Genomic DNA, 72,089 nt, shown 5'->3' on the forward strand with positions numbered 1-72,089 from the left:
AATGTACAACGGCAATCATTCTGGCTGCTGCACAAATTCTGGGCGGAGTGAATTACTATTCCCCTTCCGAGTCACAAAAACTAGAATGAAGCAGTAATTTGGGGTCCGGCAATCGATGGAGCCCCAAATTACCCATGCACGGCCATAGACATAAAAGCATTATGTCTATAGCATCGCCAAAATTACCTGCTTTATACCAGACCGCCACATGAACAATGGTCCTTCTATGTTTCCCAAGCATAACAATGATTCACATTATTTAAAGGGGAACTTAAGAGAGAGGTATATGGAGGGTGCCATGTTTATTTCCTTTTAAGTACTACCAGTTGCCTGGCAGCCCTGCTGATCCTCTGCCTCTAATACTATTAGCTATAGCCCCTGAACAAGCATGCAGCAGATCAGGTGTTTCAGACTTTAAAGTCAGATCTGACAAGACTGGATGCATGCTTGTTTCTGGTGTTATTCAGATACTACTGCAGAGAAATAGACCAGCAGGGCTGCCAGGCAACTGGTATTGATTAAAAGGAAATAAATATGGCAGCCTACGTATACCTCTTACTTCAGTTCCCCTTTAATTGAGTGGCACCATTTTCCCCACGCCTGAAAACTTGACAATTACTAGTGCCTCAAGAAAGCTCCCAATATTTCACAAAAGTTGTTTTGAAAAGAAAAATAGAAGACTCTACCATCTGCAATAACATTGTTTTAGTCTTCCATATGCTAATCCTCTTGTACTAAAACTGCACAGTGTCGAAAATATTAATCAGTTTTACAGACACTAACCTGATGGGAGAGAATTCCTATGGTACAAAAAGTGAGGAGCGATAAGAACTGAACAGATGTCACCAAATTCTACTTTCCACTTTACGGTTAGTGAGGAAATATAAACAGAGAATGAGATTGTGAGTCGCAGATGTAGATATGCATGTGTGTATATAATTGCACACAAGGGAAGATGCACTAAATCATTCTTGAAGAAAAAAAAAAGTTTGTTCTCCACAAAACAGTGATGTAAGACCCTTAAAGTGGAACTAAACTCATAACTTCCTCTGCGCTCTAAAAGATTAGCCACAGCATGGTAAGCTTTAGGAGAACCAAACTTAAGTAATACAATTTATGGAAATCCTAAAAAATGACAAATGACTTGGTTTCACATTCCAGGAAGCACAGAAAAAGTTAAAGCAGACCTCCAGAGTATTTAACAAAATCCTGCAGCCTCCTAGTAAAAAAAAAGTTGGTTACCTTAGCAGCCTTGTCCCGCTAAGCCGTACTGAAGACCTCGCATTACTCAACTTCCGGTGCCTGGTCCCACCTATCTTCTCACTTCATTGAAAACCGCCAAGCTATTTACTGAAGAATGTGCAGACGTTTGTGACATTGCGCACGCCTATGGTGCCATGTGGTACAGACCAAATGGTAAAGGTCATTGTGGTGCCGGCAGGAAGGAGGAGGCCAGAAATTGTGCCGGCCGACAGTTGAGATTTTAAAACACTGTTTACAGACACTTGGGGACAAGAGCCGGGGGTCTTTTGGGTACATTGATCATTGCAATATTAAACCCCATTACCACCACACACCCAATGGAGCAGTTGCAACCCTGCATTTTCCATTATGTCCAGTCAATCCATTCCACTAATTTTTGTCCAAAATTTGCTGAAACACTGATCAGGCAAACAGGTTACGGCACTGATTTTCCTCCGATTTGATAAACTGATCAAATCAGAAGGTTGATTGGCTCACAAAATATCCTAAGGTATGGGAAGCTTTATCCTTACTATGTATGATCTGATAGGATACAGATGAAAGATGCTACCTAATATGAGACACAAAGAGGAGAGATCAACATCGCTAGTTCACTCAGGTTCTCTTTTGTGCTGCAACCCTCCTAAATCAGAGCTATAGTGTCCACAGTGTCATTTTACTCAGTCTTATCCTCCTCCCTGCAATGATTGTTTTCATAAGAACTGAACAGATGTCACCACATTTCAATATCCACTTTATAGTTGGTGAGAAAATATAAACAGAAGATTAGATTGTGAATCGCAGATGCACATACGAATGTGTGTGTATAATTACACACCAGGGGAGAGGCACTAAATCATATTGAAGCAAATAAGTTGGAACTTCACAAAAGGCATCAAAATATGGACTTAAATCCGACAGTGAATCTTTGTCAAACCTAATCTGCAGTGCTTGTTCTGGAAAATCAGAGATGAGAGTATGCTTAGGTGAGTAGGAGGGGACATGGCTATACTCCTCCTACACCAGGAAGTGCTGAGAATTCATATGTCTAAAACAACTTCCTGTAAAGGAACTTGAGCACTGTGGGGTAGTTCATTAAACAAAAACAAAAAAACCCATAGCATTTGGTTGTACACTTTGTCAATCTTGACGGTCTAGCTTTAAACCCACGGTAGAGATTCATGGTGCTACCCATCACATGACTGGGCAGCAGAAGCATGATTCTGTCTACTCTACCAATGCAGTTATTTGGGGGCATTAAAAAATTAGCAGCTACAGTATACCGGTTGTAGCATGTACAACAATAAATAGTGGATACAGCACACTTGGTATCGGAAGTGAAACAGCAATAAACAGCAGCTACACCACACTTAGGAAAGTGTAATTAGGGAAATGAACAGCTACAACAAATGCCGTAGAAGAGTAGTGGCTACAGTACATGTGTTATTGAGGGGGAGGGGGGTAGTGTAAGGTGTATAGGTGTACATAGGGGTAGGTTAGTGGTAGGAGTAGGTAGTGGAGAGTTAAGAGTGCAAGGAAAGTTAGATAAAGCGTTACAAGTACATCGGTAAAATGACCAATATTCCATCATCAGCATTATCCAGCACCCATTGCTGGAATAACGCTAATATTGCCAATTAAGTGGCAACAAAGAAAACAAGTTCTGCAGACAGCAGTGATCTTTATCAACACCGGTCAAAATAAAACAAATGTCCATACAAAAACATGTCCATACAAAAATGACAAGGTTTATAACAAAAATTGTTAAAAGAATTTTGGCATTTCTAAAGCATGTTTCTTTTTCACCATTTCTAAGTGACCTTTACTGTTTTTTACTTGTCTTGTTTTCACACATGCATTCATCAAGCTTAACATTCATACTCAGTCATTAGAACAAAGTGTATTACTTCAAAACACTTGACATTAACATGAATTGGAACAGGAAGACCATTTCAATTGGTTGGACAGGTTGAGCAGACACCCTTCACAAATAAGACAAATGAAAGCTGTATTTGAATAAATGTCCTAAATCTTTAACCGCCACGTCTCTCCAGAGCTAAATTCTAGCTCCGCAATTCTCTTTCTCTTTATATAATTAGGGACAGCGATGCTTAGGAGAACCTAATGGCAAAGAATGTGATCAGTTTGATCAGCTGATAGATTTGTAAGGTTCTGATTTGCTGTGATAAATTCTTGGTTTAATGCTGGGCATACACGGGTCGATAATTCTCGATAATTTCCGACATGTCCGATCACCACGTGGATCGATACCCGCGGGCGGACAATAGCGGAAATCGAGCAGAAGATAAGGAAGCGCCCGCGGGGTTGAGCGGGAATCGATCCGGGGGCCTTAGGGACGAGCGGGGACGTGGCGAGAGTCGATCCGGTAGCTAATCGAGCCGCCGTGTATTCTCAGCATAACACATGATCATGACCAGCAAATCAGAACCTTACAAATCTACCAGCTAATCAACTGATCACATGCTTTTCTATGATTTCTCCTAAGTATTTCCACCCCTAAGAAGTGTGGGCACCCCCCCCCCCCCCCCCGATCCTCCCTATTGTAAGGGTCACTGGGGGCTATAGTTGTGCCCGGGAACTGAAAGTATAGTTAAACCTTTGGGACCAACATGCTCTGGACCATTAAAGGACATCCGAGGTGAAAATAAACTGATGAGAAAAACAATTGTATCTATCCTCAGTCTTCTAAAAATGACTTTTTAGATATCCTACAGTTTTATTTACATATTTAAATCTTGTTTTTAAGTTTTTACTGTTTCATTTTCTCTGCTGAATGACATCTTCATTTAAGTATGTCAGAGCTCAAATATTTGGATTATTGACCCTATTTCTCTTTTTCCTGCTCTCAGAAGCCATTTACTGACAGGGAAGTGTTTTATGGTTGTAATTACTTATCAGTGAGGGCTATGCTATAGTCTGACCCAGTCCTGACCCAGACAGAAACTGTCACTTCCATACCCGTTTAACTTTTTCATGCAGAGAAAGAAAAAAAGGAACACAGCCTAGTTTTCTGTGTGCCTGGCACTGCACATACACACGTATATCTCATGTCACATGTCACCTCGGCTGTCCTTTCACTTCCCTAGCGGTATTGACAGTTATACACGTCAATACAAAACATGCTGTGAACAGTATTAATGTGCATACACGTCAATACTCTCTTGCACTGTATACTAGACCCTTGCTTGACACATTTTGTTACAGAAAAAAAAAAGTTATAAAAATTAGTTTGGATCACTTTTTTGCACAAGAATCCAGGGGAAATTGAACACCAGGGAGGTTAAGGACCAGAGCCTTTTTTTTAATGTTAAACTTCCTGATCACTGTGATTTGCTCACAGTCACTGTGATTGGCTCACAGGGATCAGGAGGGTCAGTAGCAGATGAAAACGGCTTCTGACCAATGTACGGAACTCCACTGTCTTTAGACAGCAGAGATCTGTGCCGGCAGGGAAGTGATATTGCTTCCCATGCATGGGAGCCACCACAAGTAGTTTTAAAGGAAAGGTTCAGGGAGGGTGGGTAAAAAATAAAAATCAAATTCCACTTACCTGGGGCAGGCTCCCGGTGGTCTCCGGTGGCCGACCCGACCTGGCCAGGCCGGCTGCCAGGTCGGGCTCTTCTGCGCTCCAAGGCCCGGAACTTCTGCGTCCCACGCCGGCGCTCTGACGTCATCGGACGTCCTCCGGGCTCTACTGCGCAGCCGGCCTGGCCAGGTCGGGTCGGCCACCGGAGACCACCGGGAGCCTGCGGAGCAGCAGCGAGGGCACCTCCTGCCTGCCACGGGCTGGAGGAAGCTCCAGGTAAGTGGAATTTGATTTTGATTTTTTACCCACCCTCCCTGAACCTTCCCTTTAACGGCAGTCCCGAAGCAGTTAAAAAAAAAAATTATTAGGACCGTAAACACAGAAAATCAAGTGTATAAAATATACTAGGCATTCCTTTAAAGTCATTATAAGTTTATGTTTACTTTCTAAATTTGTCTCTTCCCATCTCAGCACTAAACACATCTCTTCTGCCAAGTACCATCAATTTTTCTGAGTGGTTTTCATTTTCTGTGCCTCTTTTTAAACCCTGAAACGTGTAAGGATCCCCTAGTAAGAGAAAAAAACAGTCAAAACAAGCAATGGGAACGTCCCTCAGTGTTACAATATTAACATTTAACTAAAAACTGCTCCTAAATAATACATAATGTAAACTTTCGGTTGGCCACTTTGAGCTCTGATTACAGCTGTCTTTCACCAAAAAGCTCTATTAAACATTCAGCTTTTTATGAGAGTTTGTAAAAACTAATGGAGAAAAAAAAAAGGCGATGAATTTAAGTGTGAGCCTGCCTAATTTATGCTCCACCAGCCGGACCAAGTTTCTCTTTTTTTTTTCTTTTTATTTTGCATTTTTATAACATAATCATAATTTTTGACAGCATAATATATGATTTCTGCATTCGCTGTTAGGAAGAGTTATTTGTAGTCAATGCTGTTTTCTATCATAAATGAAAAAGTAAAAAAAAGGAGGAAAAGAACAACTGCACAAGATCAGCATGTCTAAAATATGAATTTACTTTAGGCAGATGATGCATTGTTATTATTCACAGATATGAATATGTATCAGATATCACAGAGGCCTGTACTGGACGGTCTCTACTTTATTGTCTTCTCTTATAAGCTATAAAATCTAATTATCATGTTAGATAAAAACAAATAACTTGATTATATATTGTTAAATTATTATTATTATTATTATTATCATTATTCTATATTGCTATTGCCATTATTATTAATGACAATCTAATCAATTAGTAGTAATTGAGTGATGCAGAATTATATTATTTTTATTGCTCTTAAACACTGCATCCATTGCGTTCTGTCACAACAGACAATACTACCGCTGTCATTCTAGACCAGGGGTGTCAAACTCAAAGTGGGCCCGAAATTGAGCACTGGGATTTAGCCATTGGGACAACCTCAATGTCTACTGGCCACCGTATAAAGTTCCCTGGTGTCTAATGGACTCTTCCAACTCCCATACAGCTCACTGGTGTCTAGTGGTCCTTCCTACCCTATACAGTTCCCTGGTGTCTAGTGGTCCTCCCTACCCTATATAGTTCCCTGGTGTCTAGTGGCCCCCAGCCTCCCCTATACAGTAACCTGGTGTCTAGTGGTCCTCCCTACCCTACACAGTTCCCTGGTGTCTAGTGGCCGCCATATTCCCCTATACAGTTCCCTGGTGTCTAGTAGCCCCCACTCTCCCCTATACAGTTCCCTGGTGTCTAGTGGCCCCCATCCTCCCCTATACAGTTCACTGGTGTCTAGTGGCCCCCACCCTCCACTATACAGTTTCCTAGTAATTCGAGTTTTCCCCCTACCTCTTCTATATGGCTTCCCTGGTGTTCTAGGGCTTCACTTCCAATATAGCTTCCCTGGTGGTCTAGAGTGGGTCAAACATAATGCAAAGTGGGGACACTCCTTGAGGGCCAAACTTAATGGCTCTGAGGGCCAGATCGCGAGCAGCCTGCGTGCGATCTCCTGCACAACAGAGCCCCAGGACTTTACGCCAATCGGCGTTAGGCGGTCCTGGGGCTGCCGCCGCGGCCACGCCCATCAGTGTGACGCGGTCGGCAAGAGGTTAAGTGATGTAACTGTATTAAGGCCAGCCAAGTTTGGAAAGTCCTCACCTTCTTTATTGCGATGCATTTCACAGGGAAATCTCTCTTGTTTCCTCAGGCGAAACCTGAGGAAACTGGGATTCCTCTGTAAAAACGCTTTGCAATAAAAGAAGGTATTCTCATACATGGATTCCTTTGGGGGTCCATGCTCAGCAATGGTGGATCAGAGGAGGGGGTGGGATCCAGGATCCAGAGGCTTCACTCTCCTTGGGTAAGTATTTGACTTTTGACCCGGATGCACTTTAAGACTCAACATTACTAAGACAGCTTTCTGCAAACGGAATATGAAGGATTTAAAAACTTTTTTGCAGGACTAGTGAAGGGCAAATAATATTTCAAAACTATGCATTCCAAACGTTATTTCCAAATGTCGACCTGGCCAATATGGCTCCACGGAAATCTCCTTTATATTAAAGCTGAATAAACAGACATGACAAAGAATCTACTGTTTTTAATCAGATAGAATAGGTTTGTGCGAGATAACAAAAAAACTAAATGAGATAAAAGTCACAACTCTAGGCTACTATAAACATCAGAGGGCACATAGATTTGACCACCCTTGGAGTAACTCCCGCTTAAATCAATAGGAACAGTCACAAACAAAACTACTAAAAACAGATGATAATTCCTCTGTACTGTGGGGACCACTTCCCGTTACTATCGAGCTTTGATAGTGGCTTCTAGCTGTATCACTTTTCAATACGCAGAGCAACGGCAAAAGTCCATCATTCCGCGACTTTCTTACTTACAGTTCGTTTTACCATTTTGAGTCCCAGTACACAAATTATCTCACCACCGCTGAATTGCCGTCAATAGACTGGCCTATATTACCATCCCCAGGAGAAGACTCATACTTGCCAATTTGACTTGATCCCTTTTTTCCGTTATGTAATATGTGCTCCGGCTAATATAGACCCGTGTGGATTTAGGCCAAAATCAGAACTGACTCTTCCTATCTCTGGTGTCCATATTACTTAATCACATCAGTAATTCAGGAACTCCAAAGGAAGAGATAGACTGCACACCGAGGCGTCTCCTATACGGGCGGAATGGCAGATTGGGACTATTCCCAGGAAATAAATCTAGCTGGTGGAATAAAAAGCTTTGTGGGGGTTTCTTGGAAGCCGGATACACAAAGGCTTATTAGCAATTTGCCAGTTCTGATTTTTCATGCATCTCCCTTTCTAGAAAGTGTCTTTTTCCTCCCGTGCCTATTAAGTTAATTTCAGCAGTGCAATACAGTCAGAGGAACACATTTCTCAATTAAGTTACAATGCATGATTTTTAATGCTCCACAAAAGAATCTAATTATTTTCAGTGAACCTCTGGCTCTTCGTGCATCTTGCCAATTTATTATTTTTTTTTCCCTGTGACCACTATTACACAGCCTCATAAATATGCAGCTAAATGACTTTTGTGGACATGGAAGTCTGGTGCGACGAGGATCAAAGTTGGCCATAGTTAGGATGTGTTTTACTGAATTCATAAACATTAAATAGACAATTACAGACGGCTTTATGAAATAGGAAATAAAGAATTCTCGTTAAAACCGTGGTGTTCGGTTCTGTGTTAGAGTCTGCCTGGCATAACGGGTGGTGAGTGAGAAGGGAGGGAAATAGCACATCACACCATGGTTGTAAGTATTAATGCGTTGCTTAGTGCGGGGTCCTGGGGTCAAAGCCCACCAGGGACAAAATCAGCAATTCATACAGACTCTGTGTGTTTTATTAGTTTTCCCTAATTGTGGTTTGGCGTATTCCCTCAATTGAATCCAGTACAGGTAGACCCCGGTTAACAAATGAGATAGGGACTGTAGGTTCATTCTTAACCTGAATCTATTCATAAGTCGGAACATTGTGCCATCTCTGTCCCCTGTACCTCCTCTGTGCCCCCCTGTGCCTCCAGTGTCCCCCTCTGTGTCACCTGTACCTGATTATACAAGTTTAAAAGCCATTTTTTTCTTTTAATTTTTTTAAATTTCTCTCAAAAAATACAAGTCGTTCGTAAGTCGGGCATTCGTAAGTAAGTCTGGGACTAATTGTAATGTAGGAGTTTATCAAGGTTTTAACGTTCAGAGCCATTTTTTTTTCATTAAATTGGTATTTGGATCCTTTATCATCCACAAAAATAAATAAATACAAAAATACTAGGCCCTAGTGGTTGCAGAGGTTGTGACTTCAACTGGGCACCTATTGTAAAGGGGGAGCTGTAAATGTGAGTTTTTAGCAGTGGAGAGGACAGTTGTTAGGCCAAATGTGGGGGGTTTAAGGTTACAATTTTTAGGTTTAGGCATCATAGAGGGAAGTTTTAAGTTTAGGCATGGGGGTTAAAGTTAGGCATTGGAAGGGGGGGGGGTTAGAGTTGGGCAGCCTTGGAGGGTGGTTAAAGTTAGGCATTGGTAAAGGGAGAGTTCTGTGTGAGAATAGGTTTGGGTTTGGTTGTAGTAAAATATTGGGAACATATTAGTACTGCAAATTAATAGAATTGGGTAGACTTTCCCACGTCCTTTTTGCATGTACACCAACCTAGGGTTCTTACATCACTATTTTATTTACAGTATGTTATAATGGTCATGATTATTAGTATTGCTGTTATAATTATGTAGTTATATCACACATTTTCTGCAGCACTTTCCAGAGTACAAACTATTCATGTAACTAAAGATGAAAATATAAAATTCCACTTTTTTCTAGATTTATCTTCTAAAACAATCTTCTAAAACAAAAAGTTTTCTACCATCTCTGATCAACCATTTTATCGAAATTTCTAGAAAATTTTCCAATCGATCATTGCACTGAATAATCATAAAAATTAATGTAATGAAAGTAAAATGCATTAATTGGCACTTCTGTTGGTACTTATCCGTTAGCCGGGCGCATCCGGCAGGTGGCGACAAAACTCCACCAGAGTTACATCTTTCCCTACTATCCATGGCGGCCTGGAGGGGGAATAGTAATTAGCGCCACCTGCCGGATGCGCCCGGCTAACGGATAAGTACCCTTCTGTTTACTAATGAGCTCAAGTGGGGACTAGGGAGTTAAGGGTAAGGGGGGGATTTGGGGGGTGAGTGGGACCAATTAACCTATTGGTATAGTTTTAACAAGTAAGAGAAAATCTAAGTGCCCAGAGGGAAACCAAACCAACATAAGCAGAAAACACCACCTACATTCTGCAATGACTCAAACCTGGGACTCTAGTGCTGCAAGACAAGTGTGCAAGGCATTTGGCCACTGTGCTCTGCATAGGGACAATCATTGTCAAACTGTTACCCACTTTGTGCTTTAGCATCTCTCACTGCCAAGGCTACCACTGCAGATGCTGTGTACAGCTGCAATCCAACCATCACTAATTCACAAATCTCTCAGCAACACTTGCTATGATTTGATAAAACTCAGGTGAAGGTGGCAAATCCTAAGCACTTAGCAGCAGATCATTTGTAATTTATTTAGTCCAGGTTTGCTGGATAACATATGATGTCTTCAGTGGAGATGCTTGGAGACCTCTGTCGATTCCTCTGTAATTCAGGTCTCCCGAGTTTAAAGTTTAAATTCCACCTTACATAACCTGATTCAAGGCAAACTAAAATGCAAAAAAAAAATGCTTAAAAACACAAGGGAAACTAACCAAATAATTTTCTCAAAATGTGTTATATTACAACTTCTGCAATTTAAATAACGTTGCTGCTATTTTTCTATAAAGCAGAACTACAGTCTGGTATAACATACAATTAAAAAAGGTTTCCAACTTCTTTAGCTGCATACCGTTATCCTACTTGCTTTTGATTAAAAGTAATGTCATTTGTGTAAAAATTACAAGTCCCCTACTGGTTCATAGTCAAAGAACTGCAAGCAGGGCGTGCACGCTAATTGTAGCACGCATTTTGCATAGCGAAAGACCTGAATTACCTAGAAAATGTGAGAGCTGTTAAAGTAAAGATGCCCTACACAAATGGCATTAAGTATGTTGCCGTAGTAACACGCGCATTGCCTAGGTAATGCCGGTAGCGCAAATTGAGCAATGTGCGCTACCTTGTCAGCGGTAGTAACAGTAAAATTGATATGCACTTGCTGCTCAAGGTAACTTTACTGGACTTTTGAGCTACAACATCTCTTGGCAGCCTGGAGGGCTCCTGGTCTCAGCACACGGATACAGCTCATATCACAAAATATAAGCAAACTTATTAACCCCTTGGCATTATTGTTATTTAGTATTTATATAGCGCTGTACAGAATATATTGTCTTGTCACTGACCGTCCCTCAGAGCAGCTCATAATTTAATCCCTACCATAATTAGAGGTTCATTGTAGTTTAGGGGCAATTTATGGGGAAGTCACTTAACTTATTTGTATGTTTTGGGTATGTGGGAGGAAACTAGAGTGCCCGGAGGAAACCAACACAGGCAAGGGGAGAACATACAAATTCTGTGGCATAAGTATTCTTAGAGCGTATAACAGTTTCACTATTCTGTTGGAACATCGGGGATATTTGGACTGTAATTCTTTTTTATCTAATAATAATCCGCAAACTTATTACACATTGAGACAGAGAAGAGTCACACTTATTTGGGATATGTAGACCCTGTATTAACAATAAGTGAAAGAACCATGAAGTGTATACAAAAGGCCTTCATTTCCTAGTCAAAATTGCCTTGTTCTCGTCGCAACAAGGTCTCCATAATCACTAATGAATCTTGCCAGCCAATTATTGCACATATTCCCCAAGAAGGTGCTGTATCCATGATTTCTCTTCAATTAAGTATCCAGTTGGCCAGAGGCTCAATAATGCCTTCTCACCATGGTTCAGTGATCAATGGCGACTGCTAATTGTTATTATTACACACACACTCCTTAAAGAGGAACTCCAGTGAAAATAATGTAATTAAAAAAGTGCTTTATTTCTACAATAATTATGTATAAATGATTTAGTCAATGTTTGCCCATTGTAAAATCTTTGAAATCCCTGATTTACATTATGACATTTATTACATGGTGACATTTTTACTGTTCGCAGGTGATGTAGCTGCTGCATGCTTTTTTGGCAGTTGTAAACAGCTATTTCCCACAATGCAGCAAGATTCACAGACCGGAAACTGCCAGGTGTTAATGGTTTTAGAGCAAAATGGTACCGGTATATATTTTATATTATACCATTTATACTCTTTTCTATACTACGGTACAAATGTCCTATTTATCATACTCTTTTCTATACAACTAAACCTATGTATCATCCATAAAAAACATAATTCCTTATCATTCCTTTTAATTTCACTTCAAGTTCACTTTAAGCGAAAATACTTCAGCGATCAGTCATCTTCTGCTAAGTGTTTTATTAGTTTAACTCATTTTACCTTTCAGAACGCAGAAAAACTGAGAACATTAAACAAAGCCAACCCAAATTATCTAGCAAAACAGAAAATAACTATGACATGAACCATGTAATTTTGTTTAACAAGATGCCATTTGAGAAGTGAGTGGATAAAAGCATATAATATTTTACTTTCAATGGACAGTTAATCAGCTGCATTACCCCGGTTACACTAATTACTGGCAGGACATTATTCAGCATGTTATCCACAGATCTGTGTTTGTTACCTTTTGAGTTTCATTTAGAAGTATCAATGATGAAGGAGAGAGGTACTTGCAGCAGAATACGAGGGCCATGCGATGTTCAGAAACTCCTGCTTGCCTCTGAATGAAAAAAACAAAGACTGCTTATCAAAGCAAAGGCGTAATGAAAGCCGCATTGCATGACTTACTACCTCACTTCCTCTTTCAAGCCGGAAGGAGGAACCGCGGAGGTGAGTGGTGGAACGCAGCTTTCATTACGCTTATGACGTGTAATGGAACATAGACGTCCCATAGACTTCTGGGTAATTTAACCCCCTGTTGCCTGTGGTCACGCCTGAAGTCATTAGACTTCATTTGAATTCCGAATTTGAGTCTGTCTGGACTCGAAAGCCCATGCCTACTCTCATGTGCAATATCTATTTGCAGCAGCCCCTTCCTTCATATGCAACTCCCAGTCCTAGGCAGCAGCCTACCCCTTTAATGCATAGTCTCTCCTGTTTAAAGAGACACTGAAGCGAAAAAAAAAAATATGATATAGTGAATTGGTTGTGTACTATAAATAATTTCTAGAAGATTAGCAGCAAAGAAAATATTCTTATACTTTTATTTTCAGGTATATAGTGTTTTTTCTAACATTGCATCATTCTATAATATGTGCAGATTACACAACACTCAGCATTCAAAATGAGTCTTTCAGAGCAGTCTGTGAAGTAATGACCTCTCCTCTAGCAGAGAAAAAGTAAACAGTTCACTTACAGTTGAGATAATAAAAGTCAGATAACAGCCCTCTCCACGACTTAGTCGGAGAGCTTAATGGCTTGTTTGCATAGAGATAACAACTGGAGTTTCTCAACTCTTCCTGTACTGGAAACATTTAGACTGATGTATCTGATCTTAATATTTTATTTCTTAGCTGTACTACACATACAAATCATATCATATTTTTTTTTTTCGCTTCAGTGTCTCTTTAAGCAGCAAGTTCCCGATTTTAAAACATTTTATGTCAGGCTGCAAATGCAAGAAAAATATCCTAAGACCTGAGGTACAAGTCAAATAAAGTAAGTAATATCCTTTGAAGGACCACTATTGCGAAACATTTTAAATTTAAAATATGTGTAAACTTTTTCAAATAAAAAAAAAAAAAATCTTCTAGAGTAAAATGAGCCATAAAGTACTTTTGTCCTATGTTACTGTCACTTACAGTAGGTAGTAGAAATCTGGCAGAACCGACAGGTTTTTGACTAGTTCATCTCTTCATGGGGGATTCTCAGCAAGGTTCATATTCTTTATAAAGACATTCCCTAAAAAGGATTTATACAATGATGCCGGCCAGCTTCCCTGCTCGCTTACACACTTTTTTGGCAGTTGGACAGAGCAGCTGCCATTCACTAAGTGCTTTTGAAAATAAACAGTACCCGGAGAATCCCCTATGAGGAGATGAGCTAGTCAAAAACCTGTCAGTTCTATCCGATTTCTACTTCCTACTGTAAGTGACAGCAACATAGGGGAAACATTTATAGCACATTTTCCTCTGGAAGAAACATGCTTTTTATTTGTATGTGTTTACTCGCTTAAATTTTACGATTTTTGCATTAGTGGTGCTTTAAGTGAAATTTTAATTTATTTGTGAAAAAACAATCCTTTCTAAAGTTGCCCACTAATGATACAACTTTGATAGCACAATCTCAACACTTCTAGTCCCAAGTAACTGAAAGAGTAAATAGATTTCCTACTGTGTGCAACTACTCGTATATGAACATGAGCCTTTGGAGCCGTTATGTGCACCAAAGCGGACAACAAACGTGACAGTTACATTTCCTGCCAGTTTTATAAAAGTCGTAGCTGTCTGCATACTGATAAAAGAAAGATCATTTGTAAATAAATGGCTTGGGAAGCAGATCTATGCAACAGTATTGTTTTTTATTGTTTTACAGAAGTAGAATTATACTTTCAATCGCTCTTTGGCATCGGAAGTATAGATTAATCATTGCATACAGCTGTTATGTCTCTTAATTAACTATTAATCAGCGTATAAATTAATTACACTTGTCCTAGGTCTACGATTATGCCAAGCCCAAACATTTGACAGGGACATTTAAGTGCCAATCACCCCCTGCCTCTCCATTTCCCCCGGCATCTGGAGAAATTAAAGGTGTATAATGACCTTTTCCGTGATCAAGTTACAATAACTCTGACAACATCTGTAGAAAATATATTCATTAATTACATGTCATAAACACAGACACGCAGCGGCGCCGGTCACAAAGGCTGTGCTGGAAAAGGTCTGCATTTACATATCTACATTTTAGGCTGTGATTTGGACAACACACCGCAATTAATTACTTAGTTTTGAACTTTTTGGTAATATAAGATGCATTTTAAAAAAAGGCATAAAACTAGCACAGCTCATTTATTTATTTATTAATGCTCATAGTTGATCTATATCATAAAAAAATAAATAATTGTATCTCCAGGTATGTGGTATAACAACAGAGGCGCCAAGTAGAGTAAAATTAGTTAAAATTGTTAAAAAGGGGGAAGTGGGTGGACTCATCTCCCTTCCGAAAAAATGGCCAGACAACGGGCAGGTTACTTCAAGTTTAAAGTAACATTTATTATGAGCTCCAAAAGTGCAACGCGTATAACTGTTTAGTCCACCCTTGGTGGAGGGGTGTATCCCCGTTTCCTTCTATCTACAGATAGCGACTTCTTAACCCTGAGCGGGGTCAGGTTACGATTCTCCCCGCCTGCTTATCCAGTGGTTGCCTTGGAGGCGACCCGTCCTTGTGAGTGTAACCATTGTGTGTGTTTGCATCAGACATCTCCTCATTAACATGCTACACGATATTGGGCTCTCGGTTCTCCCCCTTTCTTTCAAGCGTATCTCCAGGTAGACTACACAGAACTAGGTTACAAGTGTACCTAAAATAAACTTAACACAAGGATTTATACTCACCTGGGACTTCCTCCACTCCCCTTTAGTCAACGGGCTACATGGTTGTCCATCCGGCCTCGTCTGTTCCACCACTGGAACCCTGGGTAAAGCCCCTGACTACACATATGTAGCCCTTACCGTGTGCCTCCTTGATCACGCTCCCGTAGCCAGGAGCCTTCTGTGTTTGCACAGTTACAAAGATTAACTTTGCCTGTAGCGCGTCCTCGCGTGTACCGGGGGAGGCCCTAGAGCTGCGCAGCCGCACTCGCGTCTTTGTGGACTGAGCAGCCGTGGCAAGCTCCGGTGGCTATTTTACTTGAGGAATGAGAGCCTGACCCGGGCTGTGGGGTCGGGAGCTGACCGGGGGCCGGTAACAGTACAGGGACCCAGCAGAAGTAAACGGAGGGCGCAGATGGCGTCCTCCATGGATTCAAAATAGACACAGGTACTTAACTTTTTTTTTACTTTTCACCTCGTAAGTCCTTTAAGTGTCCCTCTTTTTTATCTAAAAAAAATTAAATTGGTTGGTATGCCTGAGCATAGACCCGATCGGAATCAACTTTTATCTGAGCAGGTCCATGGTACTACGAATGCTTCAGGGGTCCTAGGGCTTCCCCCTCCCGAGGTAAGTATACATTTGCTTGCCTTGCAACCCTGTTAGGTTTGTTTTAAGGTTCTGAGGCAATACTTCAAGCAAACCTGGAGTGAAAGTAAATCATAATTAAACAATTGTATCAACAGTACTGACCGCAAATAGAACATTACTTATTTTTAATTTAAATGTAAAAAAAAACCCTGTGTTTAAGGTGTTGCTCATCTGAGGTACATAACCAGGGCCGTTTTTATCACCGTGCGGGCCGGGCGACCGCACGGAGCGCAGATTGCAGGTGAAGGAAGGGGGGCGCCGGCAGGGAGACACTGTGGGAGCCGCTGAGCAAGTGATGCGCGGTTCAGGCGAATGAAGTACGCCAGCGCGATCACAATGCGACCTTCCCACACTCCTCCTGGGCGTCCTGCTTCATTCTTTTTCCGCTCTGACGTCATGTGCGTCACCACCACGTGATGACACTTGACGTGCAGCACGGTGCAGGCCAGGCAGAGCGCCGATGGAGGAGGAGGCGGAGTACTGTACTGGCTGTCTGGCTGTCTTCCCGGGGCGATGCGTTTGTGGTCCCCCTCGGCTCCTGGTGACCCGCCCTGGCTGGATCGGCGCCTCTCTTGTTCAGCAGGTGGTCACAGACAGTAAGTGACCTGCTGCTGCTGTCACCTGGTGATGACCTGACTTTGCCTCTGTGACTGTGTGGCTGCTATCAGAGAGGAGGGGAGGGGGGGGGAGGGGGGGGGGCGCTATCTGCCCTGCAGGCTGCTGCAGTATCAATAATTTCATTTCAATAAAAATATTGCATTTTTGTGTCCCAGATCTGGATGAGGTGTCGGACCTGGGGTGCTAGGGTGGCTGCCACAATTACTTTGGGGAGGGGGGGGGGGGACGTGTCTCTCTGGCTGAGGGGGTGTTGGAGATCCTGCAAGTGCCACTTGGGGGGGGGGGGGGACTCTCTAGTTAAGGGAGGTTTGTTCGCCTGGGGGTCTGGCTGAGGGGGCCTGTGGTGATATTGTAACTACCACCCGAGACCCCCCCCAGTGTTGGTTACAGACAGTGGCACTGACAGGCAAACCTCCCTCAGGTGGAGAGAACCCCCCCCCAAAGTGGCACTTGCAGGTCTTCCAACAACCCCTCAGCTAGAGAGCCCCAGTGAGTGTGTGTGTGTGTGGGGGGGGGGGGTTCTCTGGCCGAGGGTTTTTTTAAGGCAATGGAGCAATTTTGGGGGCCCTGGGTCAGAATGTTAGAGCTGCATTTGAGTATTAAAGAGACACTGAAGCGAGAATAAATCTCGCTTCAGTGCTTATATTCAGCAGGGGCATGTGTGCCCCTGCTAAAACGCCGCTATCCCGCGGCTAAACGGGGGTCCCTTACCCCCCAAACCCACCCCTGCAAAATCTACGACCAACTTGGTGCTGTTGAGGCAGGGCTAAAGGCTGCAGCCCTGCCTCTCAGCACCGTCTATCAGCGGCGCATTGCCGCCTCTCCCCCGCCCCTCTCAGCAAAGGAAGACTGAGAGGGGCAGGGGAGAGGCGGAGATACGTGCTGACAGACGCGCGTGAGGCAGGGTTGCGGCCATTAGCCCTGCCTCAATGCGGAAGCGCTGCCCGGGACTCCACAAGGGGATTGGGGCGGTAAGGGACCCACGTTTAGCCGCGTGATAGCGGCGTTTTAGCAGGGGCACACATGCCTCTGCTGAATATAAGCACTGAAGCGAGATTTATTCTCGCTTCAGTGTCTCTTTAAAGGAAACATCAGGCATTTAAAAAGATAGATCAATTACCTGGTGTTTCCTCCAGCCCCTGGCAGCCTATGTGTCCCTCGTCGCAGATTCACTCCCAGCCGGTGTCCTGGGGTCCTCTCTGTTATAGCATCGGTGGCGCCTGCACAAGTGCACAGCCGCAAAAGTATGTGCCTGTGCAGAATGCTTCTGAGTTTGGGAGCATCACCGCGTGGCTTGCAGGCGCAGAAGCCGCCAACATTGTCAGGTCGGTGGCTGCTATGGAGGGGACACCGGGAGTGGAGCTGTGGCGAGGGACACATAGTCTGCCGGGGACTGGAGGAAGCCCCAGGTAAGCAGATAATTTTTTTTTTTTAAACGCCTGATGCTTACTTTAAAGGATACATGAGCTGGAAAAATTTTTTTGACAGTTTCGTTGTGGGCACAAATAGGGGCAGAGTCATTATTGTTAACGCGTGAGTTAAATGTTCTTACCTGCGCCAGTGAAGTTGCGTGACCTATTTATCCCTCGGGCATGCTACTGGCAGCGTAGTGTACATACATTAGCAACGACCGATCGTTGTAAGTGCCGTACGATAGTAACGTATCGCTACCACGATACTTCACTAGCATGGCTGCTACTATGATAATTAAGTTGCGCTACTTCACTAGCACAAGTAAGAATATTTAACTTGCGCTTTTCCAGCGCGTTAACAATAATGAATCTGCTCCATAGACTCCTAGGGGCTTGAAAAAGCCCCAGGTAAGTAAACTTTTTTTTTTACCAGCTTATGCATCTGTTCAGGCTACATTCACAGTGGAAGCTGCGTTGCATTTTCTGTAAATGCAAAGGAACCAAAAAGTCCTGCCATAAATACAGTGAAGCATACAGTTAATGGTGAAACATTTATGCTTCACTGCCTATGTTAATTTTTGCATTATGGAGTAACTTAGTGCGTTGGATCCCAACATGCGTGCCGCATGCCTTATGAACGTCACATAGACTTACTATTGCATTGCGACTTCCTGCATTAAGATGCCCCCATAATGTCGCATCGCAATGCACCACTGTGAACGGGGCCCGAACATAGCCTAACACATGTAACTATTGTCAGCTCCTGTATCAATTCTACATGTTTTTTTTAAACTCCCTTTGCTCGTGAAGTCAAATGATTTGATAATGCTAAATTTGGGGTTGGTGACTACAAATTAAAGTAAACCTAAGATGGACAGTGGGGAAAAATATACCCGGGGCTTCCTTCAGCCCTCTCCAGGCTAATCGGTCCCTCACCATCCTCCTGCGCTGTGTGAATCTACAGCGATTTGCCCTGGTAAGTCCTCTGGTCGGGGGCATACTGTACATGCACGCTCCCGTCAGGAGTGCGATGGGGGGAGCATGCGTGGCTGGACTGCACCGACTGGAGGAGATTGTGGGGTGAGTTGCAGAAGATCCAAGAAGCGGAGGAGAACTGCGAGGGAGCAATTAGCTTGGAGGAAGCCCCAGGTATGTATATCTTTTTTCCCACTGCCCATCTCAGGTACCCTTTAAGTTACACAGTATTATTTATTGTTATTTAGTATTTATATAGCGGCGACATCTTCCGCTGTACAGTATGTCTTGTCATTTAACTGTCCCTCAGAGGGGCTCACAAACTAATCCCAGCATAGTCAAAGTCTAATGTCCTGCCATATTCTTATTATTATGTATTTATATAGCACTGACATCTTCTGCAGCACTTTACAGAGTACATAGTCATGTCACTGACTGTCCTCAGAGGAGCTCACACTCTAATCCTACCAAAGTCATAGTGTAATGTCCTACCATATTATTATTATGTATTTATATAGCACTGACATCTTCTGCAGCCCTGTACAGAGTACATAGTCATGTCACTGACTGTCCTCAGAGGAGCTCACAATCTAATCCTACCATAGTCATAGCGTAATGTCCTACCATATTATTATTATTATGTATATAGCACTGACATCTTCTGCAGCCCATTACAGAGTACATAGTCATGTCACTAACTGTCCTCAGAGGAGCTCACAATCTAATCCTACCATAGTCATAGTCTAATGTCCTACCATATTATTATTATGTATTAATATAGCAGTGACATCTTCTGCAGCACTTTACAGAGTACATAGTCATGGCAATATTGTCCCCAGAGGAGCTCACAATCTAATCCCTACCATAGTCCTAATCTAATGTCCTACCATATTATTATTATTATTATATATTTATATAGCACTGACATATTCTCCCCTCACTTTACAGGGTACATAGTCATATCACTGACTGACCTCACAGTCTAATCCTTGCCATAGTTATGTCTATGTATGTATAGTAAAGTGTTTGTATCGTAGTCTAGGGCCAATTTTAGGAGTAATCCAATTAATTTATCTATATGTTTTTGAGATATGGGTGGAATCTGGAGTGCTTAGAGGAAACCCAAACAGACACAGAGATAAAAATAGTGCCCTGTCTGGGATTCGAACCAGGGACCCAGTGCTGCAAGACGAGAGAGCTAACCACTGTGCCAACGTGATGACCCCAGTAGTACTATACTCTACATATGCACAACCGGCAGAGCTGATGTGCATATTGAATGCAGAGGTGATGTCTTTCACCCGTACACATGATTCAGATTGTGCACGAAGAACCCCTTTATTCTCCTGCAGGGTACCTGCACATCACTCTTACATGTACCCACAGTTACATTGCCTAGGACCTGATCCATGTTCACATCATGCATGAAGAATGTGTAATGGAGGAAGAATCTCCTCATTCCCCTGCAGAGTACCTGCACATCACTCTTACATGTACCCACAGTTATATTGCCTAGGGCCTGATCCATGTTCAGATTGTGCCTGAAGAATGTGTAATAGAGGAAGAATCGCCTCATTCTCCTGCTGAGTACCTGCACATCACTCTTACATGTACCCACAGTTACATTGCCTAGGGCCTGATCCATGTTCAGATTGTGCATGAAGAATGTGTAATAGAGGAAGAATCGCCTCATTCTCCTGCTGAGTACCTACACATCACTCTTACATGTACCCACAGTTACATTGCCTAGGGTCTGATCAATTTGGGTTTTTTTTCGTTGCTTCGCTTTGTCTTTGTTCCTAATCTCAAACTTCTGTTTCTAAACCTACTCCTTTTTTTTACAGCCAGGAAATACGAATTCACTGAGCAATTTCTTTTGCTACTAACTCATCTTTTCCTGTTTACTAACTCGTCATGATACAAAGGTATGAGTATATGACACGGAACACTTTTTACAAAGCTATATATTTTGAATCACAAGCTAACACTAACTTGTAGTGTCCAACCATGGTCAATTTTTTTTGTAAGGCTGGTTTCACACTTGGATATTGCGTTACGGTGGGGATGCAATGCTCCTGCTGCAACCCACCACAATGCAAAAAATGGCAAACATATGACCCTGCAGCAGAGCACACTGATGGTGTCATATGCATAGCATATATCGTATGAAAAAGTGCGTCTCCAGGATTTCTGTCGATGTCGTTGTTTACACATACTGTGTTGCCCATTGAATTGCATTGCTGCATAATTTGTGCGGCAGGCATGGATCATGTGTGTCATTGTACTGTAGGCTGTGCGTCGGGATGGCATCGGTACAAACATTTTAAGCGCAGTACTGTTTCAGTGTAAAAGCTCCCCTTGCATTGCTTACCCTGTGGTAACGCAAAGCATACTTGCAATGCAAGTGTGAAAGGGGCCTTAAAATACCTGTACCTTTTTGTTTTAAAAGTACCTGTTAAACACCAGTTTACAGGAGACTTTCCAGAGTACATAGTCAAGTCACTGACTGCCCTCAGAGGAGCTCACACTCTAATCCTACCTTAGTCATAGTCTAATGTCCTAATTTATTATGATGTATTTATATAGCATCGACATCTTCTGCAGCACTTTACAGAGTACAGATTCATGTCACTGACTGTCCGCATAGGAGCTCACACTCTAATCCTGCCATAGTGATAGTCCAATGCCCTACCATATTATTATTATGTATTTATATAGCACTGACATCTTCTGCAGAACATTACAGAGTACATAGTCATGTCACTGACTGTCCTCAGAGGACCTCACAATCTAATCCTACCATAGTCATAGTCTAATGTCCTACCATATTATTATGTATTTATATAGCACTTACATCTCCTGCAGCACATTACATAGTACATAGTCATGTCACTGACTGTCCTCAGAGGAGCTCACAATCTAATCCCTACCACAGTTATAGTCCAATGCCCTACCATATTATTATTATGAATTTATATAGCACTGACATCTTCTGCAGAACATTACAGAGTACATAGTCATGTCACTGACTGTCCTCAGAGGACCTCACAATCTAATCCTACCATAGTCGTAGTCTAATGTCCTACCATTATATTACTATGTATTTATATAGCACTGACATCTCCTGCAGCACATTACATAGTACATAGTCATGTCACTGACTGTCCTCAGGAGCTCACAATCTAATCCTACCATAGTCATAGTCTAATGTCCTCCCATATTATTATTATGTATTTATATAGCACTGACATCTTCTGCAGCACTTTACAGAGTACATAGTCATGTCACTGACTGTCCTCAGGAGCTCACAATCTAATCATCACAATCTCTTAGTATTCATGTGAGGAAACGCGGAAAAGCCGCCGTCTCTCGAGGTGAGGCGGCTGTTTCCGCGTCCAGCATGGCGTCACAACGCGGAAAAAACGCTGCATGCCGCATGGGCAGTGCGGCGGAATCCGCATTGGTAACGGCGGAATCCGCATCAGAGGCGGCCCCCGCACTAGATACATTGCATGACAGTACTGGTGTGGCTGGGACTGATAGTCCACCAGGATTCAGACTTACACGCGCGCGAGCACAGAGGCAGAGTTTAAATAGCAGTTAGAAGGGTGTCGGCTGACCAGCTGGGTCAGCTGACAAATTCCACTGCTCTCATTGGACCAGCAATTAGGGAGGTCCTGGAAAGGTCCTAGAGTATATATACTGCTGGTTGTTCACTTGCTCTTTGTCTGGCGTGCGATCACACATGTGGGAGCACTCAGACCTGTAGTCAGATCCTTAAGTGTGCCGGGACCAGCTGGAGCTGTAATCCTACACTTAGCTAGATTCTGTTGATAGCTAAAGTACTAGTTTGATTGTGATTATATGTTATGACTTTTGCCTGCTTTGACTATCCTCCTGAACTCTGATCTTGTACCTCGATATTTCTGATACTCTGTTGCCGAACCCCGGCTCGTTCCTTGACTCTGTTTCTGCCTCCTGATTTTGTACCCCGATATATCTGATACCCCGTTGCTGAACCCTGCCTGTACTTTGACTCCGCCTTTGCCTCCTGATCTTGTACTTTATCTGTCTGTGTGTGTACGACCTGGCTTGTCCGACCTCGAGAACCGACCTTAACGTTAGAGGCGGTTCCTCGCTCTGTTAGCGATCCTTCCTCTTGAGGGTCACTTTCAGATATACCTTCCTACTGTCAGTCTGACTCCTCCCGTCTTGGAGAGCTCAGGTCTGCGGAAGGAATCTGTGCAGTACTCCTTGCTGCATTGAGGCCTTGTCCTCTAAGTGTTACTGTTACACCAAACACTACACTCTACTCAGGTGAACAGAGGTTAGTTTGTATATCGGATTATCGGTGAGACTGCAGATCACTTATAATCTGGTATATATCTGTATTTCCGGTGATACTGCAGATCACCGGTAATCAGATACTCTCTGCGCCCACCGATCGTTACAATTCACAACCTAAAGACACACACACACGCACACACACACACACGCACACATGCTGGGTGTCGCCTGACGGGACTGGGTATGTATTTCAGATGCTTGACAGGCCGGTTATCCTCATCACCAATATTGCAGCAAATCTAAATTCTAAAATCATTGTGCCATTATCCACGGGTAAGCATGATTTCCACATGCCTTGACAAAAAGGGGACCTTGAGAAACCCTCAAAAGAATTGGTGTTCTTATACAGATAATGCCACAATACAGGTGTGCTTTTTGAGCTGATGTGTCGATCGTATTCTGATCTGCTGTAACCTGGGTGCGTGGAGTTGTGGGGGCACAAAACATTTAAGCAACAAAAAGCTTTATAAAATGTGTATGTAAAGGGGGCTTAGGATAAAATGTTTGTGGGCACTATACATTTGCTGTAATAGTATATAGTGTGAGCATAAAAGAAACCTTTGTCAACTTGTCACAGGTTTTTTTTTTATTTTTTTTTATACAATTCCTTTTGATGAATGGACAAGGGAAAGTGAGATGTATTGCCATAACACAAGTTTTCACCATTTCCCCCAGCTTTATTAATTTTTCTGGGAAGCTTGCACTTTATGCAGTGATTAAATTCTGGTGGAGGGAGCAGTATACTATGATAGAAATTATAAAGAATGCTAAGGGTGGGTTCACATTCAAGACTGAACCACGATCGTGTTTGCGCCCGTGATCGTGATTCGGTAGGCAAAATCTCGTGTTTTCAAGCGATTTGCGCTTGTTATTCACTTATTCTTTGCGAGTTTTGCTAATTTGGTACTTGATCTATTTTTAACGGAGTACCCTGGTGTCTCAGTACGACTATTGATACACTGTGGGCTGAAGACTTCCAATGACGGCGTGGCTCCATGACTATGTTCGCTTTCTTTAAGGACTGTGATCAAGAAAGAACATTTTGTACATGGAAGCATCTTCAGTGCTTTATCATTTTGCATGTAACAATCAACAAACATGACTGGATCTCCAAATTGGAATTATATTCATGATGGATGTCCAAACTGGGATTATATTCATGACTGGATCTCCAAACTGGGATCGTATTCATGACTGGATCTCCAAACTGGTATTGTATTCATGACTGGATCTCCAAACTAGGATTGTATTCATGACTGGATCTCCAAACTGGGATTGTATTCATGACTGGATCTCCAAACTGGGATTGTATTCATGACTGGATCTCTAAATTGGGATTATATTCATAACTGGATCTCCAAACTGGGATTGTATTCACGACTGGATCTCTAAATTGGGATTATATTCATAACTGGATCTCCAAATTGGGATTATATTCTTGATGATAACACAGCAGATGAAGACAATCAAAAGACACAACCCTATAGCAGGCATTCACAAAATGCATGCCTATGGGATTTTTGCATTTAATTTTTTAATTTCCTGCTTTCTCCATGGCCAAAATGTAATTCAATGATGAGACCATTTCTCTTCATTCAGTAACCTAGAAAGACAAACATAGGTAAAACAATGCAAAATCAAAACGCGTCACGAAGCAAGCGATTACGCACAGTTTGTGTGAAACCTAACCAAGTGGCAGAAGTTGGTCCAAGATGAAAAATAAGTTATGTTTTGACTACAATGGAGAAATCTGGAGTTCTTGTTAGGCTTCTGTATGGATCTTCATGGGATACTTACACGGGATGGTTCACAACTTCACTTATCCTGTAATGTATACTTCTGACCATCACTTCACTAAGAAATTTTATTTCTTTCAGCAGTTACCCAGGTGGCAATACAGATTTAAAGAGACTTTTTAAAACAATTTCCATTCTGGGCAAGGAAAGCTGGTGAATCTCAGTAGTCCTACCAGGCGTACTACATTCTTAGGATGTAAGTAACTACATTAGAACTTTACCTAAGTACCCAATTCTTAGACATTTATACAATTAACTTTCTTTTGTGCTTTTCTCTTTGCAAGACAATTCAAAATGCCACAACCTAAGCCTTCAGGTGCACAGTTCCGCAAAAGGAGACAGAAACAGAAGAGTGAAGATGAGAAAGGTGCTAAATTAATGGCTATGTTCTTGCAGAAAGAAACTCCAGCCGATATTCAAAATCAACAGCAGGTCTCTACTGAAACTGCACCAAAAGATTCTGAAGGTCAGCCCACTTCGTCACTTCAAGAACATGGTACTTCATCTGGACTTGTGCAGCAGACATCTAGTAGTGTGCTTTCTACACCTGAAATAAGTGACTCAGAATTTCTATCAGAAATTGAGCAACCTGAACCTGAAAACACAGAACCTGAAAGTACTGTGGAAGCTAGGGATTCTATAGAAGCGCTTGAACTCCCACAAAGTCCACAAACGGAGACAGATTTACCCAACAAAGATATTTCTTTATGGCCAAAATCAATGAACAGTCGTATGAGAGACCACATTGTTTTGCAAGGACCACAGCCTTTACCTGCTTCAAATTTTGTGTACCCCCGAGACAAGGACAAGCGTCATTTTTCATCATTCCATGGTTATGTTGTGCTACCAAACAAGGAGCAGGTACTTAGGCGATGGCTTCAGTACTCTGTTTCCGCAGACAGAGTTTACTGCTTTTGCTGCAAATTGTTTGATCTTACTCCAAAATCTAAATTTGGAACTGAAGGCAGTAACAACTGGCAACATCTTAGTGAGTACATTTCATCTCATGAACTATCTACTGCACATATAAAAGCACGTCAGTTGTGGATTGATGCGGAGAACTGTCTTAAAAAAAATACAGGCATTGATAAAGATTTGCAAGGCCAGATTTCGCAAGAACGTAACCGCTGGAGAGAAGTGTTGGAAAGAATTATAGCAGTAACTGTTTATTTGGCAACTAATAATTTAGCTTTTCGGGGCTCATCAAATAAACTGTATACACCAAATAATGGACATTTTCTTGGGCTTATCCAGCTTCTCTGCAAGTTTGAACCAGTAATGCGAGATCACTTAAAACGAGTTACCTCAAAAGAAGTCCATTCTCATTACTGTGGAAATATAATCCAAAACGAAATAATCAACTTAATGGCCTCTCAGATGAAAAATTCTATTTTAGAAAAAGCCAAAAAAGCAAAGTACTTTTCTGTGATGTTAGACTGCACACAGGATGCAAGTCGTACAGAGCAATTATCGTACACCTTACGATTTGTTGACATTGATGTTGAACAAGTTGCAATAAAGGAGCACTTTATTGGCTACCGTCCTGTTAGTGACACATCTGGTCAAGGTCTTTCTAACCTCCTTTTAGATGAAATGACAAAATGCAACCTGGATATGAACAATTGCCGAGGACAAGGATATGACAACGGTGCCAACATGGTTGGCATGAACAAAGGAGTGCAGTCTAGAATTTTACAGCAGTATCCTCGGGCATTTTTTAACCCATGCGGTTGTCATAGTTTAAATTTAGTTACTGGTGATGCTTCAAAGTCGTCTGTTAAATCTATCAATCTATTTGGTGTTTTGCAGAGACTTTACACTCTATTTGCCTCATCCTCTAAACGGTGGTGTATTATTAGCGATCATGTCAAGCATCTCACCCTGAAGAAAGTATGTGCTACACGTTGGGAATGCAGAGTTGAGAGCTTAAAAGCAGTACGATACCAATATGTCGAAATTCATGAGGCTCTCTTAGATTTAGAGCAAAATCTTGATGACCCCACTCTTGCTTCAGAAGCAAGATCTCTTTCTGCAATGATGGAAGACTTCAGCTTCATTGTCACTCTTATTGTATGGTACGATCTTCTGTTTCAGGTACACATTGTGAGTAAAGCCATGCAGTCCAGGGACATGGAGATAACTCGATGCAATAATTTGTTGCAAAATTGTACTGCATTTGTTAAGAAATTTCGGGATTCTGGATACGAATCTGCAAAGATCGCTGCCAAAGAAATAGCCTTGGCCTTGGACATTGAAGCACAATTTACGACAAAAAGGCCTAGTAAGAAAAAAAGATTGTTTGCCTATGAAAGTCAAGATGCGCCTATTATGGATGCAGAAGAGCATTTCAAAATATCAGTTTTCTATCCCCTGATTGACAACATGACTGCTTCACTGGAAAGACGCTTCTCTCAGCTATCTAACCACAATGAACTGTGGGGCTTTCTGTACAACATAATGTGTTTGCCAGAAAATGAAAAACTTCGAAATATGTGCAAGACATTAGAAGACATTTTAACCCAGCCTGCAGGGGAAGACCTTGAAGGGAAACAGAGTGACATCGATGGAAAAGAGTTGTTTGAAGAGCTGAAGCATATTCAGCCAATGATCTCCCAGTCTTCAATTACACCGTTGGAAGTTTTGGAACTCATAAATTACACACAGTCACATGACCTTTTCAAAAATATCTGGATTGCAATGAGGATTCTGCTGACTATTCCCATTACAGTTGCAAGTAGTGAAAGGAGCTTCAGCAAACTTAAATTGATAAAAACATATCTACGTACCACGATGACGGATGAAAGGCTATCATCCCTTGCAATTCTTTCCATCGAAAGTGAACTAGCGGAAAAGCTGGACTATTCAGCAGCTATAGATGCTTTTGCAGCTGCAAAGTCTAGAAAGGTGGATTTCTCATAAAACCTTGAAGATTTGTTGAACAGTTTCCTGAATACATCAATAATCATCTACAGTTCTGTTACAATTGCTGCATTTTGTTGTTAAATTCAGTAATGGATGTTTTTCTGTAGCTGTTTATTTTTCTTTAGTAGAATGTTCCTACTATTCTTTAGTAGACTGATCATAGTTAACCTATTTGTCAAAGTAAGACATGTTGTTATTTAAAATAGTAATATAGGTAATTTCTACAAATCTGGGGAATAACACAGACTACTTGATACCAGTGACCCTCTGAAATCCACACCTTTTGTGGGATTTGAGTATGCCAGAACGCAAGTAAATTGGTTCTATTATTCCGTTTGCAGCCCTGGCCTCAGAATATGCTCTTTCTCGGTCCATGCACTTTGCCCATATGCTATTGTCAAACGCACTTAGATCACAATATTCAACCATTCCACCTGTCATTTCAGAGTCTGTCATACTCGGTATCCTCACTGGTCTTTCCCCTAAAAAATATGATCTCAGTATTATGTTCTGTTATTATGCTGCCTGGTGCTACCTGCAGAGCCTACATTACAAAATGTACTTGGGGAGAAGGTGGTTGGTCCGCTTGATGATGAGTTGGAGAGTGCCCCCTCTGTTGTGGTCCAGGTCTCACAACATTTGCCTGATGGACTTCTTGCCCTTTACACCCTCCATAGAGCCCATGCCACTTCGGTAGTTTTCGCTAAATACCAAGGCTACTCAGAACTTTGCCCTTAATGTGGCTCCAAAAGAGGCACATTTTCCTTATGATGTGGCTCAGTCCTGAGGACAATACATAGTGGCCTCAAATAATGCCCTTTTTGCACGATCGTATGGGCTGTCCTATTTTAGTAGATCCTATGATTTGTATTGTAAACATTATCCCAGAAACCATCACTAGCAAAAGTACTAAGATGATCCTCCTTGTATCCCTAAATATGGCACAAAAGCTCTATACCAAATTCTGGATTCAGCTATTGGTCCTGACTGAGAAAGACTGTATCTGGTTGGTTAAAGGAAATCTAAACTGAAAAGAATATGGATTTTTCCTTTTGAAATAATACCAGTTGCCTGACTCTCCTGCTGATCCTGTGCCTCTAATACGATTAGCCACAGCCCCTGAACAGGCATATGCAGATCAGGTGCTCTGGATTAGCTGCATGCTTGTTTCATGTGTGTGATTCAGCCACTACTGCAGCCAAAGAGATCAGCAGGACTGCCAGGCAACTGGTATTGTTTAAAAGGAAACATCCATATCCCTCTCAGTTTATGTTCCCTTTAATGCCATTCTCCTGTATCACAAAGCACTTTATAAGGTAAGAGGTGTGCATCATTGGTTTTACAAAATTTGGTTGGTTTGGAAGCATCCCCTGCATACTTCCATATCAGCACCGCCATCTATGCTTTTGAATGTGGTTTAAAATGTTACTTGTTTTTTGTACATTTGCTTGCATGTGCTAGTTGAGACCTGCTGTGATTGGTTTTTAGTTATTGACTGATAACATGACAGGTTTTTTGTTTTTGTTTTGTACATTATTGATAATTGTATTTTATGACTACTCTTCTAAGTGTATTGCCTACCTTTATACTGCAGTTCTCCTATACCACCCTGCCTGCGTCTTGCAGCGCAGTGTTGTAATTTCTGATTTTCCTTTGCTTACAATAAACCTTGTGTCAAGCATAAGAAAACTAAAAAAAATTGGTGAGTTGGTTACAAGTAGCCTTCTGACAAGATTTCACTTAGCAGCTTTGGATTTGGGGGGGGGGGGGGGGGGGGGGGGGCGCATTTTTTGACACTCGCCCTGGGAGAAATTTAACCTAGAAACTGCACTGCATATCTTAATTGCACAGTCTATTGCTTTGGAGGAGAAACATACGAGCAATAAGCTTCCCAATGCAGTTTGGAAAAAACACAAATGATTAGGCAGAAATGTCCAACCTAGTCATTGGTTTTCCCTGAGCTCTGTCAGGCAAGGAGCTTTTTGACATGGTTGTGCAGAGATCACAGAGTTCTCCACATTGAAAGTCGGTAACTTTCCTCTTAGGTCCACAACCCTGAGTTGTTTATATCTCTGCCTCTACCCTGACAGCCTGGACACATGTGTCCTGTCAGGTTAGAGAGAGCAATGCAAATCAATATGGATTTTGTCACTTGGCACTAGTGTACATAGTCCGGGCCAGGAGACAGCACACATTACCAGGAAGAAGGTCGGGTAGTCAAGGTCAGCTAAAGTGAGCTTCAAGCATTATCTACAATAATCAGGCAGTATAGCAACTGCTTAACAATGACTTCCTCCAACAGTGTGAGTGCTCATTATCACCTAGGTGTAGAGCCCCACTGTGCTTTTAGTCAGAGATGACCTAATTTGCTGCACTATGAGGCACTGTAGGACTCTTTCTAATCATAAGGCTTTCCCGTAGCAACAATCTTTGGTCCTATACTATAGTGGCCACAATTTTGTATTTCATTTTTGGATAGACTGTGGAAGGCTTTGTACAACTATTTTCGGAAGTTAAAGACTAGTGATATGGGAATATGGCCATTTTGTTTCTCTTGAGCATGATAAGTCTATGACCACGAGACTATGAATACTTTAAAGCAGCAACGACAGTCATACTAACCCATGAAAAAAAAAACACATATATAATTAGATAAATACTTGCTCTACTTACAGAACATATGTATTGTACTGTCCACATTTTGGTTTTAGAGAATTTCATAAAGTATATAAAAAGAAAACAGCTTCAGGAATTTTCCATCTTTACTGCCGTTGACTGAAGCCAATCCTGACGTCATTTCCTCCCTTACTCTTTTTTTTTCTCCTAGAAATGTACCAAATAGAGCCAGGCTGACTGAGATAAGATTAATTACAGCAGAAACATTTATGATTATATTGGAATGCTTGCAATGCAGAGTTCAGGTTGTAGACTGTATAATAAACACAGAGAAGTGGGTAAATGAAATTCGATTTTATGGCTGACAATCCCACTTAAAGGGGTTCTGTGGGGGTTGTGGAAGAGAAAAACTGACACTTACCTTGGGCTTCTATCAGCCCCGTGCAGCGGTAATGTCCCACGACGTCCTGCTCCCATCCGCCGTTCCCCGCAGCCGGCACCGGGCTATTATTCGTCTGACATACAGACGAATAATGCGCGTTGCCGTGCCTCCGCTCACGTCATCTGAGGCTTACTGCGCAGGCGCAGTACAACGGAGCCTTGTACTGCGCTTGCGCAGTAAGCTTCCGTGGACGCAGGCGGAAGCGAGCGGGTGCGCGGCCACTCTAGCGCAGCCGCAGTTGGATCCCATGCCGCTTAGACCGGGGCCGGCGGCGGAGAACGGCAGATGGGAGGAGGACGGCGTGGGACATTACCGCTGCACGGGGCTGATAGAACCCCAAGGTAAGTGTCCGTTTTTCTCTTGCACAACCCCCACAGAACCCCTTTAATAGGCGGGTAGGAGGCACCCTGCCCCCTTCCCTCCCAAAAAATATATAAATATATAACACTTTAAAATTGTTAAAAAGGAGAGGAAACAAAACTTGTGTTACACGACTGGCTCTTGAATGGTTAGCCAAACACCTTCTCTCCTTTTCCACACCTTTAATTTGTGTACCTATTATACTCCAGATGTACCAGATATTTCTGAAGAATTTGTAATGGTGCAGTGGTCACCATGGTATAGCACTGCAAACATTCCCACTGGGAACAGGAGTGGAATCCCCAAACAGTTATCGTCACTTGAGTGCCATGACTGATGGAGCAGTTGGATGCATTACAAAGCCTTGAGTGGCACTGGGCACAGGAGATTACATTTGAAACTGCTAGAAAATCTGCCTGGAATGTAAAGGGTAAAAATACGGTACTAAAGGCCCTTTTCCACTAAGAAAAACAATCGCAATTGTGATTCCGCAGCAGTTTGAGCATGTTCCTTTCCATTTCCCCTACCGTGAATCCATCATGATCTGACGAGTGTGCAGTTGTGTTGCGGTACCTACACATTTTACGACAATAAGAAAAATTTGCAGAAAATATTTTGAATTGGTGCATCACAAAAATTACATAGCAGAGCGATTGCTATGCGATTTTCTTGTACTTCTATACTTTGTTTAGAAGCTCACGTACACAAAAAATGTAGCAGGCAGGATTATGATCATCAGCAGCTCACTAATAAAAACATCCTTGCATGGCTGAGGACCACAGTGTTAAACCGCCCTAAAGACCAGGCCATTTTTTAACAAATAGGCCACTGCAGCTTTAAGGCCTTGCTGCAGGGCTGTCCAACTCATCACACAAGTGATTCCCCCCCCCCATTTTCTCCCCACCAACAGAGCTCTCTGTTGGTGGGGCCTGATCGCTCCCTCAATGTTTGTTTTTTTATCAATATTTGTTTTATTTTCAAATATTTTTACTTATTTTTTTATTTATTTTATCTCCCTCCCTCCCCCCGCCAGCCAATCCGCGTGATCGGCTGTCATAGGCTACAGCCTGACAGCTGATCACTGTCATGTCTTCCAGGGGGACAGCCATATAACCCGGCTGTCCCCAGTACAGCGCTGCCTTAGATCGCAGCGCTGTACGACAATAAAAGACTGCGGTTTCGCCGTCTAACAGTCTCCAGGCGGCGATCGCCTACCAAGTGGAGATGGTGATCTCCTGCAAAACAGGCCCGCAGGACCTTACGCCAATCGGTGTTAGGCAGTCCTGGGGCTGCCGCCACGGCCTTGCTTAGCAGAGTGATGCTAACCCCTTTCTAAGTCAAGATAAGTCAAGGTACCATTGAGGGTATACCAATTTTGATTGGCTGCAAGCTGTTCTGGCTACACGTATAGCGACATTTTACCCTTACTTTTGTCTTGACCGTATTTAGTGGTATTATTTTATAGCTCTGGTATTTGAAGTAAGGAAAGATGTAAATGACTGAATAAAGTTTCTTGTTGCATGCAGTAAAGCTTCACTTCAATTCCAGGATTAAAAGAACATCCTTTAAGATACTTATTGTTATCTACTTAAAGAGACTCTATCCTCGAAAAATAATTCTGCTTATACAAAAGCAGATGAGCTACTGAGCAGCCCGTGACTGCATGGCAACTTCTGCTTACTTTACAGGTTTATGTAGTGTTTATTTATTTTCATCTATTTTTACTTGCTCCTTTGATAATCACTCTGCTGTCATTTAAACATCAAATCCTGAGGCCAGAGTAATCCAATCACAATTTTTGCTGCCCAAATATTTTTTAAAGAAAAGGTCCTGTATGCGTGGCTGGATGGTGTAATGGTTAAGGGCTCTGCCTCTGACACAGGAGACCAGGGTTCGAATCTCGGCTCTGCCTGTTCAGTAAACCAGCACCTATTCAGTAGGAGACATTGGGCAAGACTCCCTAACACGTCTACTGCCTATAGAGCGCGCGTCCTTGTGGCTGCAGCTCTGGCGCTTTGAGTCCGCCTGGAGAAAAGCGTGATATAAATGTTCTGTGTTTGTTTGTTTGTCCTGTATGCGTACATATAAAGGGCCAGCGGTAAAAGGGCGCCAAACATAAGTGGTAAGAAAGTAGAATTTTGGGATAATTACTGATAGTCTACTAGTTAATTATGATAGTAAAATATTGGTAATCTTTACCAATATTTTACTGTTACCTAACCTTATCCAAATCACTAGCACTCCCTCTTGATGCGTAATACTAACCGACCCTCCCCCCGGCACTGCCCAACCCTAACCCCCTCGGTGGCGCCTAACACTAAGGAACCCCCTCCCTTGGTGCTATCTAACCCTAAGTGCCCTCTCTGGTACTGCTTAACACTACACCAGTGATCTGCAAACTTGGCTCTCCAGCTGTTAAAGGGGAACTGAAGAGAGAGGTATATGGAGGCTGTCATGTTTATTTCCTTTTAGACAATACCAGTTGCCTTGCAGCCCTGCTGATCCTCTGCCTCTAATACTATTAGCCATAGCCCCTAAACGAGCATGCAGCAGATCAGGTGTTTCAGTGGTTCAGACTTATAAGTCTGATCTGACAAGACTAGCTGCATGCTTGTTTCTGGTTTTATTCAGATACTACTGCAGAGAAATAGACCACCAGGGCTGCCAGGCAACTGGTATTGATTAAAAGGAAATAAACATGACAGCCTCCATATACCTCTCTCTTCAGTTCCCCTTTAAGGAACTACAAGTTCCACAATGCATTGCGGGAGTCTGACAGCCGCAGTCATGATTCATAAAGGCAAATGCATTGTGGGGCTTGTAGTTCCTTAACAGCTGGAAATCCAAGTTTGCAGATCACTGCACTACACTACCCCTAGTGGTGCCTAACCTTTCACCTATGCCTTACACTGAGGACCTTCTGGCGACACCTAACCCTAAAGACTCCCCCCTCCCACTGTCCCCATCTGCCAATATTTTCCACGCAATGTTGATAGCCATGATTAGCGACTATTAGTAGTCATTTAAAACAGCAGGCGCTGCGGTTAAAAATAGCAGGTGCTTGTTAATCACAGCTATTAACACTGCCGCCTATAGCAGCACCATTACCAGGGCACATCTGGTACTCTTTTTAACTGGTTTTACTCTGGAATTGCCCTTATATAACCAATATGAGCACTCTTGAGATCGATCCTCTCTCAATGGTTATTGCTTTAGCCCTGACTACATCTGTTCTAGATAAAATATGTAATGTCCCGCCTCCAATCCTGGCTCTGCAGAGGTTCATGGACACTCCAACACACACGTGTCATGTTGGAAATACATGGTGCGTTTTCGTGGCTCGATTCTGCCGCCCGATCGATTCCCCGCTCGATACCGCGGGCGGTTCTCTTATCTTCTGCTCGTTTTCCTTATCTTTTTCCATTGCCCCCCATGTGGTATCGAGCGCGGAATCGATCGGGCGGGTGATCGGACATGTCGGAAATTATCAATCGAGCCATCTTAATGGCTCAGAAACGTACCGTGATTTCCCAGCATAAGGCAGGCTAAGTCTGCATGTGTTTTCATCCGTTCTTTTAATCATCAGTTGTAGTTGTAGATTCAGGAAGTAAAGTCCTGCCTGCAGATGTTAATGGACATGATCACACACCTGTAATGTACAGTCTTTCTTTCAGAAGTAGGTAACAAGCAGAAGAGAAATGCCATTCTAACATGTAAAAAGCTATATAGGAAATGCATCAGTTAAATATAGTATCATTACTATAATTTTATGCATGTAGTGCAGTCTGATTATAAAGTGCTAGACATGGTGCAGAGTAGACAATGTAGACCAGTGGTTCTCAAACTAAGGCCCTCGGGCCTTAGTTGCCATCTTGCCATCAGTTCCTCTCAGAAGCTCACATTTTCTTCTGACAATGATCCCTTCCAGTTCTGACAACATTTTGTCAGAACTGAAATATATCAGTTGCTGTCAGGCATATATCACTTGCTGTCAGTTACAGTGGAGAGGAGAACTGATGTGTCCATGTTTCCCTATGGCTCAAGTGGGCGATGTTACAGTTTAACTCTGTGCTGACCAGGAAGCTGTTATGGTGTAATGGCCATTTTCAAAATGGAGGACGGAGAATTCTCTTGATCACAGTGGCCAAACAGGACGCAGGAGAATAGAAAGGGATTGAGGAGTAGACTACGCAGGAGGTAAGTATGACTTGTATATATTTATTTTGACGTTTCATTTTCAGTTCATGTTTTCTTTTCAATATCGGTGGCTGTGCAAATAGAATAGCAGTGCTGGCATTACCCATCCACATACTGAAGAAGCCAGCAAGCACTAATTCACTGGCTTTCAATCCAATTCTGCATCAGGTGAAACTGCTGTCCAACTGAATGGCAAGTTGTCACCTGGGTATGCTTCACTGGTGCACAAAGACGTTCTTCTGGCGCCACATGATTGAAAGGCTGCTGCTGGGAGTTTTCCTACGGGCATGATTGGGGGGGAACCAATACCTAGGTTCATTGTAAAGTTTTTCAACATTTTATGTATGTTCTGGCCCCCCAGCAGTCTGAAGTATATTGATCTGGCCCTTGACCGAAAAAGTTTGAGGACCCCTGATGTAGACAGTAGTAGCTATCATCAATCATTATTGGCATGTAATTATGCAAGTTCTATAAACAACTATATATAAATTTTCCAAACTAATAATAATGTACATCTAACAATTCTCAAACAAACATAGGTGGAACCATCATACAGTATCAAAGACAGAAAACAATAGGGCAAAGGTCCTGCCCCTACAAGCATACAATCTAGAGAAGAGGAATAGAAAAACTGAGTAGGATGGAACAATTTAACCAGAGGAAGCAGCTTTCAGTTTTCTGTGCCAAAGGTCTTTGGCAGTTGGCATAGGGGTAGTCAAATAGAAGCACGTGTTTGCATAATGTTTTTGACAAATAGGCTGTCATTCAATTCACTTTTTCTCCTAGGTTATATTTTCACACCTTTTCAATAAAATGCATTTTAAGTCACCAGCAAGCAAGAAAATAATAATGGTTATGCCAATTTGAAGAGATGTTATTTAAGAGTAGTCTTTAAAGAGAACCCGAGGTAAGGTTCTGACAATACAATCCACATACAGAGGCTGGATCTGCCTATACTGCCCAGCCTATGTTGCTATTTCAATCCCCCTAAATTCCCCCTGCGCTCTGCAATCCCCCATAAATCACAGCCGCGCTGCCGACAACAGTGTGTCACAGTGGGATGTGTTTATCTCTGTACTGTCAGTCTGCCGCTCCCCCCGCCTCCTGCATAACTCCGGTCCCCTCCCTAGTCCCTTCCCTCCCTGCTGATTGGAGGGAAGGGACGCGGGCAGTACCGGAGCTATGCAGGAGGCGGGGGGAGCACGCAGAGTGACAGTACAGATGTAAACACAGCTCGCACAGCGCAGCTGTGATTTATAGGGGATTGCAGAGCACAGGGGGAACTTAGGGGGATTGAAATAGCTTGATTGATAGGATTGATCTGATGAAGGTGTACTTATGCCGAAATGCGTAATGATGCTACAGGCACTGAGTTAGAGGTCCCGACGATCCCATCCCACTCTCAGGTCTGATATCCATCTCGACATCCCTGCTACTGGCCACAGCGATTGGGAATTGGAGGAAGGAGAGGAAGAAAAGGAAACCTCATAGCCCGGATGTTGGGCGACATGCTTTTAAAGCATTTACATCTTGTAAGTGCAATTTTAATCCTTTTTTTAACAGCAATAAAACGTTAATGCAACATAGAGCGCTCCTGTTTTATCTTGTTTTCCGGGATTGAAATAGCAACAGAGGCTAGGCAGTATAGGCAGACCCATTGCATTGTCAGAACCCCGCCTCGGGTTCTCTTTAAGGTTTCAACTTTTAACAAGCCTCAAGGCATGGCGTGGAAGAGATCTCCAGAAAAGGGGTGAAGCCCTTAAGAAATCCTGCCCAAAAAAAAATGAAATTCCATGCCATTTAAAATGTAAAAGTATATAAGTAAGAAGGGTCACAAAGAGCAAAATACAGATATACAACTACAACCAGCAATATTTTTTCCACGGTGATTAAATTAAAGGGAAAAAAAATAGTAGGAATTGTGTGTGTGTGTGTCTGTGCGTCTGTGTCTGTCTGTAAGATCAACCATACTTTTTTTCTTCATTTTTTTCTAATTCAGGAGAGACAGGAAATAGCCCTCAGTAATCTTTTTTTGCTATTTACAGAAAAACCTCTACCCGCGTAGCTGCAAACCATGTTTTGGACTTTACAATACCCTGGAGTCTATTTCAAACATTTTCCACGTCAATAAGTGTACACAGAGCTGCCATATTTGCTTGGAGGCCGTTTCATTGATCGTGGTATTGGTAATGACTTCCTCTGTTTTCATAACCTTCGGACTGAAAACTTTTATTTTTTATTTTTATCATTTCTGCCATTTTGCTTCATCCAAAACCAAGTTAACTTTTAAATCTTTTTTTTTTTCTGAAAACTGCGTGATATTTGACAAATCGAGCATTTGTGTATTGTCCATTTTAAGCACCTATTGTGCGGGACAGCATCCGATTTTAATGGGTGGGTGGTGCAGGCTCATCACAAAGAGTAGACAGTGTGATTGCAATTACATTTTTAAGATGGGATAGTGCCTGCGTTATATTGTTTAGTTTTGGGGAAAAAATGTAAAAGGTAACATCTGTGTGGATTTTGGATAGCTTTTATTCACAGCGGCATAATAAAACCTATTTGTCCAGGCTTTTATTACAGTATCAATGCTCCAGTTTAATCTACAAAGGATAAAATTCAGTAGACGTTTGGCAACATTTTCACTCAGCACATAACAAAAGTTCATATATTAGGAGTTTCAAACATTCATCAAAGTGTTCTAAAGCAGTGTTCTAAACCAGTTTATCTCAGACAATAGTTTGTATATTCGCTGATCAGTGTTTTTAGGGGCAGGGTGGTAGGAGGAGCAAGGTGTACCCTACTGCAAACAATTCAAAAAGTGTTCCCTCAGGAAGAACACCTATTGGGTGAGAGTTAGCATTCCTGCTGGATTGCTGTGTATAAACATTACATAATAGATGGAACTATCAAAAACACTGTGTAGCTGACGATGCACTGTGTTATTTGGTGGGGGCAAAACGGAGGAACAACAAGCGGTGGGTGGGGGAGAGAAGCAAACAATGGGATCAGTGGGTGGTCTGCATCACTGGGGGTGAGTAGATCCACTCGGCAGGCTGGGGGTCGCCAGTTGCCCTACACACAACTGATTATCGGTTGAGGCGGTCACTGTCGGCTGATTTTAGTCAGGCATGTGTACGAGGCTATACTTCAGGTGTCCTTTCAGTAGTGTTAACCCCTCTCAAACGCCTAAATCGGCGGCGGGAGGATCGGCATCAAGAGTGGTGGGCGCCTGGGCGGGGATTAGCTGGGAATCGCGCGCATGCGAGATTGTTCCCTGCAAAGATATGGAGCAGAGCTCTGTCATCAGCTTGCCAGCCCGGGATCGCGGCAGGCTGTTAACGGAAAAAAAATCCTCTTTGTTTACATCTGTACAGTGCTGTGATCTAGCGCAGCGCTGTACAAAGGACACTTAGCTGCCCCTCTGAGCGGCTCACTATCAGATCCCTCTCATAGGCTACTGCCTATGAGAAAACGGGGAAAGTAGTGATTGCTGCCTAGGGCCAATTTTTATTTTGGGGGGGGGGGGGGGGGGGTAGGGGAGGGAGGACTAAAATTTTAAAAAAGGGCTCTTTTTTCAATAATAAAAAAAAAACAACCAGAAACGATCGTAGTAGCCACCAACATAAAGCTCTTTTAGTGGCAAAAGGGGGGCAGATTCATTTGTGTGCTTGTTTGTATGGCCGTGCAGCACACTGTTAAAGCTGCAGAGTGCTGAATTGCAAAAAATAGCCTGTCACTAGGGGGGTTTAAGCTTATGGTCCTCAAGTGGTTAAACACAATGATAAAAAGTAGAGAGGAAGGAGAAATGTTCTTTTTTTTCTTTATATTTTTATTCATGATCATGTCTTTTTGACAACTTTAATGCAATAGAATTTTAGATCAGCAGGACATCAAGGCAATGTACATATGACAGCTCCCTATATCTCCCACCTCTGGTTCCCTTTCACTGCCTTCAATTTAAAGGGAACCTGAGCCGATATGGAGGCTGCCAAATTGATTTCCTTATAAACAATGCAGGTTGCACGATGGACAAATCACAACTGACCATTTTTAAGGATTACAACCTAACGTATAATCGCCATAGTCAATTTTGCTTATTTTCTCCTTCTTCAGGTAAACCCCACTGAAAAAAAACAAACAAAAACATTTTCCTAAAAATGTAAAAGTCACATACTATGAGCTATAGATGTCCTACCCCAATTGTTGCCCGCTGATTCCTCACACTCTAGGATGGATGACCTTGTTCAACTTTCTAGTCTAACCTTTGACATAGATGTTCACACTTTGCTGTGTTTTAACATCAATAGTAGTATATTTTTAGCTAGCGCTAGTGCAGTCACACAATATGCTAATTCCTAGCTTGTCACCCAAGCTGTTTTAATTCCCAGTCTAGTTTGAGGTGTCACTTTATCACATAAGGCTGATAATTCAGCTTAAGGTGAAATCCTGGGGGGCTCATTATCTTATTTCACAACAAAAATTTGCCTTTTTATAATAGAAGGTAATTTTTCAGGTTGGAGTGAGCATATGAGGTTTCCCACAATGCATCACTGCTGATTATGTAAATTGTCCATTTGTTCATTGAGCCATATTAATCCATGCCATGCACTGATGAGGATTAACCAGTCTGAAACAGTCTGTATGCATGTAGGATTAGTTTAGCTCTGTTCAATTAACGAGCTGACACATAATTGCATTCCAGCGGTGTGTTTAGATTACAGGGACAACAAAGGGATGCTTTGCATAATCAGCAGGAATGCATTGTGGGAGACCTCCTATGCTCACTCCAACCTGATTAGACATTAATACCTTCTGTTTTAACCTCCTCAGCATTTGTTTTTTTCCTGGATTTCTGTGCAAAAAGTATTTCAGATAATTTTCATAACTTTTTTTTCCTGTAACTTAACAAAACATGTCAAGCAAGGGTCTAGTAGAGTCTAGTATACATGATAAGTTAAATAAGGGCTTGAAATATAAAATTTACTCAAAAATAAATTTCAAAATGACTCCCCAAAATAAATCACTGATCATTTACACAGCTGCTCAACTTGCACTAATACAAATCTAAAGGTGGCCATAGATCTAATGCTGGATACACACCATGAGTTTCCGCGTCGAATGCGTCCGTCGATACGCGTCGATTCGATTATTTCCGAGCATTTCCGAACGAATTTCGATGATTTTTAGGTCGATTGCCATGTAAAGTATGACAAATCAACCTAACGATCCATCAAAGCTTGAATCGGACATGTCGGAAATGATCGAATTGACGCGTATCGACGGATGCATCGAACGCGGGAAACGCATGGTGTGTATCTAGCATTACGGTGATGGGCAGATTCAACCAAGAGACAAATATTTCTCTGATTGAGTCAGATTACAAAAAGATCTATCGGCTGCCCATTAACCACAGGCTGATTCCTGATTAATTTCAGCATGAAATAACTTGGGAATCGGCAGGGCCCACGCCTCGCCGCTGCACCCCCTAGTGTATAAGTGTACCCCCGATGTGTGCATTTATATATTACCTGTCCTGTGTCACCCAACACCCAGTGTCCATCTGTATTCAGGATCCCCTGCAGGTTATTGTATTGAATTCAAACCAAATAAAAATAAATTAGTTTGCCGCGTGACCCTGGCATCATTATCACTGATCGCCGGGGAACATGTCACTATCAGAGATACAAGACGTGGGATCAACACACCAATGGTGAGTATAAGCCAACTCGATTATAAGGTTTAGGTGTTCCCCAGTATAGGTAGCCAGGTACAGGTGTGGCCAGTATAGGAAGCCAGGTACAGGTGTAGCAGTATAGGTAACCGGTGGGTGATGTCATGATGTCTGCGTCACCCACCGTGCCCGGTCCTCCGCATGGAGAAGATCGGAGCTGTGCAGTGTGGTTATGTGATCGCTGGAGTGAAGCAAAGTAAGTGAAAGCGCTGGGGAATCGGGGGGATCAGGGGATGGGGGGGCACCTATTCTTCCTTAAACTTGGGACGCCAATATGTCCAGAAACCTCGCTGGCAGCATGCCCGTAATGGTGACAGGCATACCGCTTTCATCTTTTATTCCCTGCCCCTCACCACTACAGGCTAAATGCCAGGAAAGTTAAGTAGGCAAATTTCTGTTTTCTATAGCATTTTTAGCAATGGGGGTTTATTGGTCCTTTTTAGCCCCTTCCACACCCCGGGGTGTTCTGGTTCACCATGAGTTTGCGTCACAGGTGATGCTCCACCCCCCACAACGGCAGTGCAGTTGTGGGCATGTTCCCGAACACTGACACCCCCAGCTCAACAGCCACCAATTAGAAAGCAGAAAATAATTAAGGACCGACCCATTTTCTAAGGGGGGGGGGGGGGGGGACTGGGGGCTCTATGTGACCACCCGCCTGGAAGGATGACGCCAGAACAGGTAAGTATTTAACTCCAACATCCCCCCCCCCCCCTCAATCCTCCATCATGAAGACAGAACTGTCTTTTTTATGGTAGCTACTCTTTTTAACAGAGCCCAGAGCTTCAGCTCTTTGTGCTACCAGGCAATCTGAAACCCTGAGGGCGGACAGATCATGCCTGCACACCCGGAAGCCCTCCTTTGTGCCTAGCCAGCTTTAGCTCTTTATTGGGAAGCCATCCATATAAGTACAATTAGAGAGAAAATATAAGAGTACTCTATACAGACTACAATAACACATGTCTCTAGGGGGATGTTTGATTGTCATTTGCAGTGACAAATAATCTCTTTATAAAGATGCATTCTACCTTCAAAAGAAAAACCTATGCCAGCTGCATAACAATGCCCAGCTCCCGTCTTTAACCGCAATCCGGGAGACTCGATTTGCCATTCAAATTAAAGTCATTTTAAAGGCCCATCGGTATTCCACTAAAACTTCATGTCGAATCTGCATTTCTTTCTGTAGAACGAACATTTTAAAATAGCTGGGACAAGCAAAAAAAAAGAGAAGCCATTCATACAAATAACAGTAACACATTATTAAGACTTATGCTATCCGTGCAATGCAGCATTCAATATCCCCCTTTTTTATGTTTCATTTGTTCATTATGGCACATACTGAAACGTGTTAATGGTAATGACTTCTAGGCATTCCGGATAATGAAATAGAAAACTTGCTCATTCAACAAGGCGAGATTGACAAGCGTGATGGCTGAAAGTGAAGCAAAGGATGGAGGGGAGGAGGGGGGAAAGGCAATTGGAGACTGTTTGCCTTAATTACACTGTAGTGTCACTCTTTCAGCACTCTCAACAGGACAGTTCCTACAGTTACAGCAACATTATTTCTAATAAAAAAAGGGAAGAAGTAATTGAAGGCTACTGTAGCCACGATCCTACTGACTTCAAAGGAAAACTCTTGCCTCATTACAAAAGGAGAACAATGTTCATTATTGGGAATTTAGCAGTTTGTTGCCAATTTCAAGGATATATATATATATATATATATATATATATATATATATATATATATATATATATATATATATATATATATATATATATATATATATATAGTGAAGCCTGCATTTACTCTTACAGTAAAATAAATTTGATTTTACAGCAATTTGATAAAAAAAACTCAGTTGTCGCCGTACAACTCAGATCAGTTGTACAAAAAAGCATTTAGAAAAAAAAATCAAGCGAGAGGTCGAAATGAATTTCTAAATTTTATCGATATAAGTAAATCTGGAGTGGCGGATTTTTCGGATCAATATCTATGAAAATTGAATGCTGTAGGGATACATTGTCAATTGTTTGATTTATAGATCCAAGCTATTTTTTTCAGAGTTTTCAAGCAATTTTAGCTTGACATATTGCTAACTGGCCAGTTTGAGCGTCTCATAGCAACATGATCATGTTTGCTATGTGATTATATTGTCCAACGCAACACATAAGTGTAAAAGCAGCATAAACATACTGAGTGATGATGTTTTAAGCTATATCGCATCCACAGCATCTTTTTAGATAGCAGGACTCTGAGGCTAAATTGTAACTCCTCCATTAAAAAAAAATTATATATAATTTTTTTTTCTTTGGACTAGAAGACATTCCCTAACCATAAGATGCACCTGACCATAAGACGCACCTAGGTTTACAGGACAAAAACCAGGGAAAAAGTCCATGGTGAAGGGGCATATTGTGGATTATGCCCCTCGTACCTCTTGTGTCTCCCTGCATCCAACCCTGCCCCCCATGTGTCCGCTTCTGCCCTACTTGTGTCCTCCTTTATATCCCTTTGTGTCCCCCTTGTGTCCTCCTCTATGCCCCTTTGTGTCCTCCTCTATGCCCCTTTGTGTCCCCCTTGTGTCCTCCTCTATGCCCCTTTGTGTCCCCCTTGTGTCCTCCGTTTTTTCCTCTGTGTCCTCCTCTGCATGGGCACAGTACAGGGAGTCCCTGACAGTGCTGCGCGTTGGAGGTTCATATTGGCAGGCGTTCACAAGTCAGGAACTTCCAGCATTTGAACTATAAGATGCAGTTTTGGGGGAGAAAAAGTGAGTCCTATAGTTAAAAAATAATATATATATATATATATATATATATATATACATATATATATATATATATATTTTTATATATACAGTGCATCAAGCCGCTTTAAATTCTAATGGTATTATAAAAAAAAAAAAAAATCAATGCTCCATTACAATTGCAGCCAGCTTTGACTTTACAGGCATGCTAAGAGATGGCAATGATGCTTCCTTACCAATGATACTTCCATGCAACCATGGTAACAGTTGCAACCATGGTAATACTACTCTCTTTGGTGGGTGGAACAACCGAAAGTTTCATTTTCACATCTCCTCCTCTAAATATCCACAGTATTTATTTTGCTTACATGAGCAGGGATTATTCACCTCTAAAGGCCTATATGTAAAAGTGTGAACAGTCTGTTTGCCTGAAAATGTGTATTCTTTCTACTGAAATAATGACATTTTGCAGCTCTACATATCTATAAAAGTAATAGTCGGCTCAAACCATCGTTATGCTGCATCACTGCTTTTTTTAGTGATCACAACTTCTATCTTTATGTAACAGCTTTTTAGCAATTATTGCCATTTTTTTGTGGCAGCAATGAGCTGATCGCCACTTTATAGATTACTAAAACACTTCACAGCTGAAGAATACCATAGGCTACAATAAAGAACAGAGGTGCTTGTTTCAAACACCTGTTCACCAGTTTGCTACTTTAAAGAATGGCAGTAAACTACTTCCATGCGAACCATTAAGCTAGTAGCCATTAAAGAGGAACTCCAGTGAAAATAATGCAATAAAAAAGTGCTTCATTTTTACAATAATTATGTATAAATGATTTACTCAGTGTTTGCCCATTGTAAAATCTATTAAATCCCCGATTTACATTCTGGCATTTATTACATGGTGACATTTTAACTGCTGGCAGGTGATGTAGCTGCTGCATGCTTTTTTGGCAGTTGGAAACAGCTGTAAACAGCTATTTCCCACAATGCAGCAAAGTTCACAGACAGGAAACTGCCAAGAGTACGTACTCAGAGTTTCTTGTGGGAGGGGTTTCACCACAATACCAGCCATACAGCACCCCCTGATGGTCTGTTTGTGAAAAGGAATAGATTTCTCATGTAAAAGGGGGTATCAGCTACTGATTGGGATAAAGTTCAATTCTTGGTCGGAGTTTCTCTTTAAGCTGCATACCATTACTTTTTCTGGTGAGAAACAACGATTGCGGATTAGGATCAAGTGAATGCAGGAGTGGATTGCCCCAATTGCCCCATTACAATAATTATGGTATGGTGATAAAAGCTCCAATGATCACTGCATGAGGCCTGGTTGCCCTTTAGAAGTATGGTGTTATAAACACAATATCAGAAAACTACTTTTTATATATATATAAATAGGCCCTCTAGAGTGATATCCGAAACCTACATGTCTCTTTTTATTTCAGCAGCAGTCACATCCAATTACCACTTCCTCTCAGCAGGTTAAACCAGGGGCATAAACCAGTAATGGTGCTGACCTGTCTGTGTATAACATAGATGCATGCATCAAAAGGACCTTTGATCATTTCTTGCAGAACAGTCATCCAGAGCTGCTGGTTGTGATCAGTCTGTGCCATGCCCACTGAACAACATAATGTAGAAGCACTAAACATCAAAAGCTCTGCCCACTGAGCAGGCTTCTTAGCTTTCATTTAGGATAGTTTATCCACTTCAGACCCTAAAACCTGGAAAATATCATGCTGCCAGGGAGATCTGCAGTAGTATTAAAATGACTCACCTCCCTGGCTCCAGTGCTAGTTATGCCTCCATCCTCCGGGTGGCGCCGCAACTCTAAAGTGAAATTGCCGGCTGTCATCATGACGACAGCCGGCGATCTCCCCAGGAGGAAGCAGAGCCCCGGAGGAGAGGAGGAAGAATGGCGGCCGATCTCGGGATCCCCTGGGAGGTATGTACAAATGCCCGCTGCGCGCTATACGCACAGCACACAGCCTTCGGCAGCTACCCCGAGCAGAGGTCGGGATTACCGCTCTTAGCTGCGGTTTTCCGCCCCGACCCTAGCTTGGGATTACCGCCAAAGCGGTTAAGGACCAGAAAATGCTGGTACTAAAAAACGGGGCTCACCGACATCTCGCGGCATGGACCCATCACTCTCACTGTTCACATCACTGAAGCCCACTTTCTCTGCAGTCGCTATGACAGCAGAAATCTGTGAGCCACTCAGGAGCTAAATTTAATTGGCTCCTGACCCTGTGAGCCAACGTGAAATCTGTTGAGATTGACCATGTCACATGGTATTGTTATCAATCTGAATCCAAACTAATTTTTTAATCGCCGACGGAATGATCAACTTTGCACAGTGGGCTGTGATCCACCAGTTTATGGCTAGCTTATGACTAATTTGGGGATAAGCCAGTTAAATTGCAAGTATTTTGGTGGCTAGGGAAGGAAACCAGTTCAAGCATGGGGAGAAAATACAAATAACATGCAGATCGTGTCCTCACTGAGATTTGATTGTGTGGCTGTAATGCTCTTTATCATTTATTGAACTGTGGCCCCTGTTTAATTCAAGTTTTGGGGATAATTTTTCATATTCTATTTAAAATTACTTTTCAGAACTCTGCAATTGAAAAAGTACCAAAAAGTAGGTGAAAAAGTACTGTCAAAATGATTGTATTGCTTGGTGGTGGCTTGAGGCCCCTTTTACACTAGTGGGGTAAGCCTGCGCTGAGTTACCCTATTTTGCCGCAAGAGGCTTCAAAAGCAATGAAAGTCTATGGAGACTTTCATACTTATTATGGTCCCTTGCAGTGCACTGGAAGTATCCGAGCAGACGCAAGGGCAGTAGCACATTACCGCAAGCACCACTCTTTACGGAATGGAAGTCTATGGGTGACGCAAGTAGTGTAAACAACAAAGCGAGGTGCATGCATGGACTGACGTGAATGCCAGTGATGTACTTCCTGCCCATCAGGGAGTACGTCACTAAGCAGAGGGCGATGCTATGCATATTACCCTATTGGTGAACTCTGTCAAAGCGTCATACGATTGTCATTTTTTATGTTGCGGTGGGATGCGGCAGGAGCATCACATCTCACCACAGAACAAAAAATAGGCGTAAAGCTGGCCTAAAAGGCCCCTACTTAATTAACTTTTCTCCTGAGTTTTCTCCTAGGAAACATCTACTTTTGGTATTTTTTCAATTGCTGAAAAGTTATCTAAAACTGAAGAGATTGCGGGGCTCCTTCCTGTTGTAGGCAGAGCTTTGAGCTGCAGCTCTGCCTCCATTCTCGTCAATCTCCCACGGATCTCCACCTCCTCTCGCCCCTCTCAGTCTTCTTTCACTGAGAGGGACGGGAGGAGGCGGAGATCCGTGAGAGATTGACGCGAATGGAGGAAGAGCTGCAGCTCAAAGCTCTGCCTCCCCAGGCAGCAAAATCCAGAACTTTGAAAGTGGTACATTTTTGCCCTGGTATTTCGGGGCAATATTGGCATTTCAGTTAAGCTATTAATGCCTGAGAAAAAGAGGTAATTTAGGAGACTTCAGATACTCTTTAAAGGCTACCAGAGCCCCCCAAAGGGGGGGAGCAGTAATGTATAGTGAGCTGTCCTGATGCTCACTGCCCTCCCAGCTTTCTTTCTGCCCCCTCCTGTTCCTGGAATTGCCCCATGGCCCATCTTCCGGTCAACTTGGTCACGCGCATGCTCAGAGCGCTCCCGGCCGTGGGTTGCATGCTTTGGTACGCGTGCCGGCAGCATGCTTTAATACGCGTGCAGCTCGGCCAAAAAGATGCAATGCTTCCTGGCCAAGCCAACTGGAAGACAGGGCCACAGAGCAATTCAAGGTACAGGAGGGTGCAGAAGAGAGAATGGGGGGCGGGAGTGGTGAGCATCAGGACAGCTCACCATACCAGACTGTTTCTCATCTTTTTTGGGCTCTGGTATACTTTAAACATTAGAAATATATTTTTTTTTTTATTCGACTCTCATAGTAAATGCTGGATAACTACTGATGAAGTGTAATTTCTAATAATATTGCATTACATTATTAGCTCTATGGCAGTACTATACATTATATACCAATTAAAAAATGGGGTTTCAAGGAAATCCATGCAAAATACACTTTGCAATATAATCATGTTGGATTTATTGTAAATACACTTTAAAATATTCAAATGGAATGCAAAGTCAATGCATTATAAATAACCAAATTATCATTCTTGTTTTAATAAGTCTTGGTAACGATCCTCTGGGTAAAGCTGTGAAGGATGTTACTTTAAAAGGATGGCTGGAATCTGTCACAGTAAACAATAGCGGAATATTATTAGTGATGTACAACAGGTGATCTCCAAGCTGGCAAGGAGAGTGTACATATATTACAAGGATGCAATCTGTTAGAAAAATTCTAAACAGAAAAAAAACAAAAACTAATTTTAACTTTTTAATTATTCATGTGTTTAGAAAATGTTACTGTTGCTACTGTGAAAGAGAAACATTGATTTCTGGGGCTCGGCGGCTGTACTGAAGGATGCCAAGCAGCTCATTCAGTTGGAGGTGAAGAGGCGCCCAATGGGTATATAAAACACTTTAAAAACAGTAAAATTCAAAAAAAGAGGGTGGCTTACCTCATAGACAACAAATCACTTTAAAAAAAAAAAGAAATTTAATAATAATTAAGCACAGGCAACGCGTTTCGTGGGACCCAGCCCACTTCTTCAGGCCAAGTAAAGTGCCGCTCTGTCTATCAAGCTACGTTTAGCTAGAGGCGCCCCAAACGTGGCTTGATAGACAGATTGGCAAGGGGAAGTGGACTGGGTCCCACGAAACGCGTTGCTTGTTCTTAATTATTATTAAATTTCTTTTTTTTTTTTAAGTGATTTGTTGTCTATGAGGTAAGCCACCTCCTCTTTTTGAATTTTACTGTTTTTAAAGTGTTTTATATACCCATTGGGCGCCTCTTCACCTCCTGTTGTACCGCACTCCCCCCACTCCTAAGTGAGGGGAGTACCACACACCTAAACCAAGGTGGAATTTCACCACCTCATAGGTCCACAGTGTATGGGATTTTTCTAAGAGAGCTACCGCCTCCAGGACTGGTGATATACCTGAGTGGAGTCAGGTCAAGATACTCCTCCCAGAGGCGTAGCTAGGGTTTTCAGCGCCCGGGGACAAAGACTATTAATGCGCCCCCCAAAGTCAAGGTTGCGGCGCGCGTAGCGCGCCGCGCCAAAAAGGGGCGTGGTCACATAATAAATGTGGGCGTGGTTATGGGTGGAGCCAAATGTATATGGAGGTTAGCAGGCTCACGCTCACCCACCCTCCCTCAGTATGTACCTTCCAGCATGTTCCAAGACAAATTCAGCAATCATGAGCCCCCCCCATCAAGACAAATTCAGCAATCATGAGACCCCCAACATAACCAACTCAGCAATCATGAGGCCCCCAACAAGACAAATTTAGCAATCATGAGGCCCCCAACAAGACAAATTCAGCAATCATGAGGCCCCCAACAAGACAAATTCAGCGATCTTGAGGCCCCCAACAAATCATGAGGCCCCCAACAAGACAAATTCAGTAACCATGAGGCCCCCAACAAGACAAATTCAGCAGTCATGAGTCACATAAATAGACAGCATTTCACATAAATAGGTAGAATGCCCCCTTAATATGGTAGACACCTCTCACCTGGCAGCAGTTCTCCAAAATACACTCAATCTGACGTGGTTCCCCAAAAATAGGTAGCCCCAGGTCTATAGTTGTCCCCAGAATAGGTGGCCAGCAGTATAGATGTCCCCAGAATAGGTGGCCAGCGGTATAGATGTCCCCAGAATAGGTGGCCAGCGGTATAGATGTCCCCAGAACAGGTAGCCAGGGGTAGAGATGTCCACAGAACAGGTAGCCAGGGGTATATGTGCCCAGTATATGTAGGCAGGGATATGTGTGCCCAGTATATGTAGCCAGAGGTATATGTGCCCAGTATATGTAGCCAGGGGTATATATGCCCAGTATATGTAGCCAGGAGAATAATATGTGCCCAGTATATATAGTCAGGCGTATATGTGCCCAGTATATGTAGCCAGGGGTATATATGCCCAGTCCATGTAGCCAGGGGGTATATATGCCCAGTATATGTAGCCAGGGGGTATATATGCCCAGTATATGTAGCCAGGGGGTATATATGCCCAGTATATGTAGCCAGGGGGTATATATGCCCAGTATATGTAGCCAGGGGTATATATGCCCAGAGTAGGTAGCCAGGGGTATATATGCCCAGTATATGTAGCCAGGGGGTATATATGCCCAGTCCATGTAGCCAGGGGGTATATATGCCCAGTATATGTAGCCAGGGGTATATATGCCCAGTATATGTAGCCAGGGGTATATATGCCCAGAGTAGGTAGCCAGGGGTATATATGCCCAGTATATGTAGCCAGGGGGTATATATGCCCAGTCCATGTAGCCAGGGGGTATATATGCCCAGTCCATGTAGCCAGGGGGTATATATGCCCAGTATATGTAGCCAGGGGTATATATGCCCAGTATATGTAGCCAGGGGGTATATATGCCCAGTCCATGTAGCCAGGGGGTATATATGCCCAGTCCATGTAGCCAGGGGGTATATATGCCCAGTATATGTAGCCAGGGGGTATATATGCCCAGTATATGTAGCCAGGGGGTATATATGCCCAGTAGATGTAGCCAGGGGGTATATATGCCCAGTAGATGTAGCCAGGGGTATATATGCCCAGTAGATGTAGCCAGGGGTATATATGCCCAGTAGATGTAGCCAGGGGTATATATGCCCAGTAGATGTAGCCAGGGGTATATATGCCCAGTAGATGTAGCCAGGGGTATATATGCCCATTGCCCAGTAGATGTAGCCAGGGGTATATGTGCCCAGTAGATGTAGCCAGGGGTATATGTGCCCAGTAGATGTAGCCAGGGGTATATATGCCCAGTAGATGTAGCCAGGGGGTATATATGCCCAGTAGATGTAGCCAGGGGGTATATATGCCCAGTAGATGTAGCCAGGGGGTATATATGCCCAGAGTAGGTAGCCAGGTGTCCCCCTCCCTGCCTCCCCAGCAGGAGGGGAGCAGCGCAGAGAAGAGGGAGAGCTGCTCTCTCTCCCTCGCTGTCCCCTCCATTAATGTCCGGGTGCTGGCAGCGGCGGGCGGAACTTACCTCCGTCTCGTCGCAGCGCGGATGGATCTGCCGCTACTCTGGTCTAGTCCAGACCAGAGCAGCGGCTGCGGGATCCGAACTTCCGGCCGGCGCTGGAGCGAGACGGAGGTGAGTCCCGCCCACTGCGCCAGCACCCGGACAATAACGGAGGGGACAGCGATGGAGGGAGGGAGAGCCCTAAGGTGAGAGAAGGGGGGGAGATGGCCCCCTTCTCCACCGTCCGCATAGCTCTCCCTCTTCTCTTCTCTGCGCTGCTCCCCTCCGCAGAAAAAAAAATATCAGCTCAGCTGGGCGCCCTTAGGGACCCGGCGCCCGGGGGCACTTGACCTACCCCGACCCCCCCTAGCTCCGCGCCTGACTCCTCCTGCCTAAAGTGGTTGGTTGCCCCTTGTGCAACCCACCTTTGTGAGTATTCCTTTGTTGTAACCCCCCCTTTTCAAACTTTCATCATGTTGTGACATACTGCACCATTTGGGCTCCCGTTGTGTTTTTTTCCCCAGTACTCCATAGCTCATTCAGTTGTGAGTAGTTATGAGAAAATATGGCTATTTTTGTGTCATCATATATTTTTTGAAAGTGGTTTGCCATTTTTGCAAAAAAAGATAAAACTTTTGGCCAAATGCATTAAGGAGTATTGGTAATGAGAGAACACATTTCTGGGCAGATGAGAATATTAACTATATGGCATGAAAAAAAACACATTTTCATGAAAATTCTAATTTTCAGGAAAAATGTGTATCTTGAGAAAATCATTTTTAGTGCCCGAACCCCTGCAATCTCCGCCCCTAGCACTTCATGCCAATTGGCGTGGAATGGTCCTGGGGCTGCCGCCGCGTTCACGCCAGTCAGCAAGCAGTTAAAGCTATGTTGGAACACCACCAGCAAGCAAGAAAATGCTCTAATAAATTGTGTATAGTTCCTTTTCAACTAATTTGTGGTACATTTTCAATTGCAAAATACAGAAAAGTTATTTTAAAGAGAAGTTGAAAAATTATCTCCTAGGAGAAAACTCAGGAGAAAAAGTTAACCGGTAATTGCATATAGGCCCAGGTCTCATAGGTGAGGAGAGTCATGGGAAAGGATGTTGGGGTCTATCAAGGTTTTGCTGTGGAGACCGGATGATTTGTAGTTACACCACCTTTGAGCCCTATGCATGTGTTCCCCACTTGTACTTCTGTCTCATGAGCTTTGGGTTTCACTCCCCCTACAGCAATTGCAACACTTCCTGTTTAGCTTGTCCACGCTCCTCCCCCATCCTAGAAGTCAGAGAAGAAATGGTAGGAGACATCAATCAGTTGTTCCTTGTAAGCACATGTAGCCTAAAGGTGTGTACACACATACTACTGTACTGAACGATGGGTCTGTCAGACCCTCCCGCTGGGCGGGCGTTCTGCCAACAGTAGTGCGTGTGTACAGTCTGTCTGCAGACTGATAAGGCTGTTTCTGAATGGTGAGTGGATCGTTCAGAAACAGCCTCATCAGTCTGCCAACAGACTGTACACACTACTGTCGGCAGAACACCCACCCAGCGGGAGGGTCTGACGGACCTGTCAATCATTACAGTAGTGCATGTGTACGCACCTTTATTCCCCACACTCTCTCTCTGCTGGCAGATTAAAATCTCAGATCAGAATGGGAAGAATGTGAGCTACTTTCTATCTGGAATCACCCACTCTGCTGCCAACTCCATGCTTGCTGGAAAGATCTCTGACTGACTTTTCCGAAGGACATATACCTAGAACAGTTAATCAAAGAAGAGAGAATTATGTAGGTAATTACATAGTTCCCTATTCAGTTATACTGATCATGAAAAATGCGAGAGGGTGAATGACTACTTTAAATAAAATTTACAACACCAACATAAGAGTTGATGCCATGTTCTTAACAATACTGAAGAAAAATATTGTCCTTCCTGTGCACTTTCAAGTGCCTGGAAAATGTGTTAAGGACTTACCCATGCAGTGGACCCTTAAAGAGAATAATAAGTTGGTCAGCAAAATCAGTAGGCCATAACAATAAAGAAAATACAGAATATATTGTCAATCTTTAAAAGAAGTCACACTGAGGTGCTCATAAATTTCTGGACTGTGACTTGCCTACGGGGCCAGATTGTATTTACTCCAGGAAATTTAAAAGGCTGAACCTGTGAACCAGCAATGATTGGATTACACAGATATAGCTCCATCCATTGTATCATTTGGCACAATGAACAAGATTGTTCCTTTCAGGACGCCACACAGACTCCAATAGGAAACTCACCATGCATTCCACCAATTACACAAGCCATTTCCGCCCAGAATAAAGTCTCCAGGTGCTATAAATTCCGAGGCTCCAGTTTTTAGAATGGCTTTGTAGGCCTCTCCAAGGGTTTTCTTATTTGGCGATTGAACGCAGTGACATCCGCAGACCCAGATTGTGATCATAACTGTTGACCGCAAGTGACCACAAAACAAAAAAAATGTAGGTCTACAACAACACCTGCAGGATGAATTGTCTGACATTTCCCTCTTTGTACTATGAAAAGTCATTCTTGTAGTACTTCACATGCTGAGCACAATCACCAGCCAGTACAAGGGATGACCAATAGGCTGAAATTCTGCAGCCCACGGGTCAGTGTGCTGGTTCAGCCAAGCCCTTGTGATGATTTCAAGTAGAACTAACTTTTCTAAATCAAATTGCTCCCCGGGTAGTCAATCCTCCACCAGAGCAGAAAATAAAATAGTACTAAAAACAATACAGTGAGTTTTGTGGTAGATACTGTGCTCGCTGAACTCCCGCTCATCCTAGAATGATTTAATGCTCAGTTTTGAGGATTTTTTTCTTCATTTAGTATAGTGCGGATAGGGGTTTTTAGTGGCCACTCGGGCAAATTCTGGAGATGATAGATATCTCTAACATGTTTAGACATTGCTATGATGGAGCTTAAAGGAATGCACAGACATACAGTGGCTTGCAAAAGTATTCGGCCCCCTTGAAGTTTTCCACATTTTGTCACATTACTGCCACAAACATGAATCAATTATATTGAAATTCCACATGAAAGACCAATACAAAGTGGTGTACACGTGAGAAGTGGAACGAAAATCATACATGATTCCAAACATTTTTTACAAATCAATAACTGCAAAGTGGTGTGTGCATAATTATTCAGCCTCCTTTGGTCTGAGTGCAGTCAGTTGCCCATAGACCTTGCCTGATGAGTGCTAATGACTAAATAGAGTGTACCTGTGTGTAATCTAATGTCAGTACAAATACAGCTGCTCTGTGATGGCCGCAGAGGTTGTCTAAGAGAATATAGGGAGCAACAATACCATGAAGTCCAAAGAACACACAAGACAGGTCAGGGATAAAGTTATTGAGAAATTTAAAGCAGGCTTAGGCTACAAAAAGATTTCCAAAGCCTTGAACATCCCACGGAGCACTGTTCAAGTGATCATTTAGAAATGGAAGGAGTATGACACAACTGTAAACCTACCAAGACAAGGCCATCCACCTAAACTCACAGGCCGAACAAGGAGAGCGCTGATCAGAAATGCAGTTAAGAGGCCCATGGTGACTCTGGACGAGCTCCAGAGATCTACAGCTCAGTTGGGGGAATTTATCCATAGAACAACTATTAGTCATGCACTGCACAAAGGTGGCCTTTATGGAAGAGTGGCAAGAAGAAAGCCATTGTTAACAGAAAAGCATAAGAAGTCTCATTTGCAGTTTGCCACAAGCCATGTGGGGGACACAGCAAACATGTGGAAGAAGGTGCCCTGGTCAGATGAGACCAAAATGAAACTTTTTGGCCAAAATGCAATTGCTATGTGTGGCGGAAAACTAACACTGCACATAACTCTGAACACACCATCCCCACTGTCAAATATGGTGGTTGCAGCATCATGCACTGGGGTGTTTCTCTTCAGCAAGGACAGGGAAGCTGTTCAGAGTTGATTGGAAGATGGATGGAGCCAAATACAGGGCAATCTTGGAAGAAAACCACTTGGAGTCTGCAAAAGACTTGAGACTGAGGCGGAGGTTCACCTTCCAGCAGGGCAATAACCCTAAACATAAAGCCAGGGCAACAATGGAATGGTTTAAAACAAAACATATCCATGTGTTAGAATGGCCCAGTCATAGTCCAGATCTAAATCCAATCGAGAATCTGTGGCAAAATCGTAAAAATGCTGTTCACAACACTGTCCATCTAATCTGATGGAGCTGGAGCTGTTTTGCAAAGAAGAATGGGCAAGGATTTCAGTCTCTAGCTGTGCAAAGCTGGTAGAGACATACCCTAAAAGACTGGCAGCTGTTATTGCAGCAAAAGGTGGTTCTACAAAGTATTGACTCAAGGGCTGAATAATTGCACACACCCCACTTTGCAGTTATTGATTTGTAAAAAATGTTTGGAATCCTGTATGATTTCAGTTCCACTTCTCACGTGTACACCACTTTGTATTGGTCTTTCATGTGGAATTCCAATAAAATTGATTCATGTTTGTGGCAGTAATGTGACAAAATGTGTAAAACTTCAAGGGGGCTGAATACTTTCGCAAGCCACTGTATACCTTGCAGCTTCGATTGCCTAAAGAGGGAAAAACTGTTAATTAAAGTAAAGTCCTGGTTAATCATAACTAAACTGTCCATAAAGTTTAAATTATCTGGAGGCCAGCAGGGGGAGCTGTGGGGGCGTGTCTTGTGAATTTGCAGAGCAGCGTGCAGCGGAAACCACTTACAAAACCGCCCGGTGGCAGTCCTCTTCACTCCTGCCGCTGATAGCTGCTTACTCGTACAGCCCCCTAATATGTAATATGACACGCATTAGGTCATGTGCACGCATTGGGAGCTGTACAGAGCGCATGCAGCAATGCAACTGGAATCTGTAGGAGTGAAGAGGACCAGTGCCCAGAAATTTTGAAAGTTGTTTCCGCTGCATGCTGCTCTGCATTTCATCTGTGGGGGGAGGTTAGTGTTAAATGTAAGCACGCTGGCTTGACTTCTCAAGCAGCCAGAACATACATCTGGCATCAAGATATCCCCATGTCCAGACTTTACTGTACCACTGCTAATTGGGGGGCAAATGTATTTATTCTAAGGGGGAACCCCTATATAAACAGGGCAACATCGAAGCCCCAAGGTGTCAGATGCAAGGTATTGCCAAGTACTGCCCCGAGGACAATTCTGTGTGCTGAAGGCTACAGTCTATGCATGTTTCTTGTCTACTCGAGATCCTGACCAAGGAAACATCTGATTGCTTCACATGAACATCCGTTGTAACTACCATAGCTAAGTACCTTTATTTTCACCATCGCATGTGCACTGTAGATGTATGCAGCAGACAACACTATGAGCAGCAGATCTGAGAGTATCAGTTTCCTGTAATACCTCAAAGCTTATATTTTAAACTTTGATAAGAAATCACACATATGCTACCTCATTTACATACAGTTTGATTATGTATGTTTTATGAACTTGGTTTACTTATGTGCTTACCCAAGGCAGTATTTATACTTTGTTACTCCCTATCCATGTGCAACAGCACCCCTCCCATTGCATGCACAACTCACTCATTCCACGTACAGGCCATGTTTCTATAAGTAACATCCATGTATAGCAGTAAGAGATGGCCCTGCTTAGGAGAATTCATGGAGAACCATGTGATCAGTTTGATCAGCTGATAGATTTGTAAGGTTCTGATTTGCTGGACCTGATCATGTGTTAAACCAGGAAGTCATCACTGCAAGTCAGGACCTTACAAATCTAACAGCTGATCAAACTGATCACATGCTTCTCCATGAGTTCTCATAATCAGGTGCATCCCTAATAGCAGTCCCTCTCTTTCATGTACAGCTCCTTTAAGCAGCGTTTCTCCTCTGCCATCTGTTGCTCTATATTTGCAACCTTCCTTTTCCATTTGGAGGCTTCTCTTGCCTGTTCAGAAACCCATTTTCCATTCCCAGCCACCCACTTAGGCTGCATCCACCTGAGGCTGGTTCATTGTGGCCTCTCCAGAAATCAAGCCCAAGTCCATAACAGGGTTGCAAACTTCCTTTGACTTATGCTGCTGCAAGAAACCCCACTGGGATGTGTTTTCCCTCACATCAGGTTTCATGCATGAACCAATGTTATGCTAGAACGTCTGGTTTTTCCACAGATTATCATGCCAAATGAAACGCCTAATTCTCATGGCTTTAATGCAACACACAATATTTTTTTCACATTGCTATTGTAATTGCTTGCAAGCGTAACAATGGGTTGCTAAAATTACTGTACGAGAGGTACATATTTTTACATTATCTAATCCAGAATAATGAACCTGTATAATAGGAGAAGGTGAAGGTTAATCCATGTAACTAGTTAAAACAAAAAAAATTGATAAACAGATCATGTGATCATGCTTTAGCGCGTCATGTGTAAAACAATTATGGATTGTAGTTGCACACACATATCTGCCCTTGCCTGTCTGTAGGACCTCAGAGAAGCACTGTAGACAGCAATACTCATTACAACGGGGGAAAGAGGTGGCTTACCTCAATGATGACATCTCTGTAATAATACAAAAGATTTATTTATTTAGCACAGGCAACGCGTTTCGCGGGTCTTAGCTAAGACCCACGAAATGCGTTGCCTGTGCTAAATAAAAAAATATTTTGCATTATTACAGAGATTTCATCATTGAGTTAAGCCACCCCATAATACTTATCGTTTTTAAGCTGTTTTTAGACGCTTTTATCATACCAGGGTGCCTCTTTCCCCCGTTGTGCTAAGTATACCCCCGGACATTCCCCGTCCGAGGGGTGGTGACATACTACTGGTGGTTCATCCACAGTGGATTTCTGTCCCCTGTTTTCTTCCTAGAGAGCGACCTTCTCCTGGTTCCGGCTGGGACCACCCCGAGTGGAGTCGGGTTTGTTGTCTCCACCTGCTTCCTGTGGTTGGTTGCCCCCTTCAACCCTCCTTTGTGAGTAGTACTCATTATTTTATCACCTTTCTGTGATCACAGACGTATTGCACTACTGGACTCCCGCTCTTCTGTCTCCTGTGCCTTTTTCTACAGGGTGCAGAGCCACCCCTACCACAGCAATACTCATTAGTCAGGGATTCAAACCTCTCAAAAAACTTACCTCACATATGACCTTTTCTCACTCAGAACACAACTTACATTTTAATACATTAAGCCATATGCAATTCTCGTTTTCACCTAGGAGATAATTTTTCATCTTTGATTTTAAATAACTTTCCAGCACTTTTCAACTAAAAAAAGTACAGTACCCTAAAGTTTGTGAAAAAGTACTATACAAATGCTTTTGAGTATTATCTTGCTTTCCGGTGGCTTAAAATGCATTTTATTGACAAGTTTAAAAATATCACGTAGGAGAAAACTCAGGAGAGAAAGTGAATTGCATATGGGCCCCGCTCTTATAATATCTGGACTACTGCAATATACTGCTTTGTAGAATACTATCTAGACTGGCATCTGTACTGAACTCAGCTTCTCATCTCATTCATCTTTCTTCTCGTTTTTCCTCTGCTGCTCCTCTCTGTCAAGCTTTTCATTAGCTACCAATTAATCAGAGGATACAGTTCAAACTCTTAAAGGTGGCCATACACGTATAGATTTGCAGCAGATTCGACCATCAGATAGATTTCTGTCAGATGCCTGTCGAGTCCAATCTAACAGGAATCTATCTGATGTGTGCCACACACTTGGAACAGATTTCCAATAGATTTCAGAATGAAATCTATTGGAAATCGATCTAAATGCATTATTGGACCATTGAATTCAATGCAACTCTATGGGCCATCGATCTGCTGCCAGCAGCAGATCGACCTAGATTTTCCATCCTGTCAGATCAAATTCGTCGAAATCAATCGAAAACGTCCGCAAATCGATCGAATGGGGAATTTGATCGAATCGATTTCTGATCGATCGATTCTATAGAATCGATTTCTGATCAATCGATTCTATAGAATCGATCAATGGCTAAAATCGACCAGTCCGCAATCTCAGAACTGCACATGACCTTCTTTTGTCCTCCTCTGGAATCACCTCCTTGCATTCACATATACAGAATTTCTCAAGTGCTTTTAGCCCTACTCTGTTATCCTCTTCCATAACACATCTGTAACTCTCCAACCTTTGATATCTTTAAACGCTCACTCAAAAGTCACTTTTTCTGACAAGCATACTCTACCCTAGGCCACCCCCCCCCCCCACACACACACATACACACACACACACACACACACACACACACTACACACACACACACACACACACACACACACACACACACACACACACACACACACACACACACACACACTTTAACCTCAGGCCAAACTGTACTCCTTACTAGATAACCTAAAGCTCACTGCCTCTAGGAATGAATATTGCATACTACCAGAGCAGGATCATCCACCAGGCAACCTAGGCAGGTGCTCAGGGCCTAGTGGGTGTCAAGGGGCTCACCTGCCACCCTTATTGACCTCTCTCCACTTTAGCTTACCAAAAGGACCACATGGGGCCCCAAATCTACTACCTTACCTAGGGCCCTATTAGATCTTAAACCATCCCTGCATACTACCCCCCCCCCCCCACCACCACCACCCATTCCTTTAGATCAGGGGTGTCAAACTCAAATACAAAGTGGGCCGAAATTGTACACTGGGACCTTGTCGCTGGTCAACCTCCATGTCTACTGGCCACCTTCCTCCCTTATAAAGTTCCCAGGGTTCTAATGGCCCCCCTTCAGCTCCTACACAGTTCCCTGGTGTTTAGTGGTCCCCTCCCCTACACAGTTCCCTGGTATCTAGAGGTCCCTACCCACCCCTATACAGTTTCATAGCGTTTACTTATTTCACACATCTCCCCCATATGGCTTCCCTGGTGTTCTAGGGCTTCACCTCCAATATAGCTTCCCTGGTGGTCTAGAGTGGGCCAAACATAATGCAAAGTGGGGACAACCTTTGAGGGCCAAATTTAAAAGCTCCAAGGGCCAGATTTGGCCCGCGGGCCAGAGTTTGACATGTATGTTTTAGATTGTAAGCTTGCAAGGGCAGGGCTCTCTCACCCTTTTTGAGTCTTGGAATTTGTTATATATTTTATTCATCATGTTTCTCTTGTCACTGTAATCACCAGTTTTGTATTTTGTACCAACTCTGTATTTTGTATGTTGGTGTATACCATTGTCTTTATTACTATGTACCCCATGCTTGTTTCTTACTCCACATCTCCACGAAACATGTTGGCGCTTTATTACAAATATATATATATATATATATATTACATGTTTTTGCTGTAGTTGTCCATAAAATACTGGTCTGAAAGAAGACAGACACAGAAAGGTTAGAAAGTTGTACCCAATGAGAGCTACAACGCTCCATTAGACATCACACAGTAGAAGTATTTTTAGTCTGCTACATACAGCTATATTAGACATTAAAAAAATGGGAATTATCCCAAAGGAAATCAGCACAATCAAATTAATAACTCAAACAGGAAGTCTTCAAGTATTTAGTTATTCCAGAGACCAATATTCTCCAAAGCCTTCACTGAGTGATTCTTACTGAGGCCCCCACGGACATCAATTTTCACTCTTAATGTGTTATTATTGATTGCAGAGCGGTGTGTCCTGCAATCCACATGTGATCTCTTCTCTGGTCTAAAGGAGAACTTTAATAATGACAGGCCATATATAACTTCAGTGTTTACCAAGCTGCATCCATGTCCGCTTACTAATGATTTAAAATGTCTAGACAAGCAAATACTATTTTTTTTTCTATAAGAGATCTTCATCACAACACAATGAAAATAGTGGCAAGATCAGCAGCTGCAAGGTTGCTCTACGCAAAAACATGACTTATGCAATAATAATGCAGCAGTGTTAATACAATGCAAAAACATATCCAGCGTGTATAGCCAATCAGATGTTTCAATTGCTAAGACATTTTACAGAGGTTTTAAGCAATGTATACTGGAAAATAGCACTTTTTTATTTTTTTGCTAAAAAGTTTTACTAGCAGTTTTGGAAAATTGTAAAAATACAACAAAGCTATAGCGTTTTGCATTGGGTATGCATGACCATATACTGATCCACAGTATACTATACAGAAAATATACATTATGGCCAAGCCAACAAAAAGCTTCTAGCCTTGGGTCAACTAGAAGACAGTGACAGAGGTCTGCTCAGAACAACAGACTCTGTACTAAGTCGCACTTGTTCAGTTTATGAACCCATACAATTTTGACTTAGATAATATATATTATGCAATTTGTTTATATAAGTGAACTAACAACCGGCTTTACACACCAATACCTAGGGTCTTCGGCATTCAAGGAGACCACCAATTTGAAGGTAAAGAAAGTGACTGAACACTTCTGAGGGTCTGTGGAGAGTACACTCTGGGTGATAAGGAGAGGAAACAATGTAATATACACTATTATGGTAATATAAGGTATCAGGTGGAGGGCCACAGAGGCTGGATCCAGTATATAGAATTTGCTGTATTTGGGAATCACTAATACTACGTTTTTCCATACATAAATTTCCTCCCCCTTATGACAAAGGAACGACAGTGTGGGTCAATCCACACAATAGTCAGAGGTGCATTGGTATATCCAAAATTCCCATATTCAAAATTTGATAGTGGCATTCACTGTAGCGAACTTTTATGTGGGACGATTCACACCAATGAGTAACCCGATAATTAAAGGTTTGGTACGTCGGTTTAACATCTCTTCTACTAGATTAGCTCATCATTTACCAGAATGGTTATTCCAGAGTTTGGAAGGAAAATGGCATTCTGAATTCCACCATCCAATGGTTCTACATGACATTGTGCAAGTGAAAATCTTTTTGAATGCATTTAAAAGCATTTTATTTTAGCACACAAAAATGTTAATTAGGGGATAATATTTAGAACTATCGGCAAGCTGGAGACCACCAGGAGGGTGGACGCACCAGCAAAGGGTTTCTTAGTGTGCATGTGTGCGCACAGCCTGGCAAACTGCGCAGGTGCAGTGTGTAATGAGCAGTACTGGCAACGGGTCAAGGATAGTGACCCAGGGGAGGGACGGGGCAGAGTCTGAACTGTTGTAGGCAATCGGGAGGGCAAAAAGGAGGACGCAGTCTCCATCCCAGATACCTTGTGCAGCAGATAAGGTAAAAACTCTTATGCAGCTCTGTCACCTCACTTACCCTTTAAGCAATCCATGCAATAACCATTTCATCAATGGCACAAATATTGGATAGAAAACCAGAAGACAGACAAGGCAATTCAAGTAAATGAGAGAGAAAATGCAGAATTAGATACGTAATTCAATCAAAAGTGAACACTGGAGTGTGGGCAATTACCTTGAAGACTATGAAATATTTGTCATTGAACTGTGAATTCCCCTAGAAAACAAACATGTATCCACTGAAAGATTAAGTGAATTAAGGTTAAATCTGTAGCTGCATTCTGCTTTATGCTAGATGGAGGAAGACTGTAAACAAAGCATCCCAGTAATCTAATCTTGTGCAAACAAAAGCTTGAATCATAATGCTGCCTGTTCAAAAATCTCAATAAGAGCAAGTGTTGATAGAAAGGGGAATAAAAAGAGATGAAATGTGACTTATGGTTGGTTTTCACAAGAGAATGTGGAGGGTTGCAGTGGAGAGAATAATACATGCATCATTTTCTCAACAGTGGAGCAGCCCTGCGACTCTCACTGATCCTCATGACAGTCTAATTTCTTGAGAAGTTCAAGAGCTGTTCATGTGTGGCAAGTGCATTGTAGGTGAACTGACCCATCCATCTTAAAAGTAACACTGAAACATCCTGGAAAAATGAAGAAAAAGTCAGATACTCACTTATGGGGAGGAAAGGCTCTGGATCTCAAAGAACCAAGCCAGATCCTCTCCCAAGTGTCCTTGGTCCACCACTGCTACCCCTCCCCCAATTGAAACTATACAACTAACTGGTCTAATACACCTTCAGGGATCCTTGGAAGACTTTGGAAGCACATGAGCAGTATGGAGCCACCCATCTTCGGAATAAATGAGAGACACAAGTGCCTCTGAAGCCTCATGAGGATCCCCGAAGATGGCAAATTTGAATGGTTGACAGGAGGGGGAACAAGAACAATGAGAGAGGACCAGGAAGGCTGTACGAGGTGCCTGTGAGCTGGGCGCAGGGTGAGCTGATGACAGCTCATCCTGCTGCCGCTCAAATACCCAGCGGCATTAATTACTTGGAGGGAGAGGCGATTTCAGTTCGTCAATCACCAGGTCCTTGAATTACCCTTGAGCGGGGCGCACAGTATTGCACTAGTGCTATAGAAGCGCCCAGTTTCAACGCTAGGCACCTAGTGCCAACACAACCTGCTACGTCTAGGAGATCCATAGCTTTCCCTCTACATAGGCGAGTATCTCAATTTTATTCGGATGCTTCAGATTTACTTTACCACACCCAAAAGCTCCTCAAAATTGAGAGATAATTTTTCCTTCGGAAACATGTAGTCTGGTCTCTTTTATCACCAAGTTTACGTATATATATGTGTACAAGGATAATCAATATATATAAAAAAGACACTCCGGAAGAGTAAGCTATGTCCTAAAATAAGCAGAGGGGATGTACACAAAGTTTACATACTTTACAAGTTAAATTCCACCTTTAAAAACAAAATGAGCCTCCACCATCATAGCAACTCTACAAAGGTCCGTTTGAGCTCGAGTTATGAGCACCTTGTATTTGATAATTTCAGGCGCTATAATTGGCCTGTAGAAGTGGGCATAGACCCATGAAACGAGTTGCCAGTGCACAATAATTGTTTTTTACATTATTTTTGTGTTTTAGCTAAGTTTTTGGTTGTTTTAGCCAAGTTTTGTATAACCTTGAGTGCCTCTTACCTCTCTTTTGGGGACATTAATCAAGAGTGTCTGAGACAAAATATTAGTAGGTTTTTAGAAATCCGTGCAGAACTGTCTTAGACCGCCTAAGAAATCACTAAATAGTGCAGATTCCTTCTTAAACTGTTAGGAATAGGAGGAGTTAGGAAGGCTTCTAAGGCAGTGCAGTGTGTGAGGGAAGTTGCTGTTGCTGAGGTAACCAATACATCTGCTGTATTAAATCAATGCCCAGCACTGAAAGGGTTAAGCACAGAACAGCTTCACAGCACACCTGGCAGCAGGGGGGCGGAGCACTTCACAAATCGTGTCTCACTGCTGCACAACTGTAGAACTGCTATTAAGCACTTCTTAATCTGCAGCAGTTTAAGGATGGATTTGCACTTTTCTTAACTGTAGTGCAGCTCTAGAAATCCACGGTGAACCCGGCGCTATTACATAGGATTTGAGAAGTTTCTTATCATGCAGAATAGTTCCTCTGCTGGTTAGAACAGTTTAAGAAGAAAAAAAACTGTCGTTAATGCATTGATAAATCTGGCCCTTTGTGCTTTTACCCTTCTTGTGGAGGGACATTGGTCTCCTGTGGCCTAGCCACAGTCAGTACCAGGATTTTTCCCTAGAGAGCGACTACACCCAGCACGCCATCTTTGGGAAACCCGAGTTGAGACATGTTTGGGATTCTTCACCTGATTGGTTGTGGTGGTTTGTGGTCCTGCCTTGCATCCTACATTTATGAATACTACCTTTTTTGTTTTCCATTTCCAATTCTGGTGACATATTGCACCATTTGGGTCCCTGTGCCAGTAGGGCCCCCCAGAATGATTTGGGGGGAGATTCTGCATAATAAACAACCTAGGTTAAGCCATAGTATTAGGGCAGGGCTACATAACAATATATAGCTACAGTGTCTGGTTTCTTGGTGCTGAAACCTGTTACGGTCCCTCTTTAAAGTGGTCTGAAAGTCAGCATTTCTAATTTGCTCTAAAAGATTCCTCACAGCTTGAAAGCTACTATCGCAGAATTTTTTTTAGCAGAACATCACTGAAATGGTTAAACAAAGCACTTTGTCCTGCTATTCAGCTTCAAATCCGCATCCAAACTGGACATAAGAGTATCTTTGTTTGCATTCCAATGTTGATACATGTGTGTAAACACAGTGTAACAAGTGAAAAGGAGCTCTCTGTGAGGCTCTCTGTGCTTCAAGCACACAAACAGCTCAAAGCAGCTAATTAGAAGATGTTAATATATAATAAAAAGCAGTTTGAATAAAATGCAATGGCAGATTTCAGGGCAGGATAAACTACACGTTGGAAACTTGTAATTTGTAAACAGACAATATTACTTATGCACAAAAGCAAATATGATAATTGTATGAGAAATAAAAAGTAGGGGAAGACATTTTTATTGAATGTTATGTTTCAGACCACTTTAAAATTAATGTATAGATATTAAAAAGTTGTGAATATATGCAGCAACATACTTTCAGTATAAAAGCATTAGCGTGTTGTAATCCGCGAATGGTCTGTACCATCATTTTTCTTTCATTTGTTACAATATATACTGTAATAATATTTGTTGTTTCTCCCATCTGCTAGTTCACTTTTTGTGAAATATTTCTCCCTAATTTACCAAAACAAATCTGCGTACTTTCGGAGTTTTGACTACATCATTTCAACACAGCTAATTTCTCTAAATCGTGATGTCCAGCTGTTGACAGATCTAATTATTGTGTACATTGAAATAACACTTTCAATTTGATGAAGGCACATTTTAAAACCTGTTTTGAGTGTCGGATCAGCTCAAGTGGTTGGAATGATACTGTTATGTCCCAGCTGTAGTCAGAAACAAGAAAGCAGAGTTAAAATCAGAGAATAAGCTCTTTTTGTTACTTCCCCCTATAACGCATCCTACACATGACTGCTCCACACTCCCTGCTAGTGTTGGGATGCTCATTCGGACTCTGCAAAAATGACATTTCCGACCGGAAATCGTATTTCTGCGTCTACTGAATTGCTGCAACTCTGTAATTTTAGCCCAGTCACAGACCTTGAAAGCATTGCACCAATCACAGAATGCAAAGTCAACTTAGAAGTATTTGGCCAATCAGATAATGCAAAAAATTACCCCAAAAAGAGACTACTTAGACATCAGATTTCTGCAGAAATACTGTATTACCGCACTCTGTAATGTTACCCAATCACAGAACTTGAAGGCATTGAACCGAAGTATTGGTCAATCAAAGAATGCAAAAAACAAATCCCCCACCCCCAAAAAAAAAAAAATCCTCCGAAATCCACTGAATTAGTAATCTGCATTTGCGGAAATTGATATTTTTTTGTGGAATCGGAAATCGTCTTTTTTGACCATCACCAAACACTCAAATACTCCAGTACACCACACTTCAGCAACATTTCAGCACTAAACAAGCGGACAGGGTCAGGGGAAGTTCACTTACTTGCACTTCATGACTGTTACTTCCTCCTTCCGGCTCTCTCAGAAGGAAGGAATGGAGTCATGAGAAACGTGTTGTTAGCTGCAACTACCCCTGACCCTGTCGACTTGTTCGGTGCTGAAGTGTGGTGTTCAGGAGTATTCAAGTGTTTCTCTCCTACAGTCACCTCACTAAAGCCCCTCTGCTAAATGGTCAACCTGTTTACAGGCTGTTTTACATCGATATATGCAGATTTTGCCTCGGAAAGACAACTACAAACAGCATTACAGCAGGATGCTGTCATGGAGAAGCAGGACACTTGCATGCTTCCTCTTTTACAATGCTCTCTGGAATGTTTATATGGACATGCTCATAACCTTGTCCACTTTGACATTGGGGGAAATCATTCTTACTTTGAATACTGACCAGCACCATCCACTTACAGACTAATTTTATGACAATGTAAATATTGTAGAGACATAAAAACATCTTTGTATGAACTTTGAGATGTTATAGAGGTCGCCAATCACCATGCAAGGTGAATGCTATGGACAGGTCAAGTAATTGGTGTCACAGGTGAAATTTCAAGGCTTGTCTGCTGTTTTCTGTACCTTCCCAGTATTTTTTCAGTAAGGTATGTCAGCGTGCTGCAACCTTTGGCTAGTCCAGGCCCTTGTAAATATTTGAAGCCATTTTTTCACTGATATTGTTCAATAATGAGCATCACTGTCCCTATTCTTTACTTTTATGTACCATGGATGTCCCTAGAACCTCACCACACAGCAGGGCAGGAGGTGCACTCAGCAATTAAAAAGAACCAAAACGTTTCTACAGATGAGAAGGAAAACACAGAGAAATCCACTGTTTGTATTTAGAGATAACAGCCTGTCTAATATTCCCTTATCTGCTAGTACTGAGCCACTGCAATTTGAGCTGTCATCTCTGTTTGAACTGTGCCATTCAGACAGGCTATATGATTGTGATCACTTCTGAAGGACAATTAGCGAGACAATATACTTTGTACAGTGCTTCCGAAGATGTCAGTGTTATATAAATACTAAATAATAATTATCTCGATCAAGCCAGCAGGTGGTGCTAAAAAAAAAAAAATCACTTCGAAATTTTAGATTTTCTTGTTTAAAAATAATACTTTCTAGTACTAAACACAAAAATTCATTAATTACAAGAACACACACACACAAAAAAGTAAATAGCCATCACAACCTTCTCTTTCTTCCAAGATCACCACATCATATGTTTATAAGCTGAACTTGGTCTATGAACCATAAAACAAATGATCCCAGAAACCTATCACTGTGTGAACTAAAGATAGAAGTTAGCTATAACAATTACACACCAAGGGGACGTTGAAGTTACTCCTGGTTAAACTCAAATAATTCATTGATGAGTTGGGCTCTTTAGTGCACATGCAAAATTTCAGCCTACTGTATAATTTACTGTCCCCAACGCCTAATTTTTACCCCATTATAAAATGTCGACACAGGCTATACTCATTATGAATATAATGAGCTCACATTAATGTTATCATCTTGGGAACCTCTACAGCACAGATCTCAGCTAGTATATCAAGCATATTCCAAACCAACAGCAACTTTATAAACCTGGAAATAGCACTGGCCTACTTAAGCCTGGCAGTGTTCCCAAGCAAGCCTACAGAGGGTATAGGATACATTTGAACTGAAGCTGATGACCTTCTAAAATTGAGATTCAATATTGAAAAAATATCACGTAGAGTGTAAGTCATAAAGTTTAATATAATGAGTAGACTTAAAGTGAACCTCCAGACTAAAAATCGACTCAGCAGCACTGAAAAGGCTTGGTGTTTCTTTAGCAGTTTCACAGCATCAGAACTTTGTTTCTCTTATACAAGCCTCATTTTTAGCTGCACAGAAGAAAACTGCCCGGGCAGTTTTCCCCTTATGCTGTGCAAAGCATGATGGGATTTCTGATGTTGTTGTTCTCGTTCTGCTGTTTTGGTGCAATTTTTTTTTAACATTTTGAATTTGAGATTTGAAGCCTAGCTCGTGCAGTTGGGAGGGGTTATCAGGACACAGGACAGTTGGTACCGTGTCTCATGCTCCCTGTCACCTCCTTTCAACCAAAAAGATTGCTGCCCCCATGACAAAGATGGCAGCCCCCATGAATCACAAACATTTGCCAGTTCTTTTAAAACAGGGTGGGTAAAAGATTATATTACCTTTCTATTCTAATTAACATAACTAATGTAACTTAATGACAGCATGTTTGTTTAGGCTGAAGTTGCCCTTTAAAGAGACACACCACCTATATTTTTTTAAAAATCTTTTTGTGAAGGCAAAGGAGATTTAAAATGTTATTATTCTCCTTTCTATCAAGCCTCTGTATTTAAGTACTGTATATTACCAAGGTCGTCTTAGCTACACACAAACTTTAAGCCCAATATACACGATACGATTCTTTGTACGATTCGATTACGATTCTATTTACGAGCTGATTAAATCCGACATGTCCGATCAGGATTCAATTAGATTCAATTCGATTTGCCATTGTTTTTCGATGGCAAATCGAATTGAATCCCGCTCGGACATGTCGGATTTAATTGGATCGTAAATAGAATCGTAATCGAATCGTACAAAGAATCGTATCGTGTAGATTGGGCTTTAGATTTTCCTTGACCTAAACAATCCTTTGCAATGATCTCCAACAGAAAACTTAAAGGACACCTGGGTTGAAAATTAACGAATGAAATAAACAATTGTATCTATCCTCCTCCTCCTAAAAATGACTTACCCTACTAACCTTCCTCGCATGGGATCATAATTTGTTGTTATGCCCTAATCAAGCATATGATTCAGAATGTTATTTCTGAATCATATGCTGCCCAATCTATAGTCTAAAATCAGTGTAAAGGTTATGATGCTGTTGCTTATCTTTTTGAGTAGAGAGGAAGTCCTGGGTTTAGGTCCGCTTTAACATAAAATGAGTATAATGAATTAATTTCTAATATATCTCATGATGGTTCCTTTTTAAAGTATCTAAGTTCCTCCCCTTCTGCCCATGAATTTGCATAGCATCCCCTCCCACTGCAGCCTGATTTCAACCTTCTGCCAGTGCAAGGCAACACAAAACAAAGTTTACAATTTCTTGCACACAGCCACCATAATATGCAGCAACTGAACAGCGGCCGTAATTGTAAGCTTTTCAGCTCTGCTTTATTATATGAACATAAAGCTCCTACGTCTGCTAAAGAGAATCTAAATTTTCTACCCAAGCACTCACCGGGCTTTCCAGTGCTGTAAAAAGCCACAATATTTTCAACTAATGAACCTAATTAGCCAGGAAAAAGCTGTATATGAGTTGGAATAATGTCTGTCTGTGTGCACTAAAGCCCGGGGCTTATATGATCAGCAAGAATCGGCCATTTCCAAAGTATAGTGAATAGCAAGTCATAAAGTGCACATAATGTTAGATCATTCTCAGCACATTTCCTTACCTTTGTATTTCCATAAAATACAATATTAGTTATGTCATGGGCTGTGGTGGTGGTATACTGTGATAGGATATTAAATCTAGGTTTTCTTTTCAGTTCTGTCCACAGTATCATAGGTGAGATGAGTGTTATTAGTGATGAGCTGAAATTTAGCATTTTCATAATTACGACATGAAATTTTGTAATTACGACATGAAAAACCGGAAAATTCTTAATTTGTAATTTTGTGTCGTAATTTTGCTTTAAGTCATAATTTTGTGTTTAACTGCGTGACTCGTAATTTTGTAATTTCCTGTAATATAAGAAAATCCCACAAAATGATGGAGAATTCATAAAATTAGACAAAAAATTGTCCCAAAAATACTCATTTTTGTATTTACAAAAATGTAATCATGAAAACGATCATAATTACAAAAACGATCATAAAATTAGTGTCTTGTCATAATTTCATGTAGTTTTGCGTAATTACAGAGAAACAGTTGGAAGCTATGCTTTGACCCTACAGCAGGGATATTAGACTGTGACTGTGCTGGGGATATTAGATTGTAAGCTCCTCTGAGGGACAATTAGCAACATGAATTATTCAGGGTATTTTGTAAAATGTCAGAGCTATATTTAAGCACAATAACTCATCGCAAGAACTCATATAAGCATGGGGATACCTTTATGCAGCACACCCTGGAGAGCATCAGTAATCTGACATTCATCAAAATCTGCCTCACCCAAGAAATATAGTGTATATATATACACACACACACACACAGACACATAATGTATATAGTATATATCTACAACTCTCTCTCTCTCTCTCTTTCTCTCTCTCTCTCTCTCTCTCTATATATATATATATATATACCGCGAGAGAGAGATACTGTACGTGTGTGTGTGTGTGTGTGTGTGTGTATGTATGTGTGTGTGTGTGTGTGTGTGTGTGTGTGTGTGTGTGTGTGTGTGTGTGTGTGTGTATATATATACATACATAATATATATATATATATATATATATATATATATACATACATATATATATATATATATATATATATATATATATATATATATATACAGTATATATCTATAACAGCAGGGTCCCTGATATCCACAACGCCTGATGCCAGATACATATGCTTGCTGGTTCCTTGAGTAACTGGCCCACAATGCACAAATCCCCCCCCCCCCCCCCCCCCGATTCTTAGAGCCTCCAGCAACGTGTAGCAGCCTTTCTACATCACCTAACGGGCTGCTAGCGGCTTTCCGGCTATACCCGGAAGCTGGAGTGTCAGCTGACCCACATCAGGTCACATGACACTCAGACTGGCGGGCACAGATGCCGGAAGCCACTAGGAGCCCGCTATGTGATGTAAAAAGGCTGCTACATGTTGCTGGAGGCTCGACAAGCATTTTAATAGCCTGAAAACCCGCTGAATGCAAAGTCACTTAGGCATGACGGTTAGTTGAGATAACGCGGACTTTGCTCATAATAATAATAATAATAATAAATATATTTTTCATACACATATATACTGTATATACATATACACACACACACACACATTATTTTTTTTGCCACAGTATTTAACACACAGCACACAATCTCTAACATCAGCCTTGCCAGTAATCCAGTAATGTCATTCAGTTATATGTCTAGAAAGAGCAGCCTCCTGTATTTTGGTATTGGTGGAGGCGGAGATGAGCATGCGGTCACTGTGTGAGAACAGCTCTACAACTGGAGTTCAGTTAGATATTAATATTTGATGGTGCAGCCTTTGTGTTTGCTGCGTTGTATGCTCAGAAGGTCAGCCATCACCGTCTTTACTTGAAGGTCAAACTGCCCTGAACAGGCTTCTTTTTCATCTTGTCAGTCAAT

The 72,089-nt window shown here is 42.2% G+C and overlaps 1 long non-coding RNA gene across 1 annotated transcript; it reads right to left on the reverse strand.

The window, feature by feature from the left end:
• Window positions 1-5,204: 5,204 nt before the first annotated feature.
• LOC137544999 (uncharacterized) lies at window positions 5,205-35,177 on the reverse strand. The gene is made up of 3 exons (XR_011025962.1): window positions 35,085-35,177; window positions 12,519-12,614; window positions 5,205-5,356 (listed from the first exon to the last, which is right to left on the reverse strand). It is a non-coding gene; the product is annotated as an uncharacterized lncRNA (long non-coding RNA).
• Window positions 35,178-72,089: the final 36,912 nt, after the last annotated feature.

Source organism: Hyperolius riggenbachi, chromosome 2 (assembly GCF_040937935.1).
Source record: "Hyperolius riggenbachi isolate aHypRig1 chromosome 2, aHypRig1.pri, whole genome shotgun sequence".
Lineage (NCBI taxonomy): Eukaryota > Metazoa > Chordata > Amphibia > Anura > Hyperoliidae > Hyperolius > Hyperolius riggenbachi.